Source organism: Anastrepha ludens, chromosome 4 (genome assembly GCF_028408465.1).
Source record: "Anastrepha ludens isolate Willacy chromosome 4, idAnaLude1.1, whole genome shotgun sequence".
Lineage (NCBI taxonomy): Eukaryota > Metazoa > Arthropoda > Insecta > Diptera > Tephritidae > Anastrepha > Anastrepha ludens.
This window is the reverse complement of record NC_071500.1, coordinates 89,918,812-89,990,900: the sequence shown is the minus strand read 5'-3', so window position 1 is coordinate 89,990,900 and position 72,089 is coordinate 89,918,812. Positions and strand designations below refer to the sequence as shown.

At 35.5% G+C, this 72,089-nt stretch overlaps 1 protein-coding gene across 2 annotated transcripts; it reads left to right on the top strand.

Moving 5' to 3' along the window:
* Positions 1–27,222: 27,222 nt before the first annotated feature.
* LOC128860149 (zygotic gap protein knirps) lies at positions 27,223–42,416 on the top strand. Of its 2 annotated transcripts, none has more exons than XM_054097432.1 (3): positions 27,223–27,865; positions 38,145–38,222; positions 39,440–42,403. In XM_054097432.1, exons 2-3 carry the CDS (start codon positions 38,145–38,147, stop codon positions 41,018–41,020), a joined length of 1,659 nt encoding a protein of 552 aa, XP_053953407.1. In that variant the 5' UTR covers positions 27,223–27,865; the 3' UTR covers positions 41,021–42,403. The 2 variants fall into 2 exon arrangements, with proteins under 2 accessions (XP_053953407.1, XP_053953406.1); XM_054097431.1 differs by lacking the exon at positions 27,223–27,865 and adding an exon at positions 36,244–36,595 and having other exon boundaries at positions 39,440–42,416.
* The last annotated feature ends 29,673 nt before the right edge of the window (positions 42,417–72,089 follow it).

The following is a 72,089-nucleotide window of genomic DNA, read 5'->3' as shown; positions in this document are numbered from 1 at the left end:
CTAAATAGACATTTTGGGGATGAGATGCACAAGAATCGTCTGAAAGAATTTCATCATCGCTTGATCCTTCTAGTTCCGATTCGGTCTCGTGGTCACTCTCTTCAGCAGCATTCACATTGATATCCGTATCTTCGTCAACCTCCGTCTCGTTTTCTTCATCCATAGCATTTTCTTCACTACTTGATAGTTCGGAGAGCCATCTTTCCCATACTTCAGGATTTTTGCTGCTTTCTAATCGCCTTTTTTTGGAATCAGACATAATATTATCTGAAACTAATTAAATAAGCACACTTTTGTAAAAAAAATATAAGCAAAACTTCCCTGAACTTAATTCAAATATTTAATATATCAAGTAATATTGCCGCAAGAAAAAGTAACGTCGTTAGTCACGTGGTCTACATATGTAGACCAGCACTGTTCAGACCTTGAACAAATTTACAACTGCACGTCAAACCCGCATTGAATGCACTAATTGGATAAAGAGATTAATTATAAACAGCTATTAAAAAGCTTAGGTAATTTAAGAGACAAATTTAAGGAGTTGCACGACTTTGAAAAGAAGTGGTCTACGATTGTAGACCACGTGCCTAATGAAGGGTTAACAGAGCATAAGGAAAATCGTTACAAGAGTGTGGATTAAATTTGGAGAATCCATGCTTCTCACACGGACAGCTCTATGTGGCTTGCTCACGTGTCGAAAAACCTGATGGAAATCCTAGAAATATTGTGTATCCCACAGCACTTCAATAAACATCGAATTGAAACTAAACTTTGTAATGCCACAATTTTTTCGAAATAAACAAAATTAATAAAATGGTTTAGAAAGAATTGAATATTTGTCTACAGATTTTTCTTTAAAGTTATTTTTCTTAAATTTATTTTAGTTGTTGGCGTAGCAACGCGCGCCGGGTACAGCTAGTTTTTAAATATTCTACGAAACACAAATCATTTTTCATAGCGTAAAAATCTTAGCAATCCCTTCAGGCTATACAACTAATTTTACAACAGTTCTCACACTTCTCTGACTGCCTACGTTCAATCTCAACGCCATTATTTCTTGTTCCCTTCAATCAACAATTTTTGTGTTTGTCAACCTGTTTTGCCCAAATTGTTAATATTTTATTTATTAGTTGCTTCTTCATTATTGACATTTACTTGCTCGAGTGCTTTATTCTACTCTGTGGCAGCGTCATAATTAATTAAAATATTTAACTATACGCAAGATTAATATATATGATGCGGAAGTTGGCATAAATTAACAGCTCGGATTTCATCAGAATAATAAACAAAACAAAGGAGGTATAATTGGAAAAAAGGTAAAAAATAATTAAATAAAAAAAAATGTAAGCCTTTACTATATTAATTTTTTAAACGATTATGCGCATGAAGGCAAAATTAACTTAGTGGTTTTTGCATATCTTTTTAAATTAAAATTTTAACTGGAAATTTAGCTCAGAAATTAAAGGAAAAATAAATAGCAACTAAGAATAATAATATAACATAGTAAAAAAGTGCTTAGGGCTAAACTTCTCCTCCGACTTGCTTAGTTATATGCGTGTTGGAGCAGCAGCTGGTTTTTCCCGAAGAGCTTTTTCATGAAGCGAATATAACCTGAAATTTGCCAATGCTTGCAGTGAGGCAATTGATGTTGCAAAAAAAAAAAAAAATTAGTTGGTTATCCGTAGTGCGAATGAATTCCAGGAACTGATGACTGCTTCCCTCTCACAAATTAACCAGGCGAAGATGGCATTTCATATGTAGATTGGAAATTTTGTTCATAATTAATAAACTTCCAGATAATTTATCCAATTTCGGAATAAATTTTGGTAAATTTATTGTGTGCAGGTTGGGCAAGGTGTGCCGCAAGATGGTGTTGAGGTGGAGTTTCTTAGAGAAAATGTATATTATTTTATTTTTATTGGAGGTTGAATTAGTTTTAAAGGTGACACACAGATGGCGCTATTTATCACTTTATCGCGTTGGCAATACTGAATATATATTAATGACAAAGCCTCATCCCTAAGGCTTTGTTTATCAGTATCCGTCATTTCGCTGAAGTATAAACAACGCAGTGTTTTCGTGCTCCGAGTATGTCAACTTTCGTGCCGTCGAAACGCAATTTGCGGGAAGCTTTGCTTTTCTGCTTCAATTTGAAAAAAAATACAGCCCAAGCCCGTGAATTGCTGCAGGAGGCCTACCCAGACCATACTCCCTCGATTTCAACATGTGAGTACTGGTTTCGACGATTCAAAAGTGGTGATTTTCACACCGAAGGCAAGGAGCGTCTTGGCCAGCCCAAAAAGTTCGAGGACGCGGAATTGGGGGAATTGGTAAACGAGGACTCGTGCCAAACCCAAGAAGAGCTTGCTGAATCATTGGGCGTTGATAAATCAACCGTTTGCAAGCGTCTAAAAGCGATGGGAATGATCCAAAAGCAAGGACATTGGGTCCCGTACGAGTTGAAGCTGCGCGATGTCGAACGGCGACTTTTTACGTGCGAATTGCTGATCGAGCGACAAAATCGGAAGGGTTTTTTGCATCGGGTGGTGACTGGCGACGAAAAATGGATCCACTACGATAACCCAAAACGCAAAAATTCATGGGAATATTCACGGCAAGAAAATCATGCTCTGCATTTGGTGGGATCAGGTCGGCGTCGTATATTTTGAGCTGCTCCAACCGGGCGAAACAATCACGGGGGATCGTTACCGACTGCAATTGATGCGTTTAAGCCGGGCATTGAAAGAAAAACGGCCGGAAACGGTAAAAAGGCACGACAAGGTTATTTTGCAACATGACAACGCTCGGCCGCATGTTGCTCAACCTGTCAAAAAATACCTTGGAACGCTTGGCTGGGAAGTGTTACCCCACCCGCCGTATAGTCCAGACATAGCTCCCTCCGATTATCATTTGTTCCGGCATATGAGTCTCGATTTGGCGGACCAGCGGTTCTTCTCGTACGAGGCTACCAAAATATGGGTTGAGTCATGGATAGCCAAGCAGCGGCCAGAATTTTGGAGAAACGGCATCCGGAAATTGCCCGAAAGATGGGCGAAAGTTGTAGCTAGCGATGGCCAAAACTTCAAATAAAATATTTTGTACCGTTTTTTTCACAATAAAGCCCCAAATCTTCGAAAAAAACCTTTAAAACTAATTCAACCTCCAATAAATGAAATAATGAATGATCCGATTTGGTTCATACGAGGAGTACATCTCAACTAGTCAATCGCGCGATGCAAAAATTTCAGTATTGTTTCAGAACTCAAAAATCCCGAAATAGTTCGCTTATAAACCCAAGAAAAATATAATATCCCAAAAAAAAATACAACTTTATTCTGAAAAACAAGAGAAACATTGAAAGTATTGCCTATCGCTGGCTACCTTTCTGCTACGGCGACATACTAATCACTACATAATATATTATAAAACAAAGTCGCTTTTTCTGTCCCTATGTCCCCGTATACGCTTAAATCTTTAAAACTACGCTACGGATTTTGATGCGGTTTTTTTTTAAAGATAGATTGATTGAAGAGGAAGGTTTATATCTATATAATGCGAAGAAATATATAAAGGGGGCGTGGCAATCGGTCAAAATGTGGCAAAAAAACATAATTTTTTTGTTTTCACGGCCATAAATCATAAACGAATCAACCAATTAAAATGAAACTTTCTTGAAGTTTAACTTTGAAATATTTACTTTCGTTCTGCATCAAAAAAAAAATTGATATATTTGTTATTTAACCAAAATTGTTTAAACAAAAGCAGCTCTTTTTCCAAAAAAAGCTGTTTGTGTGTTTGTTCGCTGTCAACCGAATGAAGCAACAGGCGTTAAGCGATAATCTCACCACACCTCATTAATGTTGAATTACATCGTATGGTGACGTATGTATGTATGTATTTACGAATCGCTCGCATTATTTCATTTCGGACGTATGTACATATGTATCTATGTATGTACTGAATTCCATGTAATTATATGTACATACAATTTTACAGCGAAATAAAACGCTATTTTCACGTTCTATATTAGTAAATCGCACATAATTAAAATACAGTTCTTGAATAGTTTTTATTGATTCGGAGCGCGTTTAGTTTGCTATCGATTCCATACAATAACATTTTTTGTCATTTACTTTTTACGACAACTAATAGCTTATTTTCGAAACGATTTCAACAAATAGGTACAACATTAATCCTTATCCAATTAAATACCTTAAATACATTGTTGTTTTCATATATATTAGATCTATGTATATAGCTCTTTACAGCATATAATTAAAAACAATATTTTTCAAGATATTACAACAGTAATTAGTAATTGAGATCTACCGGAAAAACCGGCCGAACCACACACTCTACAATCAAGCACCCGCTGAAAATCGCCACCGATGATGATAACAGCGTCTGTAGTGTTTCTAGACAGAGCAATACAGGAAAATTGATGCGTGACTGCTCATTAATAGTCTGGGACGAAGCTACCATGTGAAACAAGACGTCTGTGGAAGCACTGGATAGGACAATGCGCGATTTGCGCAACAAAAATGCACCTATGGGTGGATGTACAATTCTGTTCTCAGGAGATTCCCGTCAAATCCTACCAGTTGTGACTCGAGGAACACGTGCTGACGAAATAAATGCTTCTCTAAAAAGATCCCACCTTTGGTCGCATGTCAATAAATTATATCTTAAAACTAATATAATATGAGGATTTCGTCATCTTCACGTGAGAACAGGCTATTTCCAGAGATCCTGCTAAAAGTTGGCAATGGAGAATTAACACAAACTGAGGGAAGGATTAACCTTGAAAACCTTTGTGTTTTGATAGACAACATCCAAGAGTTAGTCAACAATGTCTATCCAGTCATTGATAACATAAGTTATAAGACAATATCTTGGTTTAAAGAAAGAGCTATTCTGTCACCACAAACGAACAAGTAGATAAAGTAAATAACTTGATTATTTCAAAGATTGAGGCACCGACGAAAATATACTACTCGGTCGATACTGTTCTCGATTTGGAAGAAGCTGTTCAATTTCCTACAGAATTTCTAAATTCTTTGAACCCGTCTGGACTCCCTCCGCACAAAATGGAGCTGAAAATAGGTTGTCCTGTTATTTTATTAAGAAACCTAAATCCACCTAAACTTTGCAATGGCACGCGTTTGCTGGTAAAATCACTGAAAACTTTCATAATAGAGTGCACAATACTCACAGGATGTGGTACCGGAGAAGAAGTATTGATTCCCCGAATCCCTCTGATACCATCGGATCTACCATTCCAATTTAAACGCTTACAATTTCCGGTAAAGACATCTTTTGCAATGACCATTAATAAATCTCAGGGTCAAACCTTCAACGTTGCAGGCTTAGATTTGAGTGTTGACTGTTTTTCACATGGCCAACTGTATGTCGCTCTTTCAAGAGTAACCTCTAGAGAAAACATGTTTGTATTGTCTAATGACAAGAAGGCTATGAACGTTGTATATAAAGACATTCTGTAATATAGTAATTGTTGTAAAAATAAAATAAATAGATATGTAAAAATGCAAAAAGTTAATATGCAAAAATGTAGGGTATGAATTTAGATATCCCAAAGATAGCAGGAAGTCTTCATGCTGTAAAGAAAGGGGAATTGTGTTACTCCAACTTTAACGCGTGCGGGCCACGGGCAATAATGAATAAGCCAAAACTACTGGATCGATTTTAATCATTTTTTCAGTGAGTGACATAGGGTATATATTTTATACCCGAGCGAAGCTGGGCGGGTTGCTAGTGATATAATATATAACCCAGATGTTGATATATTTTATATGTCTCATATTTTGTAATGGCATAGCAATTTTAAAATTTATGAGCAGCAAATGTTGTGAATTGTTTTTCAGAAATTATGTTTGTTCAGCTAAAAAACAAATGATCTTCTTCTTCTCATTCTTTCAGTTTTTTTTCAAATACATTTTTTAAATTGCTTGCCAGAAATTATGTTTATTCAGGTAAAAAAATGATGTTCTTTCTTCTTCTTCTAATTATGTCTGTTACCTTTCAAATGTAATTTTTTTTTTGGTTGCTTAAAGACGGTTTATGAAATCAAATTCTTGCAATTATTTTAATCCGAATTATTTCTGAGGCCCTGTTTTGTAAGCTATTAAGAATTTAGTTGACAAACACAAGCCAAGCAGGTCAGCCTAGTGACACCTGGCAGATTTAGCGGCCGCAACAAAATCCAGGTTTGTAAAGAAATGTTTGCAATGGAAATATCAAAATGCGTATTATTTCTTGACCTCCAAGATTTTGGCATTCTTAATTTCGGATCATCTTTTAATTTTCGTAGAATTATTAGAAATTCTTGCATGCTCGTTCTTGTTTATTTTTTACTCGAACTTAAGTGCTATGAAACTTTCTGATGCGTCGAATAATGAAGGACTTCTATAGAAGACTTCAGCAATATGTAGTATAAAAATTATAGTTGGCAGAAATTAAATGAATGTATTTTTGTACTTATTTCACTAAACAATTAGGTAAAATGTACTTATTTTTAATAACAAAAAAAATTTAAAAAAATTCAAACGAACAGAATAAAACTCTCTCCTTTTATTAACTCAACTATCTGTGCATTTTCTTTCGAGTATAGATCTTATTATTTTTCTAAATATTATCTGTGTCTTTTGAGATATCAGGTAAAATATGCAAAATATAGGATACTCCGCCAGAGCAAAATGGCACTACAATATAATGGTTTGTTTATAATGCATATAAAATTTTTTAATTAGTGTTTAGAGTAACCTTAGCCGCTCATTTTTAGCGCTAAAAGAAAGCGACATATACATACCTTTGCATGAAAAAACAAGAAAAAGAGCATTACAAGAATTGTATCTAAACAAAATTGAACAATGAGGCTTAAAAAATCTAAAATACCTACTTTCGGATTCGCATGCTCGCTTTTCAATAACTCGGCTATACTAGTAAAGGCGTTTTGCCAAACGCATTAGAGCCACTGCCGGCAAATATGAGCAAATTTCAATTTACAAAAACAATAACAGTTTAAATATTGTAAAATAAAACAAAGCTAGCTTAAAAAACATTTGCCCATTTTTTGTGTACTTCACGTTTCACTTTTCCCCGATTTGCAATAACCATTGATGAGCGTCCTTTTTTTAGCTATTCCACTGAAATGCCATTTTTTGGCTGGCGAGCAACTGTAATGAAGTACGTACAGCATTCTGGCTTTGTTGCAGGAAAGTAAAAGTGTTGTTGTAGTATACTTAAACTCGACCAACTGCTTGGCTTGCAAAAAGTGCGATCGATTTGCATATTTAACGTACGAGGACATAAGGGTACAATAATTCTGTTCAGCATAAAATATGCGAGGGAGAGATATACTCATAGGCACAAAAGTATACCTAAATGCTTAGAACGGGAAAAGGAGTCGATTTAGCCGTACTTGTCCGCCCATTCGTGCGCGCACGATAACTCGAAAAAAATTAATATTTATATTTTATTGAAATTTGGTGCACTCATTTCACTTTCCACAAACTAGTTAGGTATTAAAAATGGAAATGGTGCAATCGGTTTTGGTTGTTGTAGCAATTCCTCAAGCCCTGCCCGCCCGGTATAATCAACTGTCAACATCGTCTATCTCATCCAACGGTATGCCCAAAAAATATGTTGTTCCTATACCGAGGTGCAAAGGATGTGCGGTGACTGGATTTGAAAGACATATGCCAAGAATTTGGGCATATTCTGAAAATATGGCAGTCGATTCTGGATAGGTAGCAGTTTAACTTACTGCAATATCCTGTACGTAATTGTGTCAATCGGCCAATGAAAATCCTTCCCTCCCACTTAAGACTAATTTTCAAAATAGCAGAGCACGTTTTCTAAAGAGTCTTACAAAAGTGACACCAAGATGACAGTAGATATTCCTAGATGTTTTCAAACGCTACCTTTTTCATGTCGGCTTTGACATTTGTCATGTAGTCCGTAACGCGTAGTTCTATGCTCTAAAACTTTACAACTGTCAACTGGAGAAATATCAATAGTAAAAGTTTGTGCAAACATTGACAATTGATTTCGGCTGCTATTTAATCCAATACTCAATGGTAGTGTATGCGAAGCTGGCCAGGGAATGCCTGTCTTCACTTTCGATTGCATCCGAATTCTTTGATACAAGGCTCATTGGGTTCCTGGTCACAGCGACATCGCGGGAAACTGTCAGGCAAGTGATGTGGTCACACTAGAGATCTGTGAGGTGAGGAAATGATGGGGATCCCCTTGGCCACCTGTGTTCTGTTCCTGCAAAGATAGGCTTCGCGCCAACTCAGCAAGCGCTGGGCTAGTACTTTAACTTGTAAGGTCGCGAAATCCATCTGAACACATATGGATTGGTGGCGTTCGAGGGATCTTCTGAGGTAGACAAAATCTCAGTTTTCGAATTTCGTTGGTTTTTTCACAGGCACTACCCGCGAGGCATGCATGCTGTGAGACTCGTCATTACATTGAGTTGTTTTTGCGTCAGCTATATGGAGTATGAGGTGGAATCATCTTAGCGCTTTCTCTTTAGCTGCCCTGCTCTCGCTAGGATAAGATTTAGACATATTGGCTCTCACTTCTTTGCTATGCCTGCTGATATATCAGGCCCTGATACTAAAAGCTGAACTTGTTCCTTTCTTCCTTCCTATTAGTTTCTCCCACCTTCTCTCTTCTTAATTGGCGCGATAACCGCTTACGCGATTTTGGCCGAGTTTAACAAAGCGCGCCAGTCGTTTCTTTCTCGTGCTAACCGGCGCCAATTGGACACACCAAGTGAAGCTAAGTCCTTCTCCACCTGATCTTTCCAACGCAGAGGAGGCCTTCCTCTTCCTCTACTACCATCAGCTGGTACCGCATCGAATACTTTCAAAGCCGGAGCGTTTGTATCCATTCGGACGACATGACCCAGCCAACGAAGCCGCTGGATCTTTATTCGCTGCGCTATGTTTATGTCGTCGTAAAGCTCATACAGCTCATCGTTCCATCGTCTGCGATATTCGCTGTTGCCAACGTGCAAAGGTCCAAAAATCTTACGCAGAATCTTTCTCTCGAACACTCCAAGCGTCGCTTCATCGGATGGTGTCATCGTCCAAGCTTCTGCGCCATACGTTAGGACGGGCACGATGAGAGTCTTGTAGAGTGTTAGTTTTGTTCGTCGAGAGAGGACTTTACTGCTCAGTTGCCTACTTAGTCCAAAGTAACACTTGTTGGCAAGAGAGATTCTACGTTGGATTTCAAGGCTGACATTGTTATCGGTGTTAATGCTGGTTCCTAAATAAACGAAGTCTTTTACAACCTCAAAATGATAACTGTCAACAGTGACGTGAGTGCCGATACGCGAGTGCGCCGACTGTTTGTTTGAAGACAGGAGGTACTTCGTTTTGACCTCGTTCACCACCAAACTCATTCGCTTTGCCTCTTTATCCAGTTTGGAGAAGACAGAACTGACAGCGCGGTTGTTAAGGCCGATGATGTCAATATCATCGGCATACGCCAACAATTGTACGCTCTTATAAAATATTGTGCCTGAGCGATTAAGTTCTGCGGCTCGTACGATGCTCTCCAACATCAGGTTAAAGAAGTCACACGACAGCGAGTCACCCTGTCTGAAACCTCGTTTGGTATCAAACGGCTCGGAGAGGTCCTTCCCAATTCTGACGACGCTGCTGGTGTTGAGCAACGTCATCTTACACAGCCGTATTAGTTTTGCGGGGATACCAAATTCAGACATCGCGGCATGCAGGTAACTCCTTTCCGTACTGTCGAATGCAGCTTTGAAGTCGACGAAAAGATGGTGTGTGTCGATTCTCCTTTCATGGGTCTTTTCCAAGATTTGGCGTATTGTGAATATTTGGTCGATGGTAGACTTTCCAGGTCTGAAGCCACACTGATAAGGTCCAATCAGTTGGTTCACGGTGGACTTCAGCCTTTCACACAATACGCTCGCTAGAACCTTATAGGCGATATTTAGAAGACTAATCCCGCGGTAATTCTAATTGGCACAAATTGCAGGATCGCCCTTCTTATGGATTGGGCAGAGCATACTTAAATTCCAATCGGCAGGCATGCTTTCATCCGACCATATTTTGCATAGGAGCTGATGCATGCACCTTACCAGCTCCTCGCCGCCATGTTTGAATAGCTCAGCCGGCAGTCCGTCAGCGCCCGCGGCTTTATTGTTCTTTAGCCGCGTTATCGCTATTCTCACCTCGCCATGGTCGGGTAACGGAACGACAATTCCGTCGTCAACGATTGGGGTATCGGGATCTTCACATTCTCTATGATATGCGCAGCTGTCCCCGTTTAACAGGTTCGAGAAGTGTTCCCACCATAATTTAAGATTGCTCTGTACGTCAGTCACCAGATCGCCGTCTTTGTTCTTACAGGAAAACGTCCCGGTCTTAAAACCTTCTCTAAGCCGTCGAACTTTCTGGTAGAATTTTCGGGCGTTGTTCCTATTGGCTAGCATCTCAAGCTCCTCGCACTCACGTATTTCGGCCTCACGTTTCTTCTGTCGGATAATACGTCTCTCTTCCTTTTTCAGCTCTCTGTAGCGATCCCACATGGCTCACGTTGCGCCCGATCGCAGCGTGGCTCTATAGGCGGCATCCTTTCTTTCTGCGGCAGCATGACATTCCTCGTCGTACCAATTGTTTTTTCGGGCTCGCCGGAAACCGATTTCTTCTTCGGCGGCAGTACGTAGGGAGCGAGAAATGTTGCTCCATTGCTCGCGCATGCCGGTTTGTTGGGCAGTACTCTCCGAGAGCAGGAGTGAGAGTCGAGTGGCGAATCTTCTGGCTGTCTTTTGTGATTGCAGCTTTTCGATGTCGAACATTCTTTGCGTAGGTAGATGTACATTTTTTGCTGCACAGAGGCGGGTGTGCAGTTTGGCTGCAACAAGGTAATGATCCGAGTCGATGTTGGGTCCTCGGATCGTGCGTACATCTAATACACTAGAAGCGTGTCTTCCATCTATCACAACATGATCGATCTGGTTTCGCGTTTTTCGATCAGGAGACAGCCAGGTAGCTTGGTGGAGTTTTTTATGCTGGAATCTGGTGCTGCAGACTAACATGTTTCGGGCCCCGGCGAAGTCGATCAGCCTCTGTCCGTTACCGGATGTTTCGTTGTGCATGCTGAATTTTCCGACTGTGGGACCAAAAATTCCCTCCTTGCCCACCCTGGCGTTGAAGTCGCCAAGCACGATTTTTATGTCGTGGCGGGGGCAGCGCTCATAGGAACGTTCCAGGCGCTCATAGAAGGAATCTTTGGTCGCATCGTCCTTCTCTTCCGTCGGGGCGTGGGCGCAAATTAGCGATATGTTAAAAAAACGCGCTTTGATGCGGATTGTTGCGAGACGCTCGTCCACCGGAGTGAACGACAGTACTTGGCGACGAAGTCTCTCTCCCACAACAAATCCGACACCGAATTTGCGCTCCTTTACATGACAGCTGTAGTAGACGTCGCAAGGTCCTATGTTTTTCTTACCTTGCCCCGTCTATCGCATCTCTTGGATGGCAGTGATGTCAGCCTTTACTCTCACGAGGACATCAACCAGCCGGGCAGAGGCACCTTCCCGATTAAGGGGCCGGACATTCCAGGTGCATGCCAAATGATATTCCTTATTTCGTTTGCAGGGGTCGTCATCAGTAAAGGCAGTTCTCATCCGAGGCTTTGCAGTTCTTTTCATTGGGGGGGATTTTTAAGTGGCGGGTCCCAAACCCAACGCACAACCAGCTATCCTGGAATGTTTCGCCTTCTCACGTTAGCTCACTCACGAACGGGTGTTCGGAAGCTACCCAGCGGATACCCGGCCGTTGTGAGCTGCTTGAACCATATGTAGAAGAATCGTCCTGGCCACTCCAAAGTGAATGGCGATCAGTAACTTTCCCCACTTGCGTGGACTTCTACACATGGAACCAGCCTCCAAACTACTCTTTGGGCAATCATTTTAACGTAACCTAACTACTAATCCATTCGTGCGATATGGAAGTAAGGGAAAAAGGGGTCTACATTTATGCTCTTTCTGAAAAGTTGGGTCAACACCATCATTTAAAAAAGATCAACCATAGAATAATTTTATGATATTTTATGAATGATATTTAATTATTTATAGTTTTAACTTAACCTATCCGATCCTAGTACTGGATATTCGGAATCCAAACCGTAGGTGATAACCAAAACCAACCAGAAATAAAACACACCTTAACTTAGTATTTGTAACTTAATTATTGGATTTTAATAATTTCTGAAACTTTCGGTACGTTTCACATCTTAAAATCCATAGTTTTCCCACAAAAAGATATTTTTTTCTTATTCTCAGTAGACGTATGGGAATCCATGTAGGAACTTTGGATATTGCCTGTGCCATATCATCCCAACCCCAATGAATTGTTTTGGTTGAGTCTTCCAACTTTCGAATCTGTTCCTCAGAAATTATTTGACTGACGTTGGATTTGAATTTATCACGTTTTACAAGTCGTCTCCCTCTTCTTCTTTCCTAGCAAGACAGTCCTGTGTGGACCACTGCTTCTGCAATTAATCAGAGACTATTATCGTGGTTTCGCGACAATTAGTTTCGTATAGGAGGCTGTACCCATCGTGACCCTAGTCCGTTTCCGGACTTTATTTGTTCCCTTGCTCTCCACTGAGATTCTCCATGCGATGATGTCCTACCCAGTCTCGAGTAAAGATTAACAACACCACCAATGGGAAGAAAAAATAAGGAGATTGATAGTGAGAGATTAGGAGAATCAAATTGTAGGTTCAGCTATTAAGTCACACATCACTACCAATCCATAGTGTCTCGTGGAGATAAGTCGTCTCCTTAAAATGGGCCATTTTTCCAGATGAAGGACACTACAATCAGTATATGATCTAAATAAAAATTCATTTAAATAAAACTTCCCTCATTATGTAAAAATAAATATACTCTGTTGGCGTAGAAGCGTCAACGGAAGGCTATTCCTCGCAAACTGATTCCAGCAATGCCAATTTCGATAGGCATCGGAAGAGCTTCACTAGACAACTTCACCCTCTTCTGATCCGGCCCGATCTCGATTTTTGTTGACGAAAAAAGATACACGTGAACTTTTCACCTGGTTTAAATGAAATACCACACGAGTTTACCCAAGCTTTTCCTTTAGTTTTGGGACATAAGCAAATGTAATGCTCTTTTGCCCACGTTTTGTGGCACAACAAAAACAGTAATTCCTGCAAAATTTTTAGCAAAAGTTTTAATTTCTATGCTATTAAGTACTTATTCCTTAGCATTTGCTCTGAAATAAAAAGCAGATTTCCAAGAGGACATCACGGATTTATTAAGTAGCTCAAAACGGCTGACACAGGGTGATAATTAGACATCGTACATCACCTTTCACTATTGCTTCATGGTCAAACTCGTAGCTGCTTTTACTGGCCCTTGAAGGATCGGTACACACGCGGAAAATGGTTACCCCATTTAACCCCCATTGCAGAACCTGTGGGAACCTTTCAGAGAAAGAGACTGTTGAGCACTTTCTCTGTAAATGTCCGGGTTGGGCAGCTAGGCGACTAAGGTCACTGGGTGCTCCCTTTTTCGACAGCCTGCGGCAATGCGCCAACCTAAATCCCATCAATCTTCTCCATTATATCAACAGCTCTGGCTGGTTGTAGATATCTACCTGTTGGAGGTCTCATAATGGTATCAAAACGGCGCTTCAGTGCAACTTGAGGAGTACCAGACTGGCACTTCAACCTTTCACCTACCTACCAAAGATGGTAAAAAATGGAAAGATATCGTATGGGTATCATTATCGTCACTTTTGAAATACGGCTTATTATATTGAAAAATATAAAGAATTATAGTGAATATCCTACTACTAACTTTTTTTTTTAATTATCAATTATTTTAATGGCATTAAAAATACCAAATACATGAGGTATGCACTTTAAAGTAAATGTGTGATATACATGGAATTAAATTAAAAAAAAAATAAATATTTATCTATGTAAAACCCAAAAATACAGAGGTGCATGATAAGTTGCCTCTACAGGAATCATCTTGTAAATGACCGCCAGAAAACTTATCAAACTTGTATGCTAATCTTATATTTGCACCTCTGCGTACTTATTATCGAGAAAGACGCCTTGCCTATTGAGCAAATGTCGAACGTGTCCATCAGTAATAAGGAAAACGTGAATATTTTTGGGAAAGAAGCAGCTAAGATAAGAAGCAGGTAATTCGAAACAGATTGTTTACCTTGAGACATCAGCGCATAATTCGCATTTATAGTTTTTGTCGGCATTTTTATGGGTGTTCCGTTTTTATGGTGGTTCCATTGTCAAGCATTCGCGAATGCCAAACGTTGCTCGTCGCGCTATTATTCTCCCAAACACGCATTGTTTTGTGGCAAAACAAACCGCCCAGTTTTAAAACATAACGAATTCATTTAGAAATGCCTATGTACCCTGATAATTAAAGCATTCAAATATTTAATCTAATATTGAAATTATTCCGCCTTAAGTATAAAACATTCCGCCTACTTTTTAAACAAATCCATTCAATGTGCTAAACGAGACTATGACCGCTATTTTTGTTTTAGGTCTTCATATTCAATAAATATGCTATATTTTTATCACGGATTTAGAACACAAAAAATGACCTCCTGCTTAGCATGACTGCTTACAATCACCGTGCAATTGTTCTTGTTGTTGCTAATATGCATTCTATTTTCACCTGGCGTATTTTCCTTGCTTTTGCCATAGTCAATATTGCGTTTTCGCCGGCGCGTTGTCGCTCATTTTCTGCGCCCTTTGTTTGCACTGCTTAGCAGCTTGCCTTCCGTGAAGTCCTTGAAGCAGTTTTTTACTCAACACCATTAAACGGTGTGCAAATTGCATGGGCTTATTATGGGGTATTTGTGTCTCTTTGTTGTTGTACTAGATAAGGTCCTTTGCCTTAGTTGACCTGACTTTTCATTTTAAATGCAACCAGAGACACGCGGTATGTTGTTACTGTTGTTGTTGTTGCTGTTATCTTCTCTCACTTTCCGTTGAGGTAGCTGAGTATTTTTCTGTCCTTGTTTTATTTAATTTTTTGCTTTTTGTTTACCAATCTGCCGCTTCGGGTTCCCTTTTTTCACGCGCACAAAGCCTTTCTGCCATTTTTTATGCCTCTGCCGCTTACAGTTTTTTACTGCCTTGCAATATTTTCCTTCTTTTTTAACGTTTTTTTATGCCTACTTCTTATATGAAATTGCGTGCTTCTGCGAACTATTTGCTCAGTATTTTGTTGACTTTCTAGTGTTTAGTAACTTATTTGGCGATGACTTTTTTTCTTTTAAAGGCAATTTGCCTTTCTTTCAGCCCATTTGAGCTGATTGGTCAGCGTCGATGTCCTTCTTGGTGGAATTTTGTGCGTTTTTTATGTATTTTGCATGCATTTTTTATGCTTTCGTGGAAGCGCGCGCGCTCAATAGCTGGCAAATGGCAACTCCATAAAGGATTTTCACCAAAAGGATGGTCATGCTTGAAGTAAGGGTTTCCGGAATGTTTTTTTAGTGATGATGCGACAAAATAGATTTCGGTAAGATTTTCAAAAGTCAGGGAAAACAAAGTTCTTTTATTCAAATTATTGCATGATTGGCAATTGCATGCATTTTTTACCATCTTCCTTTCAACTGATTGCATGAGCGGGGTTGACCTTGCAGATTATTGAAAACTTGTCTGGACTGTATGCCGAGTTTTTTTCAGCGGAAAACATTTTTAACTAAGAAAATTCCAATTTATTTTACTTCACCCCAGAATAGTCAAGTATTACAAGTTAATGTGACAAAAATGGTTTCCCTCTTCTGTATTCCTGGTCACAATCACATGAACGATTAAGAGAGTGCAGACGAGTTTAAGAAAACCGAAACAAAGCTTCTGAATATGAGCCGAAGTCATGCAGATTAAACCAGTGAAGATTAACCCTCAGCGTAGTTCATTTTTTGTCACGATTTGGTTTCCACGTGGAACCAAAATTCCGCGAATGCAGATAACAAAAATATATCCACTTCAATTTGAGAATTGTGGCAAATTGTCGCAAGAAACGCTTGAAGATTAATTTATTTATTTATTTAAGTATATGGTTCCAAAGCTTAACGCCTAATGATGCAATCATGAACTTAAACCAATGGAAAAATTAAAAGGAATATATGGAATATGCAGGGGGTTTTAACAAAAATTTTGTTATTCGAAACAAAACGAAACAAACAACTCAGATGAAAATTGCTAAAATTTCAAAAAACAAAGAGTAAGGTTTGGCATTGCATAAAGTGGCGCAGAGTTCCAATTGTGTTTTTGAATAACTTTCTTAAAAAAATGTATTTTAAACTATACTTTTTTTTAACAAATTTTTTTTTTTACTAAATTATTGTATATAAGGTGGCCCAAAATTAATCATTCAATTCTGTTTTTGAACATCTGTCTTAAAATAAGAAAAAAAATTTGTAACTAAATTTTTTTGATAAAATTAAATAAAAATTCTTTTAACTAAATTTTTGAAACTTTTTTTTTTAACTAAATTATATAAGGTGGCGCAGAACTAATCATCCAATTTTGTTTTTGAGCAACTTTCTTAAAAAAATGTTTTTTAACCCAATTTTTTTTAACTAAATTTTTTTTTAACTACATTTTTTTTAAACTAAATTTTTTGTTGTTTAACTAATTTTTTTTTAACTATATTAATAAATATAAGGTGGCGCAGAATTAATCATCCAATGTTGTTTTTGAACATCTTTCTTAAAATTAAAAACACAATTTTCAACTAAATTTTTTTGATTAAAATTAAAAAAAATTTCTTTTAACTAAATTTTTTTAACTATTTTTTTAACTATTTTTTTTTTAACTAAATTATGTATATAAGGTGGCGCAGCAAATTGAGCAAATTTCTTAAGCAAATTGTTTTTAAATAATTTTTTTTTCGCAACTAAACTTTTTTAATTTTAATTTTTTGAACTAAATATTTTTCAAAATTAAAAATTTTTTTTCAACAAAATTATATTAAATAAGGTGGCGCAGAATTAATCATCCAATTTTGTTTTTGAGCAACTTTCTTTTCGCAACTAAACCTTTTTAATTTTAATTTAATATTAATTTTTTTAACTAAATTTTTTTAAAAATTAAAAATTTTTTTTCAACAAAAATTTTTTTAACTAATTAAATTTAAATTTAATTTAATTTAATTAAACTTTTTTTTTCTAATTTAGTTCAAAAAATTTAAGTTAAAAAAATTTAGTTAAAAAAATTTTTAATTTTTAAAAAATTTAGTTAAACAAATTTTTTTAATTTTAATTCAATTTAAAAAAAGTTTGTTAAAAAAAATCAAATAAAAAAATGTTTTTAACTAAATAAAAAATATATATGTTTGGTGATGGAAATCTTTACTTTGAACTTTACCCGCTCCACTCCCTTTATCTGTTTGTATGCCGCAGCTGTCCAGTTCACAAATGTCAAATATAATTGGCGTACGACGCCAACAGTTAGTATTACAAATTTTCCGACAGGGTGATTAATTGTGTGCCACCATTTAAATGAAAAATTTTATCTAACAGATGCCCCCCCATTACCCATATCGGTTTTTTCGTCAAAATTTTCAATCGCTTTTGAGCAAAATGGCGGGATTATTTCGTTAGTCGTGACATGGAATTTGAGTTTTAAGGCAGCAATCGGTGGGCTGCGTATATACATTTTGTAAGTATTTCACATAAATGGACTAATAAACAGCTAAATTTCGTGAAATTATGACATCGGGAAATTTCTTAAAACCGTAGGTCCATCTATTTGTGAAAAAACATCGCGGCCAAACACCTCAAATGGATATAAGCGCCTATTTTATATGTATGTAAAAACGTTTAACGCACTTATGGGGCAAAAATTTCTTACTCTTTTAACATATTCCACAACTTTCGGAAATTTTATTTATTTATGACTCACACAACTCATTATGATTCATTGAAGTTGATTTGTCTGAAATTCTCTAAAATATTGATCCAATCAAAGCCGAACATTTCTAAAATACAACTGACGCGTTAAAACTTGTTCACACATCCAAACGAAATTGATAGATTACACTTTATTATGTCATCAGAGCGATTTTTAAAGGCAAACAATGAGGAAGATGATTTCAGCGAAAATCTAAAAAAAAAAATGATTTTAGTTTAGAAGATTGACGCGAACAAAAAAGGGGGAATAAAATAAATTCCAAAAAAATAAAAAAAGGTAAAAAAAATATTTCTAATGAGTCAGTGCAAAGTGAATTTACTTGAAAGGGAATTTAGTTGGGCTTAGGAGGAGCTTTGAAAATGCGATCATAAAACTGAAGGTAGGTAAGTAGGTTAGATGTCAAGGGCCCCACAGGTACACTACAAGTAGCACTTGAGTGCCGTTTTGATACCTAAATGAGATCACTTCCTGCGAATGATTACAAAGAAGAAACCCCATTTACAGCTATCCAGTGTTTTTGCTGTCGTGGAGGAGAGAAAAGGGGTCTAGGCTGGTGAACTGCCTCAGGTTATCCCCAATAGGCACACTAAGGAAGCTAAAGTGCGTAGGCCTCAGACCCGGACATTTCAAAGAAAGTGTTCAACAGTATCTTTCTCTGTAGGGTTCTCAGAGCTTCTCTGATTGGGGTTGTATGGAATTCCACGCTTCTTTGCATGAGTTCCGGTCAGAAGGAAATCATTCAAAAAATTGTGGGACTAGTGAAGTAGCATGAAGCGCAAAAGTACGATGCGTATAAGTAATATTTTTCTTTAAAAGTGGAAAATTATTTGTATTTTTAATAATTCCAAATTTAATTTAAGGATGATTTCTTTAAAATATAGAAGCATTTTTTTTAAAATGCTACAAATTCAATAATTAAAAACAATAAAAATAAAATTTAAATTAAAATCTTGTTCAAATATTTTAAATTTTTTTAATTAAAATCTTGTTCAAATATTTTAAATTTTTTTTATGTTTTTTATAATTTCCTCTACATATTTTTCCCTTTTTTTAATATTTTTTATGTTTTTTTTTAATTTCCTTATATTTTTTATATTTTGTGTAGTTTTAATATAATTTTTTATAGTTCTTTTTTTAATATTTCTTATAAATTTTTTTATATTTTGTAAATTTGTTTATATTTTTTAATATTTTTATATTTATTTAAATGCACTTTATATTTTATACATTTTTTTTTTTTGAAGTTTTTATATTTTTTTATATTTTTTATTTTTTTTCTATATTTCATATACTTTTTATCTTTTATATTTATTTAAATGCACTTTATATTTTAGACATTTTTTATATATGTTTTTTTTAATTTTTCATATCTTTTTTTATAGTTTTTTAATATCTTGTACATATTTTTCTATATTTTTTATACTTTTCTTAACTGTTATATTTATTTAATTGTTTTTTCTTTATTTTTTATGTTTTTTAATATTTTTTTATATTTTTTTTATATTTTTTTAATATTATTTATATATTTTTTATATTTTTTATACTTTAATCTTTTATATTTATTTAAATGCACTTTACATTTTACACATTTTTTATATATTTTTTTTTTAATTTTTCATATCTTTTTTTTATATTTTTAATATTTTGTACATATTTTTCTATATTTTTTATACTTTTTTTACTGTTATGTTTATTCAAATGTTTTTTGTATATTTTTAAATATTTTTTTATATTTGTTTGTATTGTTTTAATATTTTTGATATATTTTTTATCTTTTATATTTATTTAAGTGTACTTTATATTTTAGACATTTTTTTACATTTTTTTTTAATTTTTAATTTTTTCATTTTTTTACTGTTTTTCAATGTTTTTTATATTTTTATAATATATATTTTTTATATTTTTTATACTTTTTATTTTTTTATTTATTTCAATTTAATTTATATTTTAAAAATTTTTTTGTTTTTTAATTCTTATGCTTTTTTATATATATATTTTTACATTTTTTATACTTTTATCGTTTATATTTGTTTAAATGTACAATATATTTAGTTCATTTTTTATAATTTTTAATCTTTTATTTTATTTTTTTTTAATATTTTTTATACTTTTTTCTTTTATATTTATTTAAATGCACTTTATATTTTAGACATTTTTTATATATTTTTTTTTAATTTTTCATATCTTTTTTTATATTTTCTTAATATTTTGTACATATTTTTCTATACTTTTTATACTTTTTTTAACTGTTGTGTTTATTTAATTGTTTTTTATATTTTTTAATATTTTTTAATATTTTTTTAATATTTTTTATATAGTTTTTATATTTTTTATACTTTCTTCTTTTATATTTATTTAAATGCACTTTATATTTTACACATTTTTTATATATTTCTTTTTAATTTTTCATATCTTTTTTTAATATTTTGTACATATTTTCCTATATTCTTTATACTTTTTTAACTGTTATGTTTATTTAAATGTTTGTTTATATGTTTTAATATTTTTTTATATTTGTTTATATTTTTTAATATTTTTGATATATTTTTTATCTTTTATATTTATTTAAGTGTACATTCTATTTTAGACATTTGTTTTATATATTTTTTTTAATTTTTCTTTTTTTCATTATTTTACTATTTTTTACATATTTTTCTATATTTTTCTTACTTTTTATTTAACTTTTATGTTTATTTAAATGTTTTTCAATTTTTTTTTATATTTTTATTTATTTAAATTTAATTCATATTTTATACATTTTTTTTTTAATTTTATGTTTTTTTATATATATATATTTACATTTTTTACACTTTTTATCTTTTATATTTGTTTAAATGTACAATATATACAATTCATTTTTTATATTTTTTAATTTTTTATATTTTTTTAAATATTTTTTATATATTTTTCTATATTTTTTATACTATTTTTAACTTTTATGTTAATCTTAATTTTTTATATTTTTTTAAATTTTTTCAAATTTTATATTTTTTATATTTTTTTTATATTTTTTGTCTTTTATGTTTATTTAAATGTTTATTTTTCTAGTTTATGTAATATTAATATATTTTTTAAGTGTTTTAAAATATTTAGTATATATGTATATATATATATTTATATTAGTACAATATTTTTAAATATTTTTTACATATTTTTCTATATTTTTTATACTTTTTTTAACTTTTATGTTAATCTTAGTTTTTTATATTTTTTTATATTTTTTCAAATTTTATTAATATTTTTAAATATTTTTTTATATTTTTTTACAGATAACTCTAACAGAAACATCTCCGTGGTGTGCGCAAATCGATCGATATTGAAATTATTTGAGCAAACACTAATAAAGGGTGCACAAAAACGCGCTTACATATAAATCATGCTCATTATTGATTAGCTATGGCGCTGTACAAGTATATTATAATATAAGAAACTGTGTGTATGTGCATACATGTTTAGATTTCTATGTACAAGTGCTTTATTGGGTGTTAACTCCGCCCATTTGTTGAGCGACGCTCAGCACAAAAAACAATCGAATGAATATTTATTACAAAAAAACTTTGAAGAGAAATACAAGAAAAGATATAAAAAGTAATGAGACAGTATAAAAGAACCAGTTGACGGCTTAAGTACAACAAAATACAAAAAAAAACAAAAAAAAAGAAACACAAAAAGCTCGCGCAGTTAAACATACGAGTACAAGTACACTTCCTATACATAAATATATATATGCACATATATATGCTATTGATCACACGTACATATGTGCTCCAACAAAATCGTGAGTTTGTATAGTCATTATGTGATTTCTCGTCACACGTAATACTCAATAAAGCTATAAGAGAAAATATGTTGTATGTATAAATCCACTGTTAACAAAAAGGCAAATTGAAATTGATGTAAAGCCGGCAGATTATAGGAGCGAATGCATAAATTACATATGTTCGTATAACTACACCTTTACATACATCACATGCTATACATATGAATGTGTGTAGTGGTTTAGAAAAAAAAGTGGTACTGAACAGTGAAGCCGAACAGAGTAACAGCAGAGAACTTGTAAACTTGATTTATTCTGTTGATCTTGCATTCGCAGGTGATCTGTTAATATTTGTCTGTAACATAACATTCTGCCTATAGACAGGAATAGAGAAGAAATAAAATACTAGCATAGCAGAGAATTGTATAGAACTGTAAATAATTCATACTTTTATGAAACATTAAGCCGCTAAGCATAACAGCAGTGAAATAGCATAACAGAGCGGTGCTACATAACAACAGCGAGTATTTAAGTTGTAACAGAGCAAATGTGAATTAACAGAGAATAGGGCAAAAACAGCTTAGCAGTAACATAGCACTGTAACATACACTGTACATTACAGCAGCGAATGTTTAAGATATAACAGAGAATATATTAATTAGCAGAGAAATGTAAGTAATTTATATCAATATAAAGTAAAATAATTTTTTTGATATTTCTAATCGAATAAAAATATTTATTTTTAGAAATTTTAACATGAAATAAAATTAGCTCATAAAAAAATAATTAAAATATCAAAATATCAATTTTTTGAATTATTTTTGATAAATTTATGACAAATTTACATACATAGTGTACTCTTTCTCAAGCGAACACCGAAGTGACTGAAAATTTTTTCCACTTATGGGTGGTGTCCACTTATAAGAAAAATGTAAAAAAAGTGAAGGGTATTTTATGGGAGTGTTAACATGCTTGTCCGCTCAAGAGAAAAAAATAAAATAAATAAAATAAAAACCCTTAAGCATATGTGGTGTTTACTGAAAAATTTGTCCGCTTATGGGAGGCGTCCGCTTAAGAGAGGTGGAAGAGGTAGAAGAGATTACACTGTATTAAAAAATATGCAAACTAAAATTGAACTTTGAAATTTATGCGCATGGAAGAGTCACAATTGTTCTACTTTAAGTAGAACTACGTTGGAATTATTTTATTTTATTGATATGATACAATTTTATACATTTTTGTTTATTTATTTTTACGAAATCTTCATCTTCATGGTTACTTTTGTAGTTAAATTCTTTTAGTGAAAATAAGGACGTGTATGCTATGCGGCAGTCATAGCCGATTGGGTTGTGGCATCACAACCATTTCGGAGATGCATAGGTTCGAGTTTCTGTGCATGAACATCAAATAATTCAAAAAGATTTTCTAATGTCTGGCAGCCAATGGCAAACCTTCGAGTGTATTTCTGCCATGAAAAAGCTCCTCATAAAAATATCTGCCGTTCAGAGTCGATTTAAAACTGTAGGTCGCTCCATTTGAGGAACGACATCAGGACGTAGGTACGTCACAAATTGGAGGAGGAGCTCGACCAAACACCTAATACTAATGCGCGTGCCAAATATTTATTTATTTATTTTTATGCTATGAAGTAGTTGCTTGATACTGGAGGATAAATCTTAATGTGGTAGATGATGTGTATAGCAAATAAATTCCTAACAGCGGGCGTCCATCTGGCATCAGTCGGCTCGCGATATACACATATTACTAGGATATGCCCATACGCCTGACAATTGCAGCATGCAACTAAAGATAGCAGCTCTACCATTGAACTATAAAACTTGAACAAATGATGGAAGCTGATTTCAGGAAGCAAATATTTATAATTCATATTAAATAAATAAATTAATTAAACATTTGACCATGCAAAAGATAAAAGAAATATAACTTTTATTTTACACCTATTATAAGCCCTAAGTCTCACCTAAAACTATTTTAAAGTTGTTAGCACTTAGAATTACTAAATAAGGGATTTCCAGGAGGTAGTCAATAATCAATAGTTAATCGCACTTATCATAAGAATATTGCCTAGGCGGCATGCTAGCTTTTGCGGCAGCCATTTCAAACAACCTAAGTTAAGCAAATTTGTTGAGGAAATGTGACTAACTGACGTTACTGATTTTTTAAGGCAGCATAGGTTATTACAGTGATAGTTTACAGTCTAATTGAGTGCTAAACATACCAATCGAGAGTTAATAGTTATAACTGAAACTGTTGAGAAATGTTGAAATTTATGAGATTTTTAGCTAGAAATTTTTAGTTAGAGTTTAAATTAAAAAAAAAAAAAAAATTGATAAAAAATAAAATAAAAAATAAAAATTTTTTAAATAAATAAACGGATATGTTAATTCCATTATAGGAATAAATAAAGTTTTAATTATTGAGTTACTATTATATTGTTCTGTAGTTGAAATAAAAATTACATACACATAATTTAATTACTTAATTTTCTACATTTCAGTTTAGTAACATCCTATGAAATACGGTAATGTCACTTATGCTGCAAAATTTTAGTTGCAAAATTTTTCCCTACAGCAACAGTCACAATTGGAAATGTTAATAACCAATGATTGGCGGCTAACGGGCATATTTTGTATATTTTCAATATATTTCTTATACCTATTTACATTTTTTATATCTTTTTATTTACTTTTACACATTTGTATTGTAATATTCTTTATATATTACATATATTTTTTTAATTTTTATTATATTTTCTATACTTTTTTATTTTTTATGTTTATTTAAATATTTCTTTATTTTTTATATAAAAAATAAAATAATTAATTGGCGCGTACACTTCTGTTAGGTGTTTGGACGAGCTCCTCCTCCTATTTGTGGTGTGCGTCTTGATGTTGTTCCACAAATGGAGGGACCTACAGTTTCAAGCCGACTCCGAACGGTAGATATTTTTATGAGGAGCTTTTTCACGTCAGAAATACACTCAGAGGTTTCCCATTGCCTGCCGAGGAGCGACCGCTATTAGAAAAATGTTTTTTATTAATTTTGCTTTCACCGAGATTCGAACCAACGACCTCTCTGTGAATTCCGAATGGTAATCACTCACCAACCCATTCGGCTACGGCGGCTACTTTTTATATTTTGTTATATTTTATTTATTTTTAATTCTTTTTATATTTTTTATACTTTTTTTATCTTTTATGTTTATTTAAATGTTTTATATTTTCAATATTTATTTCAATTTTTGTATATATTTTTAATATTTTTTATATTTTTTTATATCTTTATACTTTATTTCATCTTTTATATTTATTTAAATGTTTTTTTATCTTTTATATTCTTTTAATATTTTTTACAGTTTTTATATTTTCTTTTAATTTTTTTTTGTATTTAGTATATATTTAATATATATTTTTTTATTTTTATTTTTTTTCTGTTATATATTTTATTTTTTTTTAATATTTTTTACATATTTATTTATATTTATTTAAATGTTTTTTATGTTTAATATTGTACATTTTATATTTTGTTATATTTTTTTATATTTTCTATACTTTTTTTAATATTTTTTAATATTTTTAATATATTTTATGTTTGTTTAAGGGTCTTTTTATATTTTATATATTTTTTACATTTTGTTACATTTTTTTTTTAATTTTTTATATTCTTTTTATAGTTTCCAATTTTTTTTTGTTTTTAATATTTATTATTTTTTGTTATATTTTTTTTATATTTTTTACTATTTTTTATATTGTGAGGTTGAATTAGTTTTAAAGGTGACACACAGATGGCGCTATTTATCACTTTATCGCGTTGGCAGTACTGAATATATATTCATGACAAAGCCTCATCCCTAGGCTTTGTTTATCAGTATCTGTCATTTCGCTGAAGTATAAACAACGCAGTGTTTTCGTGCTCCGAGTATGTCAACTTTCGTGCCGTCGAAACGCAATTTGCGGGAAGCTTTGCTTTTCTGCTTCAATTTGAAAAAAAATACAGCCCAAGCCCGTGAATTGCTGCAGGAGGCCTACCCAGACCATACTCCGTCGATTTCAACATGTGAGTACTGGTTTCGACGATTCAAAAGTGGTGATTTTCACACCGAAGACAAGGAGCGTCTTGGCCAAACCCAAGAAGAGCTTGCTGAATCATTGGGCGTTGATAAATCAACCGTTTGCAAGCGTCTAAAAGCGATGGGAATGATCCAAAAGCAAGGACATTGGGTCCCGTACGAGTTGAAGCTGCGCGACGTCGAACGGCGACTTTTTACGTGCGAATTGCTGATCGAGCGACAAAATCGGAAGGGTTTTTTGCATCGGGTGGTGACTGGCGACGAAAAATGGATCCACTACGATAACCCAAAACGCAAAAAATCATGGGGTTTGCCCGGCCACGAATCAACGTCGACGGCCAAGCAGAATATTCACGGCAAGAAAATCATGCTCTGCATTTGGTGGGATCAGGTCGGCGTCGTATATTTTGAGCTGCTCCAACCGGGCGAAACAATCACGGGGGATCGTTACCGACTGCAATTGATGCGTTTAAGCCGGGCATTGAAAGAAAAACGGCCGGAAACGGTAAAAAGGCACGACAAGGTTATTTTGCAACATGACAACGCTCGGCCGCATGTTGCTCAACCTGTCAAAAAATACCTTGGAACGCTTGGCTGGGAAGTGTTACCCCACCCGCCGTATAGTCCAGACATAGCTCCCTCCGATTATCATTTCATCCGGCATATGAGTCTCGATTTGGCGGACCAGCGGTTCTCCTCGTACGAGGCTACCAAAATATGGGTTGAGTCATGGATAGCCAAGCAGCGGCCAGAATTTTGGAGAAACGGCATCCGGAAATTGCCCGAAAGATGGGCGAAAGTTGTAGCTAGCGATGGCCAAAACTTCAAATAAAATATTTTGTACCGTTTTTTCACAATAAAGCCCCAAATCTTCGAAAAAAACCTTTAAAACTAATTCAACCTCCCAATATATTTTGTTACATTTCTTTATTTTTTTATCTTTCATGTTTATTTAAATGTTTAACAATTTTAACAGCTAAATTTCCAACAGCACTACTGTAAATAACCAACAGTTACAATTCGAACTGTTAATTTACCAATGCTTGCCAGCTAACGGGCATTCCGCTAACATCGACACTGCGCCGCTGCCAAGTGCTGCTTGATTCTGCAACCGCTGCTGCCACGGTTGCTCAGCAGCAGCCGACGTTGCTGTTGCTCTTTTCACAGCGATCACTGCAATCATTACCACAGAGCTCATTCGCTCACCTGGCCACGATTTTGATTACGGATGTATGCACGAGTATTGTGATCAAGTCGTTTGTTTTTCTTCCAATTGGGTACATGTGTCTCTGTCTCTGCTTACTGCCTTTTGTGGCAGCAGCCACTCTTCTGACTGTGTTTCGAGTTGACTTTAGTGCTTACTTTTTTATGGGGTAGCAGTAATGATATAAGCGTGAGCTCGAATAAAAATATGCTTCTTGTAAGACATTGAAAGGCACTTCAACTCAGTTGTCTGCCAGTTGTCGAAGCGTAGAAAACGTGCAGCGCGCGAAGCAAGAGCGTCGTAAAAACGGGGTAAACAACTTTAGAGACTTGTTTTTCATTTGATTTTTTTTATCAAACGAGGAAAACGAAGAAGCAGAAGAGCAATTGAGGAGAAGAGAAAAAAAAAACACATAAACTCTGATTAATTTGAATTAATTGAAATAAAAAGACGGACTAGTGATTGAAATGTTTAAATGGAAAAGTGATGAAAGAGTTTTAATAATAATTTCGTATTTTCAAAATATTATTAATAAATAAAAAATAAAACAAAAACCGAACGCCTAAGCAAAAATAGACTATTTGAACTGTTGGTGGAAAAAGTACTTTTTAATAAAAAGAAAAATCATATAAATAATTGTGCAGTAAAAACTGTTCGCGCTTTTAGAAAATATTTTCATTGCGCAAAGTGCCATTTCAAATTCAACAAAAACAAAAATACTACACAAAAATTTTGAAAACAGCTGATTAGTGCGTGAGACTCGCTAACAGCTAACAAAGCCACATTCTTACATAGAAGAATACCAAATACTTAGTGCTTCAAGGTAAGTGCCGCTGTGCTTTATTTATCTTTTCATGTTACATACATGTAAGCAGATTTGCGCAAGCGCATTTTGTCAATTTGCCAAATATTAAGCAGGTAGCTCAAAAAAATTAGAGTTAACATTTGTTGTAGAGGTATATAGAGATCAACAAAATTGGAGCTAACAAATAATAGAGATCAAGAAATTCGAGCTAAAAACAACAAGCACAATGGGTTTTGTTTTCAGTTCCTAGAATGTCAAAATTTATAAACAAAGATCGACAGTTTAGAGTAATTGATTTCTATATTTCTATTTTTACTGCTACTGTTTCCTACTACCAGTTCACTCTAAGTTCCAGCTGCCTTAACTCAGTCAAAGTTCGCAAACTGTTGGCATATTTTCCATCTAGGCTTTTGTTATAACGCCACTTGCGCGTTTCCTCGAATTATTTTATTGCTACTCTTTCTTTTCTGTGTCGAATAATCCGAGTTGATTTCATTTCTAAAATTAGTGCAATTAAAACAAAAGCATACATTTGCGCGCATTGACTGTATGCCTTTTTGCCTGAAGACCGTCTCTTTGACGGGTATATAAAAATGGAATTTTTTTGTAAATTTTTTATTAAAAAGTTATACATTTCTATTTACTGTCTTTATCTATACTTTAACTTGGGTGTACGAGCGGTCGCCTCTCGGTAGGCAAAAACAAACCTCCGAGAATATTTCTGCCATGAAAAGGCTCCTCATAAAAAATAGAAATATCTGCCGTTCGTAGTCGGCTTGAAACCGTAGGTCCCTCGATTTGTGGAACAACATCAAGACGCACGCCACAAATAGGAGGAGGAGCACGGCGAAACACCCAAAACGGGTGTAAGCGCCAATTATATATATAGTTAGATTTATAGACCTCTTTTTCTTACACAACTCAATTTGGCAAGATTTTCGTGCATTTGAATTTCCCCCATTAGCCAATGAATTGAAGTTATTTTGCTTCAAAACTCGTTGGTTCAAACTTTATTGCTCATCTATTTACTACAAAACAGCCGTTATTTGCTTCATTCATTACTATTTCATTTTCATTACTATTTCATTTTCATTATTTTTAGCTGCTTTATAAGTAATAATAAAGCCGTCAAACTGACGGATTCTCCTAAAAACCGGTGTACCACCTCTAGAAATAATAAAATAAATCTGTTCCAGCGAAAATGTATAAAAATAATTATTCACTTCAGTAAAAATAATAAAAATTTAAAAATAATAAAAATAATTATTCACAAGCAGTACGTAAATTTAAATGTTTTCTTAGAAAAAAATCTGGAAAGTTCGCTTTTTGTCGGCCTTCTATATTAACTGCATATAAACCCTGAAAATAATATTTGCCTATTCAGCATTTTTCAAGCATTAAATCGAAAATTCGTCAAAATGACGGCATCCGTAAATCTAGCAGACTTTTTTGTTCTACACCTTTCATTAGCTACGACCTTTCAATATAAAACTCTGTTTTTATTGCTCCAAGCATATTTATTTAACGTAATATTTAGAGTATTTGCATATGTGTAGGGCATTTGTGTCCGCTACAAAGGTTACAATTCTTGTAACTCCCATTGTTTTGTCGAAAGTCCTTGCGCACCAATTTCACTTCGGCTCTGCATCTTTCAATTGTTTCTTTAGCGCACTTGCGGTTTCATGGTTTTGTCTGCGTTGCAGCTATTAAATTCAATTTGTTTTTGTAGAAACTAGGGCAGGCAAGCGCAGGTAGTAGTGGCTTCTGCTCTACGCATACATACAAAATTAGTTCTTTGTTTTAGTTTTTCATAATTGCCGTATTATATGGCATAGTTCTAGGTGCTGAGGGATTGGCTTGCTTAACTATAACTTTTTCGAGGTGTGTGAAAAGAAATAACTGTTTATTAAGGTAAAGCGATTGTAGCGGGAAATTTTTTTGGAATTTTTTTTTTTCTAATGGTAGACGGAAATTTTTTTTCAATATTTTTTTTTTCTAATAGTAGACGGAAATTTTTTTTCAATATTTTTTTTCTTCTAATGGTAGACAGAAAATGTTTTGAATATTTTTTTCTACTGGTAGACGGAAATTTTTTTTGAATATTTTTTCTAATGGTATAATGCAAACTCGTACCGGAAAGTCATTTGACGTCACCAACTGGAGTTAGAATAGAATTCAAAGTTAGCTTAGAAGGCCACGAAAATGATTTGACATCAATTTAAACCCGAACAACAAACTAAAGTGAATATAAATGTATTATTTTATTATTTTTTATTTATTATTATATTTTTTTTTTATTTATTATTATAATTTTTTTATTTATTATTATACTTTTTTTTATTTATAATTATAATTTTTTTTTTATTTATTATTATAATTTTTATTAATAGGACTATGAATAAGTTCGTGCGGTTTTTTTTCGAAATTTGAAACTTTATTGACGTAAAATGGTTACAAATTTAATATTCAAAATATTGTCCATCGCTTACTACTACTTTTTCCCATCTTTCTGGCAATTCACGGATTCCCTTTGTGAAAAATTCGGTCGGTTTTGCCGCAATCCACGAATCGATCCATTTTTTGACTTCATCGTAATTACGGAAGTGCTGGTCAGCCAGGCCATGTTGCATCGATCGGAAGAGATAGTAATCGGATGGCGCAAGGTCTGGACTATACGGCGGGTGGGGTAGGACATCCCATTTGAGCGTTTCTAAGTATGTTTTGACCACTTGTGCAACATGTGGCCGAGCATTGTCATGTTGCAAAATAACTTTGTCGTGTCTATCGGCGTATTGCGGCCGTTTTTCTCGCAGTGCTCGGCTCAAACGCATCAATTGTCGTCGGTAGACATCCCCCGTAATCGTTTCATTCGGTTTCAGTAGCTCATAATACACAACACCCAGCTGGTCCCACCAGATACACAGCATAACCTTCAGGCCATGAATATTCTGCGCCGACGTCGATGTTGAAGCATGGTCAGAGTATCCATACGTTGCCCGACGTTTTGGATTGTCGTAATGGACCCACTTTTCATCGCCAGTCACAATTCGATGCAAAAAACCCTTTCGTTTGTGCCGTTGAAGCAGTTGTTCGCATGCCATAAAACGGCGTTCAACGTCTCTTGGCTTCAATTCATACGGCACCCAATGGCCTACCTTTCGGATCATTCCCATGGCTTTTAAACGTTTGGAAATGGTTGATTGATCAACTCCCAAAGTTTTTGCAACCTCTTCTTGCGTTTGAGCCGGATCTTGATCGAGCAATTCCTCCAATTCGGTATCCATGAACTTTGGCGGCGCACCCTCGCGTTCTTCGTCTTCCAAGCCAAAATCACCACTTTTAAAGCGTGCAAACCACTTTTGGCACGTTCGCTCAGATAGAGCATGCTCACCATAAACTTCCACCAAGATACGATGACTTTCGGCTGCTTTTTTCTTCATATTAAAATAATGAAGAAGAATTCCCCGCAAAAACACATTATTTGGCACGAAATTCGACATTTTCAAGTGTGGTAAAAATATTGTTGTTTACGCTTCAAATAAAAAACTTATACTGACGTTTGTGCCTTACGACAGTAGCTCTCCAATGAATGTTTGGAAATGTGGATCGATGGAATAATAATCAAGTTACGCCATCTGTTGTAAAACCGCACGAACTTATAAATAGACCTATTATTTATTATCAATTTGTTTTATCTATTATTATAATCTTTTTTTATTTATTATTATGGTTGGTTGGTTGGTTTAAGGGTGACCCCGCATCGGAGTGCCTCATAGACCGCAAGTTGGGTCCGTTGTGTTGCCCTAGAGCTCATTATGTTACATGATTTCCCCACCTAACCGAGATTTTTATTGTGGATTTTGGTCAAAGATATTAATTCGTTTCGAGAATTTGATGAGAGATTCGATTTTCAGGTTCGAGAGTACTGAAAGATTGTCAATTGTTGGAGAGCCAAGAAGAGCGAGGCGACTTCTGGCTAGACCGGGACAACTGGACAGCAAATGTCTACTCGATACTTCCTCATCTTCGTCCTCGCAGTATCTGCACAGGTCGTTTTGAGGAACCCCAAGCCGACGTGCGTGAGTGCCCAAAAGGCAGTGGCCGGTGATAAGAGATATTATATGCCTTAGTTCGTGTTTCGAAAGACTTATGAGGGTTTTTGTCTGTTTCAGATTGTAGGATGGCCAGATTTGTCTGGTCGTAACGCAAGTAGTTTCCACTCGCCACCTCCGATCAGCAATGCTGTGAAATTCTCGATCAATGAGTAATTTACATGTTGAGAGCGGAATGTGGATTGTGGGTAAGTTACTAACATTTGATTGCGCAGCTCCGGCTCTTGCGAGCTCATCAGCTTTGCAGTTACCTTCGAATCCACTGTGACCCGGTATCCAGATAACTTGGACAGAATTCTGAACACTTATCTCGTTAAGAGATAAGAGACAGGATCGAACCACATCTGACTGGGTATAAGAGGAGCTGAGTGCTCGAACGGCCGCTTGACTGTCGGTGAAAAAGCGGATATCCTCTAGTGATATTCTATTTTCTAAGAGAGTTTTCGCAGCATACCAGATAGCGCATACTTCCGCTTGGAATACGCTACAGTAGTCGGGTAATCTAAATGATAGATTGATGTGAGGGGAATTGGAAAAGATTCCAAATCCCACTTTGCCATCTTGTTTTGAACCATCTGTATATATAGTCAGAGGGCCATTGATTTCGGTTAGATTTGTCTTCAATTCTTCCCTAGTTGGGAGTGAACAGGAGAATAGCAAGGGTGGTGATGGAAGACTTACATGATAGTCTATGTCAGAAGAGATAACAGTGTTCCTGTTCAGTATGGCCGAATGGCCAAGATACTTATTCCATTTCGATATAGCATTCATGCGTGTCGCTGCTTTCGCTGCAATCGCTTTGCCAGCCAGATCGATAGGGAACAAGTGAAGCAACGTATTTAGAGCCTTAATAGGTGTTGTACTTAAGCATCCTGTTATCAGGAGGCAGGCTGTTCTTTGAACTCGATCAATTGTGGCTACTCTACACCGTTTTTCGAGTGCTGTCCACCATACAACCACACCGTAGAAGAGTATCGGTTTGATGATCGAGGTATATATCCAATAAATGATCCGAGGTGAAAACCCCCAGGTTTTGCCTATAGCTTTCTTACAAGTATAAAGAGCTATGCAAGCTTTTTTACATCTGTTTTCGATGTTCAATTTCAAACTCAACTTCCTATCTAGAATAACTCCTACATATTTAGCTGAATCAGATAGGAGTAATGATTCCCCTTTTAAGGTTATTGTTTGCAGTGGAGGAGATTGTTGTTTCCTATTGAAGAGAACAAGATCTGTCTTTGCTGGATTCGCATTTAGTCCGCATTCGGTGCACCATTCTGACAGAATATTGATTGAGCGTTGCATGAGCTCAGTGAGGGTATTCAGGTGTTTGCCTGACACGCAGAGAGCAATATCATCTGCATAGGCTACAACCTTGTAGCCTGCTTTTTCGAGATTTCGAAGCAAACTGTTTACAGCGAGATTCCAGAGAAGGGGTGAAAGTACTCCGCCTTGAGGAGTGCCTTTGACGGCGTACATTCTCATGCGGCTTAACCCAAGCTCTGAAGTGATTATTCTATTTTGGAGCATTTGTTCGATCATCTTTCGGATGGAGTAATTAATACCCAATTTGGCAATTTCAGACAAAATAGCGTTGGGTTCAATATTATTAAAAGCACCTTCTATGTCCATAAATGCGACAAGAGAGTACTCCTTATTGTGAAGGGAAGTTTCCACTGTTTGCACCAGTGAATGAAGTGCCGTTTCAGTCGATTTCCCTTTAGTGTAGGCATGTTGTGCCTCTGAGATCAACTTAGTATCAAGTTGGGTTTTGATTTGCTCATCTAAGACTTTTTCAAAAGCCTTTAAGCAAAAAGAGGTTAGGCTAATGGGCCTGAAGTCGTTTGGTTTCCAGTGTGAAGGCTTCCCCGTTTTCGGAATGAATACTACCTTCGATTTCTTCCAAATTGTCGAAAGATAAGACAGATTTAAACACTTGTTAAAGATCCTGGTTAACCAAGGCAGTAGAATTTCTAGTCCTTATTGAAGTCCTATCCTATCCTATTGCTCCTATTCATATGTAAAACTAAACTATATTTTATACAAATAGTTTAGACTGAGGAAACAACGTTCTACAAGATATCTCCAGTACTGCGGCAATATTTATTTCACCTTGAGTTAAAAAATATTTGTTGCAGTAGTTTTCAGTGGGCGTTGAAGTTCTACATAACACATGGGCCGAAAAGGGCCAGGGCCTAACAAAGAAGACATGTTTTTTTTTTTGTTCAAAATTAGCTTTATTCATCAACGTAATTTCCATCAAAAACAAGGCAATCATTCCAGCGTCGCACTAACATTTCAATACCACTTTTGTAGGGCGATTCATCTTTTGCCCCAGTTTCAGCGATAACCTCTTCAACTAACTCACGCAACTTCATTTTAAAGATCATTCAAAACCATGATGTGAATTTGCTTGATGTTTTCTGGTGCCACCGCTTCTTTTGGACGTCCACTGCGTTGTGCATCATCGGTGTCTCTACGTCCACGTTTGAAGTCAGCAAACCAACGTTTTTGATTTCTTCAATTTTTGTTGATTTTTTTATCTGCCGATTTTTTGCTATGAGGCTCTTTCTTTACTTTTTTAAATTGGCTTAACGGCAGTGTAGCCTATGCATTTGCCAGCTACTTGCTTAAAGGTCCCAAGCTGTTCAAGCATCCAAACTATATATAAATTTTTCAAAAACTTACAACTAACTTAGGGCGCAAAATAGCAGAAAGAATTATGCATTTCTTAGCCCATCCTTTTTTTCGAATTTGGACGTGAAATTAACATATTTCTATTAAAGCTAGCGACTTGAGCTGCCAGGCAGCTTCCTAAAACTTAATTTCCTATCGATTTATGGATATAACCTTTTAAAAAGTATGCTCGAACAGCACGAAAAGAGGCAGAACCGGGTGCCCAACCAATGTGTTCAAAAAAAGTGATCAGGGAAAACCTTCGCCATTTCATTCCACTTCATTCCCTTCAAAATAGCGCAATGCGCTGAGTAATTGTTTCTTTTAAGAGCTATGAGCAAATAAACGCATGCCGCTTCTTCGTTCGTTCGTTAATACTCATACTTTAGGTCTCAAGGAGTCAAGCATTTTTTTTCACTACAGATGTCCTGTTGTTTTTTACAGACGTTTGTTTTGTAACTTCAATCTCTTCGCAGAGCATAAAAAATGGCACTACTGCACATGCATGCGTGCTCTAATGCATGGACGTGGACTTTTTTATTTATTTATTTTTTCCAAATTTGATTGTTTGCCACTCAATCACCAGCCAGCGCGCAACATCGCCAACATTAACTAAGAAAAATCACATTTTCACGCCTGCCTCACATTCTAGGGAAAGTCATGCTCTAGCAGATAGCAGATTACTTGTAAAAAATCAACGTTAAAAAACGCAGCATTTCAGTTAAACCAAAAAAACAAAAAAAGGAAAAAAATAAGGGAAAAAACGCTTGCCAAAAACTGTAGAATGGAAAATACTAAAAAAATTCGCAACACTTCAGTGAACGATCGATCACTTTTCTCCTGCCTAAAAAACTAAGCAGTGCAGTTAGAATCAACCAAAAACCTAGTAATATATTTTTTAGTGACAAAACACTAATGCTCAAAATAACGCACGCGCTTCAAGGTTACGTCTACCTCGAATGGCAAACAGTGAAGCGTGCAAAATTGCGAAAAAAAACAAAAGATTTTAGAGGAACTGATGACAGCTACTAAAAGACAATAAATACGCATGAATTGGTGTGGTACGGCAACTGAATGCCAGTTTTTGCGCCAGAAATAGGAATTTATAATTTGGCATAGTTCTTAGGGACTTTTCTAGAGTTGCACTACATTTTGTAGCAGCGAATATTACAACTAAGTTCAGCTGGCTGAGAGAGAGAGAGAGAGAGACTGCGCTTACAGAGCGCATGTTTTGCAATTTCCTTTACTCCCTTAGAACAAACAAAAGAAAAACCAACAAAAAAAAAACAATCTCAACAACAACTACAACAATAAAACTGATGGCATTGACAATTAAAACAATAATAAAGGGAAATAATGAGCAACACTAAACAGACCGACTAACAGAATAAGTAGTCGTGACCTCCTCTCCATATGGCGGTGAGTTATTGTTTCTCATTAGCCCTCATATTTTCATACCTGCCATAAGTAAGTTTCAAATAATTTTTTTGCATGCAATTTGATGCTTTCTGATGCTTCTTCCAAAAAACTATTATCTGCAATTCAGCAGAGCAGGTAGCAAATTGCGCGGTTTGTGCATATTTTTGTGTTTATCGCTAATTGGCATGACCATTCCCTAGCACACCATTGCAGTAGCACTTGCACTCCTTTTTGAGGATCGCCTATAAAAAAAAGGACGAGTTAAGCCAGAGCAGCATTTACAAGTCTAACGTCAGTAGTAACAGAACAACGAACAGCAACGCTGTATAAATGACAAAGTGACTGAAAAAAAAAAAAATTTCTTAAATTAAGAAAAAACAAACATTTTTTTACATAAAAACAAAATTTACATTTTTCGACATAAAAACATTTTTTTTTTTAATATTTAAAAAATAAAATTATCTAAAAGTGCAAAAAATAAAATGCATCTAAAATGACTGAAATGATGGAAGTGTGCATGCCCGATGTGGGCTTGAATATGGTAGGTTTAGATGTAAAAAAAAATATTATTGAACTATAAACGGAAGAAGGGAGAAAAGTGTTAATCAGAGTAACATGAAAGCTAAAAACGACGTAGTGACAAAAAAAAATATTAAAAATGTATCTGAAAACAAATATTAAAAAAATTATAATTTTTTAACTATTAAAAAAAAAAACTATCTCAAAACAAAGCAAGGAATAGGCGCATCTAAAATGACTGAACTGATGAAAGTGCTACAAAAAATTTAAAACCAACAATATTTGAATTTGTGCTGAGAATGTGAAAGTCAAAAGCGGATAAATACCGAGCTTCAGCCGCCGCCATGTTCGGTCAAGAACTTGCAGTTCGGTTCGGCTTCGGCTAAAAACCAGCTGAATCTGGTCGAGTACTTTTTTACACTTTTTTTATTATAGTTTTTCAACATTTTTTAAATTTCGATATTTTTTAAAATTATTTGGAAATATCAACTGCTCCGTCATCGAGTCTGGTTAATTAATTTTTAAATTAAATTTTTTTTGTTAAAAGATTCGGTTTGGGTTTAAAACCAGCCGATGTTTGGTCGAATATTCCTTCACATTCTTTTGTTTGTTTTTGATTTTAGTTTTTCAACATTTTTTAAATTTCGATACTTTTTAAAATTATTTGGAAATATCAACTGCTCCGACATCGAATCTGGTTAATTAATTTTTAAATTAAATTTTTTTTTGGTAAAATATTCGACTTCCGTTTCAAATCCGCCGATGTTTGGTCGAATATTTCTGCGCATTTTTTTTTAGTTTTTCAAAATTTTTTAAATTTCGATATTTTTTTTGTAATTATTTGTAAATATCAACTGCTCCGACATCGAATCTGGCTAGTGAGCAATTGTTCCTATCGGCAGGCAATGGCAAAATCCGAGTGTTACGCTGCCATGAAAAAAAGCTGCTCGTAGAAGGAAACCATCTGCCGTTCGGAGGTGGCTTTAAATTGTAGGTGCCTGCAACTGCGGCGAAACATAGAGGCGCAAGGCATAAATAGTAGGAGAAGCTCGTCTAAATACCCAACAAAGGCACGTAAGCGCCATGTATGCATATAAAATGATTTTTGTTTTTGTAATTTTTAATAACATGACCAGAAACGTTTTGAGCAGAAATTAAAGTGATTAAGACTTGCGCACCTTTTTTGCTTTTTGATTCAAAAACAAAAAAAAAGCACAAATGCTATATATTTTTTAAATCTTTGTTTGTTTTTTACCTGCACCCTTTAAAATGTTCGGTTCGGTTTCGGCTCGGCTTCGGCAAAAATGGGCCGAAGAGCGGGTCAGCCTTGAAAATCGATGTTCAGTTGTTTTCTAGTTAAAACTCTAAAAGTACTTTTATTTTTCATAAAAAAACTTATTATTAAAAAAAAAAATTTAAATTTAAATTAAAAAAATTTTTTAAATTTTCTTAAATTTACTATTTTTTAAACGAAATTTATTTTTAATTTATTATATTTTTAAACGGAAATTTTTTTTAAATTTATTAATTTTTTAGTTCTAACAAAATTTCTTCATTCCCTTCATTTACAGATGAATCAGATATGCAAAGTCTGCGGTGAACCAGCCGCCGGTTTCCATTTTGGCGCCTTCACATGCGAGGGCTGTAAGGTAAGTACCATGAAAAACAAGTAGAAAGTAAGAAGAAGAATGAAGTAAATCGAAAATAATAACTGAAAATTATTATTGTTGTTAATTAAAACAACAAAGCTGCATATGTTGCAAGAAAATATGTCAAAAAATCGAAGACGGCAAAAGGCACGCGTAAATTTAAATAGCAATGAAAAACTCGAATATAACTAACAGCTGACTAGGAAAGCGGCTTTGAATCTCAAAAACCAATCCACTTGCAATTCAATAAAATACATATCTGTTACAAGTATAATTCCTCAAAATTGTTTCCAAACAAAAAAAAAAAAATAATAATAAAAAATTATTTTAATTTCAAAGTCCACTGAAGATTACTTTTCACGCGACGAGAAGTAAAACTTAAACTTAACGTCCCACTGTTACCAGCCACAATTTTTAATCATTTATCAATTCTTAAACCTTCTTCGGCTTTTAAATATTTTCAGAACATTTTTTCTACATATTTTAAATCTAGAAAAATCTTAAAAAACACTAAATTTTTTTTTATTCATAAAACCATAATTTTGTTTCTAAATAAATAATAGTACAAGGTGGCGCAAATTTAATGATAAATTCTCATTTTAATGAATATTTTTACTAAATTAAAAAAGCAAAATTACTTTGAGAGATGGAAATATTTATTTTAACCTTTGCGCGCTCCATTACTCTTCTGTTTGTGCACTACAGCTGCCTAATTCATATTGTGAAATATGATAGGCGTGCGACGCCTTTTGCAAAAATTATAAATCTACCGATAGGGTGATTGATTTTGCGCCACCTTGCCATTTGCAAAAATCACAAAACTTTCTATAGGCTGATTAATTTTGCGCCATCTTGCCATTTCCGAAAATTAAAAACCTTCGCATAGGATGATTAATTTTGCGCCACCTTGCCATTTCCAAATTACAAATTTTCCTATAGGGTGATTAATTTTGTGGCACCTGTACTAAATTATTTTTTTTTATCAATTTGTTACACCTCACCTATTTTACGCCCAACGGAAGTTAAAATAATTAATAAAAAGTCTTTGAGTCAAAATCGCTTTCAATTAAAAAAAAAATATTTTAATTAAAAAAATTCATTTAAATGATATACAAAAAAATTAAAATTACAAAGAGCAAAAAATAATTTGAAAAAAGATCACCACAAAAAGTTTGCAAAACTCATTAATTATTCAAATTGTTCTCTCTTCTCCACAGTCGTTCTTCGGACGCTCCTACAATAATATCACATCGATTAGCGAGTGTAAGAACAATGGCAACTGCGTGATTGATAAAAAGAATCGCACCACCTGCAAAGCCTGCCGCCTACGCAAATGCTTCACGGTGGGCATGTCAAAAGGGGGTTCTCGTTATGGTCGCCGCTCCAACTGGTTCAAGATACACTGCTTACTGCAGGAACAGCAACAGCAAGCCATTGATGCAGCGAATAAGGCCGCAGCTGCTGCTGCTGCCGGCGGCAATCAAGTCACAACGCAAAATGCCGCTGGTTTCGTTGATATGGCCAGCGCGGCCGCCGCCGCTGCTGCTACGGCAGCCAAACAACACATGCATTCGCTTAATCCACACATGGCTGCCGCCGGCGGCTTACTCGGCTATCCTGGTTACCATTTGCCTGAAATGATGGCACAGGCTGCACCTTTTATGTCTACACGTCATCCTGCCGCCGATGCTGCTGGTTCGCTGCCCTTCTTCATGATGAACCAAATACCGAGCATGGGCTCAGCGCAGTCTGCTTTCCAGTTACCGCCACATCTGCTTTTCCCCGCCGCTGCTGCGGCCGCTTATCATCCAAATTCCGCGCTCGCTGCTGCAGCGGCTGTTGATGTTGCCTACCGTTCAGAAATGTACAATAAACACCGCCAGTCTGTCGATTCAGCTAAATCTGGCGATTCGGCGCATCGTTATTCTCCACAAATTGCCGCCACTGCTGCGGAGCAGCGTGTTCGCGAACAGCAACAACAACAACAATCAGGACGTCACTCACCGGAATTGTGCGTGTCGGGTGGCGACGATGATGAGGACGATGAATTGGATGTGCACTCGCCTTCGCCTATCATGGCGACCACAAAAACACACCAGCGCGCTGTCCACCAAGTGCAAGAAGCGCAACAAGCACAACAACAAAAGTTGCATCACCACCAAATACACAGCCCCATTGCAATACGTGCCACACCGCACACCACCTCCACACTCAGCAGCGCACTCTCCGTCCCGGTGCCTACCTCTGCACTTACACCCAACTCAGTATGTTCGCCAACACACCAACCCAGCTCTCCAACACCAACAGCCAGCGCTGTCGCCGAATCAGCAGCGCTCTCTTTCGCCGCCAAAATGCAATCACTCTCTCCGGTCTCCGTCTGCTCCATTAGTGCTGAGAGCTTTAGCGCCACAAGCCCACAACTACGTAATGCCAGTAATGTTGCTGATGCGCAGGATTGCCCCATGGATTTGAGCATGAAAGCGGTCAGCTCGACGACGCACGGTTCGACGCATAGCAGCAATACCAGCAGGGGTAGTGGCGTTTGCGATATGCATTGCGAACTGAGTGAAGAAGAAGCGTCGGCGATTGATGTACGTCGTAAATTCTATCAGTTTAATAGTGAACAAAGTTGCGAGTCGGATAGTTCGTCTGATGGCAGTGGTGCCGCTGTGGGAGTAAGTAAGCGTCAGAAAATGATCGATGAGGGTTACAACTCGGTGGGTTATGCCTCGTCACAGGGTTCAACAGTATCGACGACGTCAGCGACGAGCTTGCACGGCATCTTCGTATGCGTGTAGATCATGGATATGTATGCATATGCACATACATACTCGTACATAGTGTTTTCGGCGCCGGCGCTCAGTGCAAATGTGGCTTAGAGTAGGCGCTGTGGGAGGAGCTCATTCGCCGCCAACAAAGCTGTCATTATTCGTCTATGTTGTTGTTATTTTTATTCGTTCATGCTTGTTTTTGTGATCTTTGATCGATGCAACTGTTCAAATGCAAATGAGCACACACTCACACATAGCGATTTAAGGCAACGTGTGCTCTCCAACACCACTTTGATCGATTTCGCACGCCTACACATGTTTGAATTGCTCGCGCTCACCTAACGGTCGCAACAGCTTACCATTAGTGTATTAGATGACATTTCCAAACACATAGGCAGATACACAAGCGCACTCTTCTCTCTCCTTTGCGCACACAGCACACACAAATCGCACCGAGTTAGCTGTTTTAAATGAGTTAAAGCGAGATGGCGATGCAATGCAGGCGGTTGTTAGACGGCAAACGAAGAAACAAATGAGCGTAAAACAACAACTACATATGTATGTATAACAATAACATGTGTGTGTGTGTACAATCAAATCCAAATATATTTACTACTGTAATTGAATTTAATGGCAATTTAGTCGCATTTAGTCGATTTTAATTTAATTAATGCAAATTTAAATGGAAATGTTTTTAAAAGTTATGTTAGTTTTTAGTGAAATATGGACATATGGAAATATGATAAACGCGAAGTATTAGAAAAATAATCTGTCAAAAAGTATATGAAAGTTAGGTAGTTTTTAATGAAAAAAGAAACGGAAAAAACTGTTTAATAGCACCACCAATTAATTCTTAATTATTATAATGTAAACTTAGAAGATGTTTGTAAATAGTTAGCTATTCCCCAAGTTTCAAATCTATGACTATGTTTTTTTCCTAAATTTTCATATGTGCGCTTACAAAAAATTCTATTTATTATGTTTGTCCACGCGCGCATCTTCTGTATTTATTACTGCTTGACTTCACTGTAAATAACTAATTAATATATGTCTATATGTATTTATATATATATGTATATATGTATGTATACGTAAACACATGCGCACATAAATGCGTAATCGTTTTAGTTTTAGTTTTATTTTCAGTTGTCGAGATTGAAATATCAAAAATATGAAAACAAATATTGTCTACGTCCAAAATTTTTAGCTTTTATTGATTTTTAGTCTCTCAATAGTTAGAATTGAATGTATTTGTTTATTGCTGCGCAGAGATAAAATAAATTATATGGATGTTTTTATTTTCCTAAGGTGAATAATTTTGAATTGGAGTTGCTTGTAGCTTCTGACATCACTGCAACCAAGTGCGATATTCTCATTACAAAGGTAGGGAGGTAGGTGAAATGCTTGAAGTACGACTCTGGCCGTTTTGTTTTTTTGTCGAAACAACTAGCAAGTGCAGCACTGAGACATTAATTAAATCCATTGCACTACACTTGGATTCCCTTATAATTTTCTTTAAATCTGAGTACATCTTATGGTGCCAAGGAGCCAAGGTGGTCGTTTCTTAACACATCAGTGCCGAATACCTCAAACCTGAATTGAGCGAAGGCGGGGCAGACGCACAGGAAGTGGTCCGCCGCCTTATCCTCCTCTTCACAAGTTGGGCAGAGTACACTGTCTGAGATGCCCAACCTTTCCATGTGCTTCGCTTTCCACGATACCTACGTGTCCCGAGACCCATGTTAGCATCAGGCTGTTATGTCTACCGACATAGTTCAGCCTAGATTTACAGGACTCGACTACCCCTGATGTGGTTGGGGGGCTGTCTAAGGCCATGAGCGCAGATTGGCTGTCGCTGCAGACACATATAGATCTGCCTCTCTATCGATTTTCTACAACCAAGTTCATCGCATCTTGAACTGCATACTCCTCCGCTTGAAACACAGATGCATGCATTCCAAGAGCAAAGTGCAGTTTTGTCCTGCTGGACTCCACGTAGAACCCAGAGCCGGAGCCATACTCGGTCCTGGATCCATCCGTCAAAAGGCGAAAACAGTTTTTGCCGGGCTCATGTTCAGAGTTTGACCACAACTAAGCCTCTGGCAGCACTACACGGTATCTCTTTTCAAGTACGACTCTTGAAGGCATGGAGTCAAGGGGCATGGGGAGAATCGTTGGATCGAAGTCCATGCCTTCTTTCTTTTCCAATGCTAGACAGAAGCCGTACCAGTTCCCATTGTGTTTCAGCCTGCAGATGGCCTTCAAGACCTCTCCTTGGATGAAAGCATCAAGTGGTGGCAAACCAATTAGAGCTCTTTCATGCACGAAGCTTCGAATCTATGCACTTCTGAATGGCAGTCACGCAACAGCCCATTCGGCTACGGTGGCAGCCGTATAGCCGTTATAATCTTGTCAGCTACCTGCATTTCTCTTAATACTTTCATATTTTAGACTTCAGAAGACCTTGAGCGTTCACGTTCTCCATACACCAAAGCACTAATAGGTAAGTGAAGAAAAAAGGCTTGGCATGCGAGCTTCTCGCGCTTAAAGTGTAACGCTGTGCTTGTGTACGTTTGCTGGATTTTAACCACTGCACCCAGATTTATGGATTCCGCTTGCTGGATGCTCAACAATCGGCGCTAATGTCATTACTTTGGATACAAAAGATGCCAACTCCTATAGGAGAACTCCTTTTGGGGTTCTCGAGCCATTTGTGTACAGGAAAGGAGTGAATCTTTAAATATCTCTGTGTGTGGGGTAGAGTCGTACTAGAGCATACTTTTCATTATATTTACTTTTGAATGGCGCAGTGTTTTATTAGCAGCATTTTCTAGGAAAAGTCTGCACGAAGCTTTCCCGCGCCACGCAATTTTAGAGAAATTTTTGCCTACTCTTCTTGGGAGTTCACAATTGAGAAGTTACGAACGAGCTCACCATAAACGCGAAATATGTCACGCATATTCACAGGCAGCAATGAATGCAGACTAAATGCAAAAAAAATATATAAAAAATAAAAAATACCTACCATAATTTTTGCCATCAAACCGGCTCTTATCACTAAATCAATTTGAGGGGGCAAATTAGCTCACAAGGCTTAAGCATCAAACTCGCTAATATAGACTGCGGCCATGTCATAGTAAAGTTAGTAAAAATGACTTGTAAATTACCCAAAACGTATTACTACAATAAACCGGGTAATATTTTTTCTTGTATATGTTTTTGTGGTGGTGGCGATGGTTGTTACTGCCTCCTCAGCTGTTAACGCTGCCGCAGGCGCAGAACAAGTGCGCGCCAAAGCCTGTATAAGAATGAATTTTTAGTGCCACAGCAATGGCCAGCGTGGTGCGCACTATCCAGTGTTACAGTTGCTGCTGCCCGCCCCATTGCTGTTGCTGTTCGCCATGCACGTGTTCGCCGGCTCTTGCTGCTGGTTGTGTTGACTGTGCCGCTGCTGTTGCTTGACTTTGTGACGCGCCACACAACTCTTTCACAACTTAATGAAGCGATTAAAATTCCGCACCGCAACACGAATGACTTTTATATGTGTTAATATTAAGTTTATTATTTGAAGCAGCACGTGGTTGTTTTGGGCAGCAGTCAGCAGGCAACAAATAACAGGCAACAAGTAACAGGCAGCGCCTGGAAATCACAAACCCAACTAAGCAGGAGTTAACCAGCAGCTGCGCGTCAGTTTATACTTTATTCTTATTTTTGGTTTTTTGTGTTGTTTTTTTAGTTTTTTTTCCATGAGCACACTTTCCGCTCTTTTAACCCGACCCACACACACGCATATAAATCCATATACAGCTATAATTCTGCGTGCAACGTATGTCTGCTGCCGGTTGCTCGCGTCAAGCAGCGCATAACAAATAGTTGCGCCATCCTAGTCTCACATTCTTTGCTGCTTTGTGATTCTTCAGCAGCTACAAAATATACTTATTTGAAAAAAAAGAAGTAAAACTATCTGCTGGCTACTTGGCTGGTACACCGACAAGTTTGGTTGCCTTCAAGTGGCAAAGTAGTTAATAAAAATTTAATAAAGTCGCCATTGTGGTTGAAACAGCGAATGACAGCGAAAAAGTATTATGGCCTAAAGAGCTTTAATTGAGTCAAATCGATTTGAGAAGGCGTCAGGTGTGCAAACTAAGTACTCTGAGAGCGTAACAGTTCAGTGGGCAAAGCACGAGTTTTTGTAAGTATGTGGAGATACAAAATGGGAAGCGCTTCTAGCTTATTTAGTTATACATTTATGGGCAAAATAATAGAAGCGCGATGAACTATCAAGTGAAAATTGAAAAAAAAAATTTTTTATGTTATTGTATAATCAAGGGCCGACTGTTTGGTGCGGTTTATGGGCCGGCGGCATCATTGGGCCGTATTTTTTCCAAAATGAGGCCGGTCAGGCAGTTACTGTGAATAGTGTTCGCTATCGTGAGATGATAACGAACTTTTTATGACCCGAATTGGAAGATATGGATGTGGACGATATGTGGTTTCAACAGGACGGTGCCACTATTGAAACAATGGCTCTTTTGCGCGAAAAATTTGATGGCCGAATAATCTCACGTCGCGGCGATGTCAATTGGCCGCCAAGATCATGTGTTTGACACCGTTGGTCTTCTTTGTTTGGGGTTATTTCAAAAAAAAGGTATACGTTGATGAGCCAGCAACAATTCAAGAGCTAAAGGATGAGCTAATTTGGCACATTAACGGCATAGAACCCCAATTATGCCTCAGCGTCATCGAAAATTTGGACCATCGGATGGAGGTGTGCCGCCGAGACCGCGGCGACTATTTGGCCAATGTTTTATTCCGTACGTAATTGAGCCACACCAATATTATCATAATAAGGAGAAGCGAAATTAGTTTCTTAAAAAAATTGTATTTTATTTAAAATCAATACCGGCCCTTAAAACTTAACCACCCTTTATGACCTCCAAATGCTGCCGGTTTTTACCAATCGTTGTCTCCGCAAAATATTGAAAACTTTCTGCCCCGACACGTTCTCAAACACTGACCTTTGGAATCATTGTAACCAGACACCAATGCGCCTGGGAATCCTGAAAAGGAAATGAGGCTGACTCGCGCACGCGTTCAGAAGATATCAAATCGACATCACCCGTAGCGCAATCGACTGGAACCCTCAAAGCAGCTGTCTTAGAAGCAGACCAGCTCTGACTTGGAGGAGAAATTTGGAAGCTGACGTATTCAAAACCAACCAAAGCTGGAGCGAAATCAAGAGGTTGCTGCATGACAGAGGGAAATGGAAGAACCTTGTAGGGGGTCTTTGCGCGGAGCCATATGACCATATATTTACATATCTATATACGAGTTTATAGTGAATTCAACTACGAAAACCATGCAAATCAAAGCTTCAGATTTTTACACAAAAATTTAACAAATAAAAACAAAAAAATTTTTTTCAAGAAAAACTTCTAACTTTTTATTAGGAACTTACAGAAAATTCGGGATATGTAATATAATTTTAGAGTCCATTTAATTATACTGAAAGTGTGGAGTATCTGAAAATTCTCGTTGGTTTTTTTAAATTTTTTGCATAGAATGTTGTGCATTTTTTCCATGTAAAAGATTTCCGAATGTGTGCTTTATATGAAATTTTGAGCGACTTCAAGTTTACACTTTGTTAAACTGAAATGGAATGAGATACAGAGGTACAGCACAGCATATCCAGAAGTTTTCTGAGGATTTTAATCAAAAATTTGAAAATTTGTATGACAATTTTTTAAAATTTTTAATATTTTCTCGCAATGTTTGAAGCTTTGTCTTGAAGTTATATGGTTTTTATTGTAGAATTCAGAATAAACACAAAAAAGAAAAAATTAAAAACAAACAAAAGTGAAGTCAAAACTTGATAATTCATCGCGCTTCTATTATTGTGTACGTCAGTGTACATAATTTCATCTAAAAAAAGCCATTCAACAACTTAAGGCGCGCTTTCAAGTTCAGCCTTCCATTGCCTGGTTCAAATATTTACTGATATGTCGCGTGTTTGGCAAAAGCGAGTGACTCATAATTTTTTACCCGCTGATAGAAGAAAGTAAAAACGTTTGACTGCTATTGGAATCATTCCTCCTCTAATGGGTAGTAAAGTTGAACAACACTTGAATCCCAATGTTCGCATGTAGCGGTGATTCAACTTCCGCAGTCAGGGATCGCATCAACGTCACCAACAAAGCGTATTACGCCCACCATAACTTGTTCAAGTCCCGACTTTGGTCTGAAACTATTTATAAAGATAACTATGAACAAGATCCTTTTTCGACCAATCCTAATGTAAAGTTGTGAGGTATGGAGTCTTAAGGTTGATGACCGCGCGCAGATTGCTAGCGTGGAAAGAAAACTTTTAAGAAAGATTTTTGGCGCAATAAGAATGGATGATGGTGTCTACATAATTCGATTGAACTCTGAACTGAACGATCTAACTCAGAACGAGACAGTTGTGTGTCTTATTAAAGCGCAGCGCATAAGATGGCTGGGTCATGGGATCCGTGTGCTTGCTGATTGTACCGTGTATAAAGCCTTGACAGAAAAGCTAATGGACGTGAAGACCAAAGGCAGACCGAAGAACCGTTGGATATACCTAGTGGAACACGATCTTAAGAAGTTGAGAATACGTAACTAGGAAGCAACAGCTCAAGATAGAACGCTTTGGAGGATCTTTTTAAAAGAAGCTTTGACGCACCCCGCGTTTTAACGCTATGAAAGAAGAAAAACAAAGAATTCCAATGTGGCAAGACGTTTTTTGTAATGCTGGTTTTCAGTACGCTATTTGTTTAATGAATTGTGGCCCTGCGCCTTTGTCAACTGACTGGCTGCTTTTCAGATAAACAAAAAAGAAGAAAACACATGAACTTACGACGCCGCTGTTTAGTTAAATCCCTACATACAGTAGAGTTATTTGTCCCTAAAATTAGACGAACGATTTTTTAATTCTCATCCCCTCAGGCAGTCATACTACGGTCACATATACATCTTAATTCGGATTTTTGAGTGATGCGTTTTTGGTGAAATTTGTTACATTTTTATCTGTTTACATTAGGACGATCGCTAACTGTGGGCAGACATTTTTCGCATCAGATTTAATCAACCTTAATGCATACATCGATACTGAAGGTGAAGGTATTCCATAAGAATTTTGGTGCCGAAATAATGAAAATTAATATTTTTTCATTCAATCCTCAAATTCTTTATTTAGTAATAAAAATATCTGTTAAACATATTATAAATTTTTTTTATTTGTTATAATTTAGTTTATTTATTTTTAGTCTTCTTGGAGTAATCTGAACTTTGACTCTTGTGCAAAAGGCCGTAACTGTTTCTTATGGAACCAGCATTTATATATGATTCTTTCGACTATTGTACATAGAGTAGTATCGACGATTGCGGTTAAGAAAATCTGATGCAAAATAAGTTGCCCTTCAATTAAGGATCGCCCTAATGTAAACACATATAAAAAACGTAAATAATTAAAATAAATTCGTAAATTCGAAAGGTCATCACTTGAAAACCACTGCCACGAGTTTAACATTTTTTAAAACGTAAAATATCTGTAGTTCATAGGCGGTATAACATTTTTTAGAACGTAAAATGCCTATCGGTCGTACACGGTTTGTGTGTAGCACTCACTTGTACAGGATGTTGCCACCTGCTTGTATTTCAACTAGGTGTTTATTGAAAATATATATTTATTAATAATATACATGAAAGCAATTATACGTTTTAAGACATTTTTTTTTCAAAAATTAATTTTTTTTGGCGTTGCCACATGATTTTTGTTTTGCAAAAATAGCAACTTACTACAGATTCTACTTGAATATTGACTTATATGTACATATAAAATTAAAGGAATATGAATGAGCTTAAAAAAAAGCATAGTTTATCTGGTGTTGCCACTTATCTTTTATTACGAAGATACCAATTTATCACAAATTTCAGTTGAATATTAAGATGTGGCTATCAAATGAAAGGATTTTAAATATGTTTTAATAAAAATAAAAATAAAAATAAAACAATTTTATTTGGTGTTGCCACATATCTTTTATTGCATAAATCTCAGAAATTGTATTTTTTAAAAAGATTTTAATAAAACTTATAATTTTAAGAATATTTTTTTCCAAAAAATATTTTTAGTGTTGCCAGCTGTTTACCTTTTTTGGAAAAATAGCAACTTATCACATTTTTCACCGGAATATTGGCATATATCTACGTGCCAAATTAAATGCATTTAAGCAAGTTTTAATAAAAAACAGTGTTATCTAGTTATCTTGTGCTGCCACTTATCTTTTATTACAAAAATAGCAATTTATCACAAATTTCACTTTAATATGTTTTTAAACAAGTTAAAAGGTGTTTAAAGCACTTGAAAAGTGGTTAAACAAGTTTAATAAAAAAATTTTATCTGGTGTTGTCATTTAACTTTTAATGCATTATAAAAAAGTAATTTCACAGAAAGTTTATTTATTAAAAAAATTTTTATAAAACATATAATTTTAAGAATAATTTTTTCCAAAAACTTTTTTTTAGAGTTGCCACCTGACTTTTTTTTTAAATAGCAACTTATCGCATATTTCATCTGAATATTCACATATATCTACGTCTAAATTAAATGCCTTGAAGCGAGCTTTAATAAAAAAAATGTTCTCTGGTTATATAGTGATGCCACTTATCTTTTATTACAAAAATAGCAATTTATCACACATTTTACTTGAATATGTTTCTAAACAATTTCAAAAGTGTTTAAAGCACTTGAAATGTGTTTAAACAAGTTAAAAAAAAAGTGGTCTAGTGTTGCCATTTACCTTTTAATGCATTATAAATATAGCAATTTCTCAGAAATTTTATTTTTTAAAAAGATGTTTATAAAACATAATTTTAAGAATAATTTTTTCCAAAAACAAATTTTTTAGCGTTGCCACCTGACTTTTTTTTGGAAAAATAGCAACTTATCACATGTTTCACCGGAATATAGGCATATATCTACGTGCCAAATTAAATGCATTGAAGCGAGCTTTAATAAAAAACAGTGTTATCTGGTTATATAGTTTTGCCACTTATCTTTTATTGCAAAAATTGCAATTTCTCAGAAATTTCAGTTGAATCTTAAGATTTGGGTATCAAGTAAGAGTTTCGGCTACAAAATAAAAGTTGTTTAAATATAATTTAATAAAAAATATTTTCAGCTGGTTGCCACCTATTTTTTAGGAAATTAAGAAATGGATTACAAAAATATAATAATTAAAAAAAAAAGATATGAACACATATATATTTAAAGGTAAAGATAACTTTAATCACATAATATTTTTAAACGGTGCTGCCATCTTACTTCAAAGAAAAAAATGTAATTAGAAAAAATATATAACTAGTGGATAGGATTTGGGTATCAAAAAGATGCAAAAGACTTATTACAAAAAAGGCATTTTAAAAAAATTTGGAAATCTCGGAATTAAAATTTGCCGCCTTCATTGTCATCCGTAGTCAAAACTTGATAATTCATCGCGCTTCTATTATTGTGTACGTCAGTGTACATAATTTCATCTAAAAAAAGCCATTCAACAACTTAAGGCGCGCTTTCAAGTTCAGCCTTCCATTGCCTGGTTCAAATATTTACTGATATGTCGCGTGTTTGGCAAAAGCGAGTGACTCATAATTTTTTACCCGCTGATAGAAGAAAGTAAAAACGTTTGACTGCTATTGGAATCATTCCTCCTCTAATGGGTAGTAAAGTTGAACAACACTTGAATCCCAATGTTCGCATGTAGCGGTGATTCAACTTCCGCAGTCAGGGATCGCATCAACGTCACCAACAAAGCGTATTACGCCCACCATAACTTGTTCAAGTCCCGACTTTGGTCTGAAACTATTTATAAAGATAACTATGAACAAGATCCTTTTTCGACCAATCCTAATGTAAAGTTGTGAGGTATGGAGTCTTAAGGTTGATGACCGCGCGCAGATTGCTAGCGTGGAAAGAAAACTTTTAAGAAAGATTTTTGGCGCAATAAGAATGGATGATGGTGTCTACATAATTCGATTGAACTCTGAACTGAACGATCTAACTCAGAACGAGACAGTTGTGTGTCTTATTAAAGCGCAGCGCATAAGATGGCTGGGTCATGGGATCCGTGTGCTTGCTGATTGTACCGTGTATAAAGCCTTGACAGAAAAGCTAATGGACGTGAAGACCAAAGGCAGACCGAAGAACCGTTGGATATACCTAGTGGAACACGATCTTAAGAAGTTGAGAATACGTAACTAGGAAGCAACAGCTCAAGATAGAACGCTTTGGAGGATCTTTTTAAAAGAAGCTTTGACGCACCCCGCGTTTTAACGCTATGAAAGAAGAAAAACAAAGAATTCCAATGTGGCAAGACGTTTTTTGTAATGCTGGTTTTCAGTACGCTATTTGTTTAATGAATTGTGGCCCTGCGCCTTTGTCAACTGACTGGCTGCTTTTCAGATAAACAAAAAAGAAGAAAACACATGAACTTACGACGCCGCTGTTTAGTTAAATCCCTACATACAGTAGAGTTATTTGTCCCTAAAATTAGACGAACGATTTTTTAATTCTCATCCCCTCAGGCAGTCATACTACGGTCACATATACATCTTAATTCGGATTTTTGAGTGATGCGTTTTTGGTGAAATTTGTTACATTTTTATCTGTTTACATTAGGACGATCGCTAACTGTGGGCAGACATTTTTCGCATCAGATTTAATCAACCTTAATGCATACATCGATACTGAAGGTGAAGGTATTCCATAAGAATTTTGGTGCCGAAATAATGAAAATTAATATTTTTTCATTCAATCCTCAAATTCTTTATTTAGTAATAAAAATATCTGTTAAACATATTATAAATTTTTTTTATTTGTTATAATTTAGTTTATTTATTTTTAGTCTTCTTGGAGTAATCTGAACTTTGACTCTTGTGCAAAAGGCCGTAACTGTTTCTTATGGAACCAGCATTTATATATGATTCTTTCGACTATTGTACATAGAGTAGTATCGACGATTGCGGTTAAGAAAATCTGATGCAAAATATGTTGCCCTTCAATTAAGGATCGCCCTAATGTAAACACATATAAAAAACGTAAATAATTAAAATAAATTCGTAAATTCGAAAGGTCATCACTTGAAAACCACTGCCACGAGTTTAACATTTTTTAAAACGTAAAATATCTGTAGTTCATAGGCGGTATAACATTTTTTAGAACGTAAAATGCCTATCGGTCGTACACGGTTTGTGTGTAGCACTCACTTGTACAGGATGTTGCCACCTGCTTGTATTTCAACTAGGTGTTTATTGAAAATATATATTTATTAATAATATACATGAAAGCAATTATACGTTTTAAGACATTTTTTTTTCAAAAATTAATTTTTTTTGGCGTTGCCACATGATTTTTGTTTTGCAAAAATAGCAACTTACTACAGATTCTACTTGAATATTGACTTATATGTACATATAAAATTAAAGGAATATGAATGAGCTTAAAAAAAAGCATAGTTTATCTGGTGTTGCCACTTATCTTTTATTACGAAGATACCAATTTATCACAAATTTCAGTTGAATATTAAGATGTGGCTATCAAATGAAAGGATTTTAAATATGTTTTAATAAAAATAAAAATAAAAATAAAACAATTTTATTTGGTGTTGCCACATATCTTTTATTGCATAAATCTCAGAAATTGTATTTTTTAAAAAGATTTTAATAAAACTTATAATTTTAAGAATATTTTTTTCCAAAAAATATTTTTAGTGTTGCCAGCTGTTTACCTTTTTTGGAAAAATAGCAACTTATCACATTTTTCACCGGAATATTGGCATATATCTACGTGCCAAATTAAATGCATTTAAGCAAGTTTTAATAAAAAACAGTGTTATCTAGTTATCTTGTGCTGCCACTTATCTTTTATTACAAAAATAGCAATTTATCACAAATTTCACTTTAATATGTTTTTAAACAAGTTAAAAGGTGTTTAAAGCACTTGAAAAGTGGTTAAACAAGTTTAATAAAAAAATTTTATCTGGTGTTGTCATTTAACTTTTAATGCATTATAAAAAAGTAATTTCACAGAAAGTTTATTTATTAAAAAAATTTTTATAAAACATATAATTTTAAGAATAATTTTTTCCAAAAACTTTTTTTTAGAGTTGCCACCTGACTTTTTTTTTAAATAGCAACTTATCGCATATTTCATCTGAATATTCACATATATCTACGTCTAAATTAAATGCCTTGAAGCGAGCTTTAATAAAAAAAATGTTCTCTGGTTATATAGTGATGCCACTTATCTTTTATTACAAAAATAGCAATTTATCACACATTTTACTTGAATATGTTTCTAAACAATTTCAAAAGTGTTTAAAGCACTTGAAATGTGTTTAAACAAGTTAAAAAAAAAGTGGTCTAGTGTTGCCATTTACCTTTTAATGCATTATAAATATAGCAATTTCTCAGAAATTTTATTTTTTAAAAAGATGTTTATAAAACATAATTTTAAGAATAATTTTTTCCAAAAACAAATTTTTTAGCGTTGCCACCTGACTTTTTTTTGGAAAAATAGCAACTTATCACATGTTTCACCGGAATATAGGCATATATCTACGTGCCAAATTAAATGCATTGAAGCGAGCTTTAATAAAAAACAGTGTTATCTGGTTATATAGTTTTGCCACTTATCTTTTATTGCAAAAATTGCAATTTCTCAGAAATTTCAGTTGAATCTTAAGATTTGGGTATCAAGTAAGAGTTTCGGCTACAAAATAAAAGTTGTTTAAATATAATTTAATAAAAAATATTTTCAGCTGGTTGCCACCTATTTTTTAGGAAATTAAGAAATGGATTACAAAAATATAATAATTAAAAAAAAAAGATATGAACACATATATATTTAAAGGTAAAGATAACTTTAATCACATAATATTTTTAAACGGTGCTGCCATCTTACTTCAAAGAAAAAAATGTAATTAGAAAAAATATATAACTAGTGGATAGGATTTGGGTATCAAAAAGATGCAAAAGACTTATTACAAAAAAGGCATTTTAAAAAAATTTGGAAATCTCGGAATTAAAATTTGCCGCCTTCATTGTCATCCGTAGTCAGCACCCATAAAACCTGATTTGTCATCCCCAACAATGTATCTTAAAGCCCCACCAGTTCGCTCCGATTTACTAAGCGCCATGCTGGTAGCATTTCTAGAACTGTGACTTTTAACTGGTTTGGCTCGTCCCCACCCATTTCAATGGCGACACATCAAGTTATATCGGTAATCAGTTGCTGATGCAAAAATAACGCATGAATTTAGTACACTTGCGTCGCTGATAGACTTCACCGACAGCCACAATTTTTCTCTCCTTAATTTCATTAGTGTTTTTTCTTCTCCATTATCAAATTTGTGCTTTATTTTTTCCCCACTTACAAAGATTTTTATTATTTAGTTAATTATCCGCTGCTTAGCGCATGCGCCACAAAATCACAGTGCTGCCATCAGCAGCCACGAGTAATCAGAAATAAAACAATGGGAAATAATAACAACACCAGCAGTGCTGGAACTGCAACTCAAGGGCATGCAGAAAAGTTGCCATTGTTCTTATGCCTGCTGCTTTTGGTGCTGCAGATGCTCTGTAGTTGCTGCTTGGCTTGTACTGCTTGCATTGCCCTGCCACTCAGCGTCTGTGAGCGAATTGACTGAGTGAGTGCTTCACTGTTGGTGTTGACTTGAGTGGCAGTTGTTGCAATGGCAACTGGCAGCGTGTGGCACAACAATTTGTATGTATCTTTGCATGTTTGCATGTATGTGTGTGTGCGCTTCGGGTCGCGCTGCTCATGTGAATGAGCGCACACGTTGACGTTTTGTTTGACACCTCATTAACATGACATTTACATGAGGTTGAGGTCTGACTAATTTGCAACTCGTGGGCTCATATGAACACACAGGCTTACATAAATATTGTCCGTGTGAATGAGTGTGTCTATGTGTATGTAAAGGGTGCTTCAAATCGACATGGTATCTTGTTTTATTATTTATTTTAAAACATTATGAAAACTATGATGACAATTATTAGGTATTTTAGTATAAAATATCTATGTATTTAAAATGCGCCATAAAAGGGGAAAGAAACTAAGTCTCCTCGTTCTCATTTCATAAATAGTGCGCCTACTGATTTCCTTCAAACCCGGTACTTAAATCACTTCGCTAATGGGGCACAAAGAAGCTCAAAGCTTTAATATGAGGAATCTGAGGCTAGCGAATTTAGTTGGAATTTCCCAAAAATTATTTTCAGTAGGAATAGAAATTTATGTCAGAAAATGCATTCATAGGGGCAGATCTTCAAGGCGCCTGAAAGCTAATCTACAAGTATTTCGTATGTTGGACAGCCATGCAGCAATACAAGGTTTACAGTCTTGCATGCTTCCATGCAGTGAAAATCACTAACAAATGCACCAAAATTCTACAGACTCTAAAATCCATAATATCGTTGGACTGAGAGGTAATCGGGCTTCGCTAACAGCGTACAGGCCAAATAGAAAAATATGTCGAACAATCGATATCCGTGGTCTGAAAACCCTTATAAATTTATTGAAGCAAACATTTGTACATAGAAAAAACCATCAATTGGAAAGATAAAAACTTATCAAGCCAATGGATAGAATAACTGAAGCAAGAAGAAGGAGTACACGATATTCCGCTGTTAATAAAGATTTTGAGCACATTCAAAACTGAATTCAAGTAAGACGGCAAACACCTTTTCAGATCCTTTGGAATAATCTCAGTACATTGAATTCAATCGAACGCTTTTTGTATGGAATCTTGGATGCATGAATTTGAGCAATATTAACTATTTGGAAGTGTTAAACCAAGTCCAGGAAATGGTAATGGAAATCGATCATTGAATGTGAGTTAATCTGCTGAGACTGAACGAAAAATAAAATTATATTTTATAAGTAATGAGTCTTTCAATAGATGCCTAGATGTCAGTAGTGAATAATTCCCAGATGTATCTATTTTTTATGTCATCTTTCACATTTTTTAAGTAGCCAGATTTACAATTTTATGCCATAGAACAACATCTTAAAATTATTGAAATTCAGTATGAAAATGGTCGATCTTTAAGAAGAAGATATCGCAAAATTCGTGTTTTCTTTGGTGAAAATAATCATCAGAATGAGTCGACATTACAAAGATTGTTGAAAATTTTCAAGAAACTGGTACTGTTAAGGATAGAAAAGGGACTGGCAGACCAAAAACTGGACGTTCTGTTGAGAATATTGCTGCTGCAGCGCAAAGTGCTGTTGAGCAGCCTTCAAGCATATCATCGACATCTCGACGTGCTCAACAATTAAGCATTAATGAATCGACTGTTTAGCGGAGTTTACCTGTGACTTAGTGAGCTTATGGTGGACATTTAAATTACGTCACTTTTAAAATATGATTTTTAAGAGCCGAATAGCCTTAAGGGACCTGAAAGATGTTTTATTATTTTTTATTTTAAGGCAACATCTAGGCGAAATACATTTGATTTCGTAACTTTGTGTCTCACGGAATCCTGTCAACCAAGCGTGTAACGAAGGCGAAATGTGGATCTATTATAGATAAGGGAAACAATTTGTTGATACCCTATGCTCCATAAAGGAATTAAATGATCAAATATTGTATATAGAGAGTCTATTATTATTATTATTAGAAGGCCATTACGCACTGCGACCAGAGCTGATCTATTGTGAAAGGCCTATGTTGTAACCCTAGAGTTTCAGGCTTTTTAAAAATGTTAGCACAATTTTGGGTTTGTTGTTCCAAAGATTGCATATAGATACTACGATACCACCAAGGTGATGAAGTCTCTATCTGCCCAACGCAGGACATTCACAAAGCACATGTTCTGTCTCAGATAGACCAATATTATTTAGATGATACCTCAGGCTGCAGTGACCTGTAAGATATCCTGTTAAAAGACGCATATCTACTCTGCTTAGTGAGAGAAGCTTGTCAGATATTCTTTTGTTGGGTCTTAGGAATAGTTTGGCTTGACGCTGACCGGCACAGTTTAGCCAGTGTGCGGCAAGTTTTCTTTCTTCCCATTTCCTAAGGAATTCATTAATGTGACCTTTTGTGAGTCCACAGAAAGGCTCAGGACCAGTAAGTTGCATATTTGCTCCTTGTTTTGCAAGGTCATCAGCCATTTCATTTCCCTCATGCCCTTCATGTCCCGGAATTCAGCCTAGTGTTACTATGTTGAGATTTCCTAACGTGTTGAGAAGGTTTAGGCAATCATTTACCAATTTAGAGGTGATAGTTGTCGATAGAAGGGCTTTTAGAGCCGCTTGGCTATCTGAAAGTATGTAGATGTGAGTACCTCTCATTTTCCTGCTAAGGCATTCTCTCACACATATTTCAATGGCATGTGCATATTTCTGCCTGGAATATTGTTGGGTAGAAGAGTCTAAATAGAGAGTCTAAATCTACATATAAGAGACAGTGGAGGAAATTTACTTCCCGAGCAATACCATATTAACAATTTTTGACTTGAGGAATAACTCACAATGATTAGCTCTAAACTTAAAAGGTCCATTAGCTGTAAAAACAAACTATGCATGTAAGGCGATTGTTTTCATGTGAACTGAAATTTCCAAAGCGTTGGTCGCGTCCGTTTCTTGATTTTCCCCATTCGGTACTCGACTTTCTCCATTGTTCAAGCATCCCGATGGCTCTCAATGTTTTCTATCGCAGGCGAATTATCAGTCGCGACTATTCAGGCAAAAATTGATGCGCATAATAGTTCGAATTCTCTCTTCGCAAACGACTGCTAAAAATATTGGTGGTACTCTCTAGCAGCCTCTGGCAAAGAATTGCTAGTCGCGTTTAACATCAGATAATAATAGGCCAAAATATATGGGACTAGTTTGAGGCCAACGACAGCCTTATTTATACATGTAAGCAATTTTTAAAACCAAAAAGTCTGATAAACGCAATGAAAAAGACACAAAAAATTATACTCCTGTTGGTAAAAAAAAGAGTAAATAAAAGCAATTGCAGTTATTATCGAGTACAAGGGTTTCTAAGGAACTTTTTTTACATTTTTTTTAACCAAAGGCACATAAAACGACGAAAGGTGATTCAAATTGACGTGGTGACTTATTTTATTATTGAAAAAAATTACAAAAATTCCGAGAAGAATTTTTTTATTTTAGTGAAAAATAGCTATTGACAAATGCGCCATAAAGTGGGGAAGAAACTAAACCTATTTAATCTAATTGCACAATCATTTCACTATTAGTGCGCCCTATGGATTGCTGGAAATCTGGTACCTAAACCTCTTCGGTGATGTGACATAAAGAAAGACGAAACAAATTATCTAATTTTTTTTTTAATTTTTTATTAATATTCCCTGGTTCGTTGCACGTGTTTGAATATACCACAAAACGCAATGGGAATTCAGCTATGAAATTTGCGGAGATTCCTGATATTCTAGGCTATTAATAAAAAATAGGTAAAAAATCGGCTGAGGGACATGGTAAGGGAGGAGAGGGAAATTCAATAAGGACAAATAAAAATCTTTCCATTAAATATTTTGAATTTTTTTTTTAAATGGTCAATAAAAAATTAATTTTTCCCAAAAAATTTTCTTTAACTATATTTTATCCTAAAAAAAATTAAATAAAAATGTATCTTATGAATAGTAATTAAGCAGAAAAATGCTAAATGGAAAAGAAAAGTGTTAGTAGATTTTACTTAGCCCGCGCACCAAGCCATTACCTCAGTATAAATAATATCATATGACAATCAGTCGACTCGAAACAATCAGCAAACAAGCATCTCTGTGGAACAGTCGGGCAGCGACTCGGTTGTCCTTTTGCAACGAAGGCGATACTCTCTATTGTTTAACTATCTCCCTCATCACTACCTTGTGGACAGCTATACAACCTTGTTGGTCCAGGAATGTTTTTCAGTCGCATGCAAACCTTCAGGGCTGCCCGACTTTCAAGTCCTTTGCAACAGTCTTACTAACTGACCTGTTCAAGCTTCTTTTCAGGCAGTAGTCTGGTGAAATACAAATTTTTTTAGATATTTTTATTTTTAAGAAAATAAAATGCGATCGTTTTGCTTTTATAGCATGTTATTATTGATATCAAATAGTATATAAAAGCAATTTTTTTTGTTTTGACATATTTTTTTGTGGCACCAAAGTAAGCGTTTTAAAACAAACATAGGTGGCTTGTAAACAGGATTTTGGCACTTGAGAAAATGCGAAGCAAAAAAGTTAAACTGATTATTATTCTGTAGGCCTGTCATTCTGGCAGGTGCTTCAATGGGAACATTTTTTAGAAAAATAACAAAATGGCAGACTTTGAAACAAAAAGTATGTTTTTCGGGTGGAAATCAGACTATAGTATAGAAAGTTAGGGCTGAAAGGAAACGAAAGTAGCACCTGCCGGAATGACAAGCCTACAGAAAATAATCAGTTTAACTTTTTGGTTTCACACATCCTGAAGCGCCAAAACCCTGTTGACAAGCCACCTTTCCTTTTTTAAGACTCTTACTTTGGTGCCACATGCCACTATACTACAAAAAAGTATGTCAAAAAAAAACAAAAAAATGTTTTTGTATAATATTTGATGTCAGTAATAACATACTATAAAATCAAAATGATCGCATTTTATTTTCTTAAAAAAAAAAAATTCCTAAAAAATGTCTATAAAAATGAGTATTTATTTGACCAGACTATTACCTTCAGGTTACACACAGTCAAATTTGAAAAATTATGTAGCTCATTTTGAGACACCCATTACTATATTTATTTACGTACATATATGTACTCATTCTTCTACATTTCTTTCGTATATCTAAAGTATTTACGAATGGTTTGCAAATAAATATTATTATTGAGACAATGGTGCGATATCTTCTTGATTGTTCGTTTGTCATGCAGCATTGTGTGGCACATTGCATGCACTGAGTGGGAAAATTTGAATAATTTAATAAACGGTTTTTGAAATCACTGGTTAAGTAAAAAAATAAGGAAACTACAATGCATATAAACATTTTTTTTTAATAATTTAGAGAATAAAATAAGTAATTTTTTATTGGTACCCAAAAACTGATTCTTCATTCTTTTACTTGTGGATTTTTTTCATCATTAGAATGCATTTTTTTATATAAAAATGTGCGCTATGCATTTATTAAAATTAAATTAGCCATACTTAGCGCAATAGTATTTCTTTCAATGATTTATTGTAGCTGAAATTTTTTTACTTATTAAGTTTATTTCAAAAAACAAAACCTTATGATAATTTAAGTGTTAAAAATGCACCGAAATTCAAAAAATTATTTTTTCTTCTTATCATCGTTAATATTTTCATTTCTTTTGGAGTTTATTCCCTTCAAATATTTTGTACTTGGGTATTTTCTTCGCGATTATTTATGCCACGGCTATGGAAGGTAGATAAGCTCTTTCTCACATAGTCATTTCTACTACGTAATAACTCCTGATAGTAGCCATAAACTCAAGCACTTCTCCCTTGGCCTGCCTAGCAGAATTCTGTTGTCTTTCAGCTTTGATTATTCATAAGCTTTTTTACTATATATTTCATTATCTCATCATCCCTTCTCTGCCATTCCAGGTATATGCAATTCCATTCCTTTGTAGATCAATCCAAGAGAGATTCCAAATGCCACTGCTATAGAGCGCTTCGATGTCAAGTGATCGAAGTAATTTTAATATTGTCGGTTCTTCTACAATTTGGTTCAACTGAGGGTTTGCATATAAAAAGAAGTAAATTGAAAAAATTCGAAAAAAATTAAAAATTTGAGATTTATTCAATGACAATTTTGGTGTGAAGTGAAATAAAGTCAATTCTTTATGATTCATTAAACAAATAAACAAAATTCTATAGTTTTTTCTATAAAATATGCTTTTAAACATTTTGTTTGAAGATAAAATTTATGCATATTTTTTTGGTAAAACAACCTCCTGATATTTTTTTAATTTTCTTATTAATATTAACTGCTTCGTTACACGTCTTTGAATAGACCTAAAGAGGTAGAGGTAGTACCGTTAATTTTAAGAGTTTACTGAGCATAGCCTAAGCTATTAATACAAAAAAAAAAAACATTTTTTTCTCCAAAAATATATTATATACTTTTTTAGAAAAACAATTTTTCCAAAAATGTTCAATAAGAAAATTTCATTTTTTTTCACAAGAAATTGTTTCTTAAGGATACAGATACTTGTAAAATTTCGAAAAAAAAATGTTTTTTTTCATAAAATGTTAATATAATCCTTTAAGAATGTATGAAAAAATTTTTAGAACTTAAATTTAAGTTTCTTATATATTTCTTATATTATAGATCGTCAACCATGACGACTCCATTCTTTGCGTTCAAGCGCTGGGAGTGGTTGAATTTGCATGTATTCAAACTTTAGACGCGTTTTTCTCAAAACTAATATATATTTTTCGAATTGGCGTACACGATAACTCGAAAAGTCATTGACCGATCTCTCTGAAACTCTATCTTTCTATGATATTAGTTTCTATCCGAATTTACAAGTTTTCGAAACTTTTTCGAAAAAATAATTTTTTCGATACAAAAATTGTGGGAAAATTCGCCCCAAAATTTATTTTTTTTAAGCATTTTATTACGCGATTTTTTTCCATTTTCCGAGGATATTTCCCTTGCAAAAAACTCTATAACAAAAATTTTGAATTTTGAATAAATTTCAATATTATTAATACGTATTATTTAATCCTAAAAAATGAAAGAAAAAACAAATTATGAAAATTTAAAAACCGCGGATATAACTCTTTTAAAAAGCTTTATTCTAAAAATTTCAGCATTGAATAAATTTCCGAACTATAAATTTTTTTCAAAGTGTTTTAAATCGTATTTATAATAGGACTATGAATAAGTTCGTGCGGGTTTTTTTCGAAATTTGAAACTTTATTGACGTAAAATGGTTACAAATTTAATATTCAAAATATTGTCCATCGCTTACTACTACTTTTTCCCATCTTTCTGGCAATTCACGGATTCCCTTTGTGAAAAATTCGGTCGGTTTTGCCGCAATCCACGAATCGATCCATTTTTTGACTTCATCGTAATTACGGAAGTGCTGGTCAGCCAGGCCATGTTGCATCGATCGGAAGAGATAGTAATCGGATGGCGCAAGGTCTGGACTATACGGCGGGTGGGGTAGGACATCCCATTTGAGCGTTTCTAAGTATGTTTTGACCACTTGTGCAACATGTGGCCGAGCATTGTCATGTTGCAAAATAACTTTGTCGTGTCTATCGGCGTATTGCGGCCGTTTTTCTCGCAGTGCTCGGCTCAAACGCATCAATTGTCGTCGGTAGACATCCCCCGTAATCGTTTCATTCGGTTTCAGTAGCTCATAATACACAACACCCAGCTGGTCCCACCAGATACACAGCATAACCTTCAGGCCATGAATATTCTGCGCCGACGTCGATGTTGAAGCATGGCCAGGGTATCCATACGTTGCCCGACGTTTTGGATTGTCGTAATGGACCCACTTTTCATCGCCAGTCACAATTCGATGCAAAAAACCCTTTCTTTTGTGCCGTTGAAGCAGTTGTTCGCATGCCATAAAAGGGCGTTCAACGTCTCTTGGCTTCAATTCATACGGCACCCAATGGCCTACCTTTCGGATCATTCCCATGGCTTTTAAACGTTTGGAAATGGTTGATTGATCAACTCCCAAAGTTTTTGCAACCTCTTCTTGCGTTTGAGCCGGATCTTGATCGAGCAATTCCTCCAATTCGGTATCCATGAACTTTGGCGGCGCACCCTCGCGTTCTTCGTCTTCCAAGCCAAAATCACCACTTTTAAAGCGTGCAAACCACTTCTGGCACGTTCGCTCAGATAGAGCATGCTCACCATAAACTTCCACCAAGATACGATGACTTTTGGCTGCTTTTTTCTTCATATTAAAATAATGAAGAAGAATTCCCCGCAAAAACACATTATTTGGCACGAAATTCGACATTTTCAAGTGTGGTAAAAATATTGTTGTTTACGCTTCAAATAAAAAACTTATACTGACGTTTGTGCCTTACGACAGTAGCTCTCCAATGAATGTTTGGAAATGTGGATCGATGGAATAATAATCAAGTTACGCCATCTGTTGTAAAACCGCACGAACTTATAAATAGACCTATTATATATATATAATTGGCGCGTACACCCTTTTTGGGTGTTTGGCCGAGCTCCTCCTCGTATTTGTGGTGTGCGCCTTGATGTTGTTCCACAAATGGAGGGACCTACAGTTTCAAGCCGACTCCGAACAGCAGATATTTTTATGAGAAGCTTTTCATGGCAGAAATACACTCGGAGGTTTGCCATTGCCTGCCGAGGGGTGACCGCTATTAGAAAAATGTTTTTCTTAATTTTGGTGTTTTCAACGAGATTCGAACCGACGTTCTCTCTGTGAATTCCGAATGTTAGTCACGCACCAACCCATTCGGCTACGGCAGCCGAAATAGAAATTAATATAAAAAAAATCGTGGATATTTTTTTTTTTTTATTATGAATAAATTTTATTTGCAATCTATCAGTTGACAATCAGCAAATTTTTTTAAATGCAAGAATTATGACAGGATTGATTGCGCTCCATTGAGACCAATCAATATATTGTAAAACAGTTGTATTCGCTACAAATCAATTATGTTTCCTCAAATCTGTTTGGGAGATCCAAAATATTAATTTTTTTAAGGCGTTTGACATCCATGCTATTGTGTAGAAGATTTCTTGGTAGTAAGTTTTCATGGTACGACAGTCTGTCTAGGTATCTTCGAGAGGTTTTGGTGATTTCATTTTTAACATAAAGTAAGTTTTCATGGTACGACAGTCTAAGTGGACAGTGGATATTTCACTTTGTATACCAATTTGTATACCAAAAGTTTCAATATTGAATGAATTTCGATATTATTAATGTAATTTTGCTTGTGTATATTTTATCCTAAAAAATTATAAAAATTAAAAACCGATTATATTTCACTTTAAAAAAATTGTGTACACCAAAATTTTCTACATTGAACAAGTTTTAAAATTATAAAATTAAAAAACAAAAAAATTTTTAAGTATATTTGATCCAAAAAACTTATAAAAGTTAAAAAACCTAGTGTTCGGAGCAGCAGCTAATCCCGTTCCACAACCTACAAAGTAACTTCTTAACTATAGCCAATATTTATAATTTATATAAGCTGGTCACCTTAAAATATTATGTTAGCTGGTCACCTTAAAATGTCATGTTATATTATTTATCAGTTTTTATACATTCCTTACAATATTCCTTTTCGCTTAACGGCATACAAAAATACAAAGTATACGCAGGCATTTACTTAGCATAAGATATGTATACATAACATTACTTCTCCTTTCGCTTGTCTAATGCAGTTACATATGCACAACATACAAAAATACAAAGTATACGCAGGCATTTACTTAGCATAAGATATGTATACATAACGTTACTTCTCCTTTCGCTTGCCTAATACAGTTACATATGCACATATATATATACGTGCAAATATTCGCAAATAAGCATTAGCAGTTGAACTTGTTATAAACACGGCCACGCAATAAATTAAAATACAAATTATAACGTGTTAAAAAAAAACCTAGTTTTTTATTTCGCGATACAGCTACCAAAAAATATTGGAAGCTCAACATTTGGTGACCCCGACGTGATCGCCGTGTTTTTTCGCGTTAATTTAATAATTTAAATTAAATAATTTTGAAGTTGCATATTTTCCCGTTGCGGTTTCGAGCATTGTTTTGGTTGTGTACTTAGTGCGGAGTACATAAGACATTAAATAGGACCTGTAAAATAGTGCAATAAACTTATTAACCGGTGGCGAAATTTATTAAAACAGTTGTTCCGGCCAGTTAGATACGGTGCATTTATTTTTACCGTATAACATTGTCGTCGAGTATAACGCACCTATTTTTTTTATACGTGTCGCGCAGCGTTATAGTTAACCTATTTGTTCGCCATGCCATTCAGCCCGGCTACTGGTACACCAGCAAGAGACGATATGTGTGATGTTGGTCCAACCAATGGGCCGACTATGGGTCCGCCTATGGGCCGAGTGACATTTCTGAAGATGAAATCGAAAGCTATACTTAATCGCCTTGAAAGTATAGCCACCGACTTGGATCCTGATAATCTGCACAGTAAGGATGAATATGCTCTCAACGCAATACTGGAATTATTGGTGGAGCTGAAATCCAGTTTTTCGGTCACCCACACAAGTTTGGAGGAACTGGACTTCGAGTCGATTACCAGTGACCTACCCGCCAAATTCGATACCACGCTAGTCAATCTCAGAGCCACTCTGCAACGGGAGATCGGGAAGCGCAGTACTTCACAACATTGCTCAACTTTTCGGATGAACACCGCGGACACACAGTCTATAATTGTAAACGCAAATCGTTCGCGTGTGCCACTACTAACGTTGCCCAAATTTAGTGGGGCTTACACGGAGTGGACAAATTTTTACGCAATGTTCACATCTGTAATCGACAAAGACAGTGAACTGACACAAGTGGACAAGCTTCAACATTTGCGGTCTTGCCTTACTGGTGCTGCTTTGGACACCGTGGGATCACTCGAGATAAACGACACTAACTACAAAATTGCATTAGAACTTTTACAAAAACGATTTGATAATAAACGTCTTATCTTTCAGGCACACATCAGGGGAATATTTGAGTTGGACAAGGTGGATTCGTCCGTACACACGTTGCGGGCATTGACAGACAAGGCAATCGCGCACATGCGCGCTCTACAATCAATCGGCTCAAAAGAACAAATATCCGATAGCATCCTGATTCAGTTGATAGTGCAAAGGTTAGACAAGGTGACTCAAGCCAAATGGGAGGAGAATTCGACAAGCAACGACCTACCCTCTTGGAACCAACTAGCTGGATTTTTAGAAAAACGCTGTCGTACACTCGAAAACGTCGAATATGCATTGCAGACACAAGCTAGCATTCCAGTAAAAGTCATCAAAAGCGTGAGTACAAATCCAAGAAAATCTTTTGTTGCTTCGAATAGCTCAGTAGGTAGTTGCGTATTTTGCGAATCCCCCGAACATCTAATTTACCGTTGTCAACGCTACGTCAATTTGTCGCCAAATCTACGCCAGAAAGAAGCTAAAAGGCTCAACCTATGTCTTAATTGTTTGAAGAAAGGTCATCAGATTCGTGACTGCAAATCGGGACCCTGTCGCAGCTGTCAAGCGAAGCATCATACACTGTTACATTTTGATCGGTTATCCATTCCACCAACTACGCAGTGCCAAGCACCTTGCACTACTTCTGAATCGAATGCTAGGACTGCATCATTATCTGTCACGTCCCATGCTCATACTCCTTCTCCTGATGTTGTGCTTCTCGCCACTGCAATTGTTCTAATTAAAAATCGTGCTGGAACCTTCGTACCTTGCCGCGCCCTCCTAGATTCGGGCTCGCAGCTTCACTTCGTTACAACTCGTTTCGCTAACCAGCTACAACTTACTAGGACGAAATCATTGGTCGCAGTCTCCGGCATTGGAGATGCAAGCTTTTCGACTGATGGGTGCTCCGTTGATATAGTTCTGAAGTCGCGGACTTCAGATTTTTGTACAAATATGACTGCTGTTGTGGTGAAAACAATTACCGATAGTCAACCAGTCGCTTCAATAAACATCGCTAATTGGAACATACCCTCAAACATTCAACTAGCTGATCCTGGTTTTAACGTGCCCCAGCGTATTGATCTGCTCATCGGAGCAGGACTTTTCTATGAGCTACTTTGCGTAGGACAGATTCAATTAGCACCTGAAATACCATTACTTCAAAAAACTCGCCTTGGCTGGGTTCTGTCTGGCGGTAAGCAACAGGCCCCCAAACTTTCAACACTCGTAGCAAGTCACAGCTCAACTACAGATATCAGTATTGATGATCGGCTGGATGATTTAGTCCGGCAGTTTTGGGAGATCGATCATGTCGTTGAACCGATTTCTAAAAATTCTAAGGAGGAGCTTGACTGTGAGTTGCATTTCAAGCAAAATTTCATTCGTTTAGCCTCAGGCGCATATTCGGTTCGCCTGCCAACAAAGCTAAATTTAGATTCGTTAGGTGAGTCGTACTCACAAGCTCGACGCCGATTTCAAAACCTAGAAAGAAAACTCGTACGTAATCCTGAGCTCAAGGCAAAATATTGTGCATTCATGAAAGAGTATCGTGACCTCAATCACATGTCGTTAGTTCCAAACTCTGCTATCCATGAGTGCAAATATTTTCTGCCGCATCATTGCGTCATTAAAGACGAAAGTACTACAACAAAATTAAGAGTTGTTTTTGACGGTTCTGCAGCTACAACCTCGGGTTTATCACTTAATGATTTACTCATGACTGGACCAGCAATTCAGCCCAAACTTTTCAATATTTTAATTCGTTTTCGTACGTTTCCGATTGCACTCACTGGAGACATCTGCAAAATTATAGATGCGTCCGGATCTACCCACCGGATAGCATGCTCCAGTGTATATTGTGGCGTGATTCTCCTGAAGATGACTTAAATATATATAAATTAGACACTGTAACATATGGAACTAAATCTGCAGCATTCCTAGCGATTCGTTCAATGCACCAACTTGCGTCGGATGAATCCTCAGTTTATCCACTTGGTTCGCAAACCATAATTCGAGACTTTTACGTGGACGACTTAATAAGTGGTGGCGATACTTTGGAAGAAGTAGAAGAAATCAAGCGACAAACAACGAATATTCTCGCTCGAGGTAACTTCCAGCTAAGAAAATGGTGTTCCAATAGTCCAGATGTTCTTCGTAATATTCCTGATACTGATAAACAAGACTTGCTTAAGTTTAATGACGGCAGCGACATCACCAAGGCATTGGGTTTGATCTGGAAGCCGTTTGATGACAATCTGCTATTTTCGTTTACGTCGCAACCTGAATTTTGCAAGAACTCCAAGCGATCGGCGTTATCTACGTTAGCTCGTTGTTATGATCCGCTTGGACTCATTGGCCCCACTTTGACCAGAGGAAAAATTCTTTTACAGCGCATGTGGAGGGATAAGCTGGAGTGGGATGAAAGCTTACCGCACTCACTGAACACTGCTTGGTCTACATTTCGCAACGAGTTCGTCGAAGTGCAGCATTTATCATTCCCTCGGTACGTACTGCAGCCTGGAGCCACCGTCGAAATTCATGCATTTTGTGATGCAAGTATCGAAGCGTACGGTGCCTGTATCTACATTCGTTCGATAATGGAAGACCGCGCGCAAGTGCATCTACTGTGTTCCAAAGCTCGCGTCGCTCCATTGAAGATACTTACGATACCCAAACTGGAACTCTGCGCTGCTGCCTTGCTTGCGGAATTAGTAAGTGGGATATTCAAAATGAAATTTTTCGCCGGCCGCTTTCACTGTTGGTCGGATTCATCGATTGTGCTTTCATGGCTGCGTGAAGAGCCATCTAAATTTAATGTGTTTGTTGCTAACCGGGTAAGCGCGATACAGCAACTTACAGAGGGTATGCAATGGCATTACATTCCTACAGAATTAAACCCTGCTGACATTTTGTCGAAGGGAGCCTCACCAACGACACTTTCACAATCTCCACTTTGGATGCACGGGCCTTCGTTCTTGCGAGAAGTTGACAACAATTGGCCCCAATTTTGCGCACCTAAAACTAAAATTATAGAACTTCGACAAAGGGTGTTGCTCTTGTCAAATGATCGAACCGACTTAACACTATCCTTTAAGTACATAAATTCGTTTGGCAAGATGCAACGTATTTTTGGATATGTAAACAAGTTTATAACAAGCAGAATCTCACCAAGAACTTCGCAACTCACGTTTGAGGATATTCATCGCGGTACTCAATTGTTGATTCGCATCGTTCAAAGGGCGCAGTTGTGGTCCGAGTATGTGGCTTTGAAAAACAATAAGTTTGTTCACGCCTCAAGCCCCATCGCTTCGCTGTCGCCATTTTTAGATGATTTTGGCCTTATTCGTGTAGGTGGCAGACTAAGACATTCAACGCTCAGCTTTGAAGCACGTCATCCATGCATCCTTCCAAGAGATCACCCACTGACATTCGCCATAATAACACATTATCACCGTAAGTACCACCATGCAGGTCCGCAGTCTTTGCTTGCTTCTCTTCGCATGCAGTTTTGGCCCATAGGAGGAAGGAAAACTACTGCGCGAGCCATACGAAGGTGTATCATATGTTGTAGATCAAAACCGCGTCTTCTCGAGCATATCATGGCTGACTTACCTAAAGAGCGCATTCAGACTACACGGGCTTTTATGATAACTGGGGTAGATTATTGTGGCCCATTTTATTATAAGTCTGAAATTCGCAACAAATCTCCACAAAAATGTTACCTGAGTGTCTTCATCTGCTTTTCAACAAAGGCAATTTGGATAGAACTAGTAAAAGATCTTTCTACTGACGCCTTTTTAGGCGCTCTCAAACGCTTCGTCGCTACGCGCGGCATACCTAGCTGCATCTGGTCAGACAACGCCACAAACTTTGTGGGCGCTAGAAACGAGTTAAACGACTTACGAAATTTAGTCCTCAATGAAAATCATCGTAGCGCAATTAATAACTACTGCATTAGCAATGGATTTGATTGGCGCTTCATACCGCCTCGTTCGCCGCATTTTGGGGGCCTATGGGAGGCAGCGGTTAAAACAGCCAAGCAGCATCTATATCGTTCAGTTGGGTCCTCAATTCTTGGATTTGACGAATTGCGTACTTTGGTATGTCAAATAACAGCTATAATAAATTCGCGACCTCTTGTTCCACTTTCAGAGAATCCAGAAGATCTTGATGTGCTTACGCCAGGTCACTTCTTGATTGGTGGCCCACCAACCGCTTTTCCTGAACCTAATCTTACGTCGCTGAATTATAACCGGCTCAACCAATGGCAACGCGTATCCTACATTCAACAAATTTTCTGGAAGCGTTGGAGTCAAGAATATCTGACTATTCTACAGCAGCGAGTTAAATGGCGGACGCCTCAGCCTAGCATCCAGGTCAACGACATTGTGTGCATCAAAGAGGAAAACACGGCTCCACTAAAATGGCCTTTGGCACGGGTAGTTGAACTCATCACTGGAACTGACGATGTTGCACGAGTAGCCGTCTTGCGTACACTTACTGGCATTACACGTAGAGCTATCAATAAGCTGTGCGTCCTTCCTGTAAATGCTTCTGTTGAAAGCCCTGACCTTTCAACGGGGGGGAGGATGTTCGGAGCAGCAGCTAATCCCGTTCCACAACCTACAAAGTAACTTCTTAACTATAGCCAATATTTATAATTTATATAAGCTGGTCACCTTAAAATATTATGTTAGCTGGTCACCTTAAAATGTCATGTTATATTATTTATCAGTTTTTATACATTCCTTACAATATTCCTTTTCGCTTAACGGCATACAAAAATACAAAGTATACGCAGGCATTTACTTAGCATAAGATATGTATACATAACATTACTTCTCCTTTCGCTTGTCTAATGCAGTTACATATGCACAACATACAAAAATACAAAGTATACGCAGGCATTTACTTAGCATAAGATATGTATACATAACGTTACTTCTCCTTTCGCTTGCCTAATACAGTTACATATGCACATATATATATACGTGCAAATATTCGCAAATAAGCATTAGCAGTTGAACTTGTTATAAACACGGCCACGCAATAAATTAAAATACAAATTATAACGTGTTAAAAAAAAACCTAGTTTTTTATTTCGCGATACAGCTACCAAAAAATATTGGAAGCTCAACACCTAGGATATTTCAAAACGAAATAAATGAATAAATTATTGTATTAAATTATTAAAATATATTGTACTATTTTAAACACTTTTTAAGCATAAGTTATCCTAACAAATTAAAAAAAATTAAAAACCAAAAAATTTTTAAGTATATTTGGTCCAAAAAACTTATAAAAGTTAAAAAACCTAGGATATTTCAAAACGAAAGAAATGAATAAACTATTGTATTAAATTATTAAAATATACTATTTTAAACACTTTTTTAAGTATAAGTTATCCTAACAAATTAAAAAAAATTAAAAACCAAGAAAACCGAGGATATTTCATTTTTTTGAATTTTATTTACGAAAATTTTCAATACTAAATAAATTTCAGAAACACAGGCGCAGATTTTTCGTGAAATATCTAACTATTGGACATTCTGTAAGCCATAAAAAGTTCTCCCCAAACAGGGTTTGCTATTGCAATTTCAAAATTCTAAACTAATGCCCTTATTACAAAAAAATTACACCATTTTCATTCATTCAACATCTCGAGTTCATTACCATCCGACTGATTGATGTACCCTGAGTGGTCAACACTTGATTGGCGACATTCGTATCAATCACTAATCCTGTAGCTGGAAATTTTAAAATTTTATACGCAAGTAAATGTAGCAAATTTTGTATGCTCAGAAGTGAGTGAACTCAGGAAGTATCAAAAATAAAAAAAAAAAACCCACGTATTTGTTTGGAATATTTTGTATGTTTATTCAACTGTTAGATGCAACAAAATCAATAATTTGGTGTGACATCTTTACTTTTTTCCCATTCAGTAATTTTAAAAGCATTTGATCGATCACTTTGGCGTCTGATTTAAGTAAGCTCCATTGTAATGTGTCATGTTGTTGTTATTGTCACTGTCACCTTAACTAATCTCTTCCCGTTTTTTCTGATGAGTTGAATATTTGTACATAAATGGAGATGGAGATGCGTTTTTATGAAAAGTGATCGATTTGTATGGGATAAGCGGCACGTATGTATGAGGATATATGTACATATGTATGGGTATAAATGTATGCGTATGTATAGGCACATATGCGCACATATGTTTAGGTAGATAATATTTCTATTAGGGAGGATTGATTTGTGCTGAAAGAAAAGAGTTGTATTCCCTTTAGCTGGGTAATGGATTTTTGCGAAAACAAAAAAATATTTGGGGAAGAAGCCATAGAAATGCTTCAATTACAACAAATGCGTTTGCTC

What these genes read in the sequence shown, in the direction of transcription:
- LOC128860149 (XM_054097431.1), top strand. Translation starts at nt 36,548, where the DNA reads ATGACTGAAATGATGGAAGTGTGCATGCCCGATGTGGGCTTGAATATG. An exon ending in CCGATGTGGGCTTGAATATG is followed by an intron (nt 36,596 to 38,144) that starts GTAGGTTTAGAT and finishes CTTCATTTACAG; the next exon opens with ATGAATCAGATATGCAAAGT. An exon ending in TCACATGCGAGGGCTGTAAG is followed by an intron (nt 38,223 to 39,439) that starts GTAAGTACCATG and finishes TCTTCTCCACAG; the next exon opens with TCGTTCTTCGGACGCTCCTA.